Source organism: Aegilops tauschii, chromosome 5 (genome assembly GCF_002575655.3).
Source record: "Aegilops tauschii subsp. strangulata cultivar AL8/78 chromosome 5, Aet v6.0, whole genome shotgun sequence".
NCBI lineage: Eukaryota > Viridiplantae > Streptophyta > Magnoliopsida > Poales > Poaceae > Aegilops > Aegilops tauschii.
The window spans coordinates 487,715,686-487,787,774 of record NC_053039.3 but is presented as its reverse complement, the minus strand read 5'-3'; the positions used below and the strand labels follow the sequence as shown (position 1 = coordinate 487,787,774).

Genomic DNA, 72,089 nt, shown 5'->3' with positions numbered 1-72,089 from the left:
GAGTTGTCAGTAAATAAAAGTGTGATGATCTTCATTATTAGAGCATTGTCCCATGTGAGGAAAAAAAGAGAAAAGGCCAAATAAACAAAGAGAAGGCCCAAAAAAAGAGGAGAAAAAATTAAAAAAAGAAGAAGAAAAAATGAGAGAAAAAGAGAGAAGGGACAATCTTACTATCCTTTTGCCACACTTGTGCTTCAAAGTAGCACCATGATCTTCATGATAGAGAGTCTCCTATATTGTCACTTTCATATAGTAGTGGGAATTTTTCATTATAGAACTTGGCTTGTATATTCCAACGATGGGCTTCCTCAAAACGCCCTAGGTCTTCATGAGCAAGCAAGTTGGATGCACACCCACTTAGTTTTCTTTTTGAGCTTTCATAAACTTATAGCTCTAGTGCATCCATTGCATGGCAATCCCTACTCACTCACAATGATATCTTACTCTACCCGAGAAATACTTACTCTACTTTGCTGCATCACCCTTTCCTCTTCAAGGGAAAAACCAATGCAAGCTCAAGACGTAGCAATATCCTTCTCGGTGAGGGAGGAGGCCTCCCACTTGCCCTTGGAACCGGATCCAGCCATGGCTGGGGAGGGTGATGGCTGTGCGAAAGATTGAAGTTTTGGGCGCTGGAGCTCAAAGGTGGGAAGGCAGGAGCTAGAAGAAGGCATGGGGGAAAAGGAGGAATCTTTACCCTCTTATAGGCAGTGAAATACCAAACGCCCGCCTCTCAATCCTTAAAACTCGCCTGTCCCAAAGAGATCATGCGAAAGGCGAGGTTGGATTGCCCAAAACCGTATTGATGAGAATCCCGCAATGGGCGGGCACGATCTCTGTTTTGACAAGACGTGCCAATGGAGGCTGAGCCTCGAAACATGAAATGGGAGGCGTGAAAACGGTTCGAAATGTTAAAAGAGCCAACGCTTCGCCGAAAAAGTTGTCAGTAAAAGGCACTGTTTTATTTTGGCATCTTGCCTTCGTGGCTAAGGGTTGTATTACTTATACAGAGCCGGATACAGTTCCTTTGTGCAGGGAACTATCTTAAAATGTCCAGGAGAAGGAACCTGCCTTGCGATGCCGAAGACAATCCGCGTGCCAAACACATCATCCTCGAAGAATGGTTCAGGGGCTACTGAGGGAGTCCTGGATTAGGGGGTCCTTGGGAGTCCGGACTATTTGATATGGGCCGGACTGATGGGCCGTGAGGATAAAAGCATAAGACTTTTCCCCCGTGTCCGAGTAGGACTCTTATATGCGTGGATGGCAAGTTTGATGTCTGGATATGTTATTTCCTTCCCCTGCAAACCGACTCTATACAACCCTAGGCCCCTCCGGTGTGTATATAAACCGGAGGGTTTAGTCCGTAGAGATCATCAGAATTCTCATAGGCTAGACAGCTAGGGTTTGGCCATTACGATCTCGAGGTAGATCAACTCTTGTAACCCCTATACTCAATGAATACAATAAGGCAGGACGTAGGGTTTTACCTCCTTGAAGAGGTCCCGAACCTGGGTAAACATTGTGTCCCCATCGTCCCTTGTCACCATTGATCCTCAGACGCACAGGTCGGGACCCCCTACCCAAGATCTGCCAGTTTTTTACACCAACAGGAGGAAAGAGGCCAAGGGGCGCCCCAAGTAGGACCGAATCCTACTTGGGCTCCTCCCATGCCGCCCCCTGCCATATTTGTCGGAGGGGGGAGGAAAGAGAGGGGAGAGAGAAGGAAGTGGGAATCCTATTCCACACTTGCCTTTCCTCCTTCCCCTTTCCTTAGCCACCTTTGGCCGGCCCATATGGGGGGCGCACCAGCCCCTTGTGGCTGGTGCGTTTCCCCTCTTGGCCCATAGGGCCCATATCTTTTGTCGGGGGTGCCCGGAACCCCTTCCGGTGACCCGATATGTCCCCGGTACCTTCCGGAACACTTCCGGTGTCCGAATACCATCATCCTATATATCAATCTTTACCTCTCGACCATTTCGAGACTCGTCATGTCTGTGATCTCATCCGGGACTCCGAACAAACATTCGGCCACCAAATCACATGACCCATATAATACTATATCGTCATCGAATGTTAAGCGTGCGGACCCTACGGGTTCGAGAACTATGTAGACATGACCGAGACACCACGCCGGTCAATAACCAATAGCATAACCTGGATGCTCATATTGGCTCCTACATATTCTACGAAGATCCTTATCGGTCGAACCGTTATGATAACATACGTAATTCCCTTTGTCCATCGGTATGTTACTTGCCCGAGATTCGATCGTTGGTATCTCTATACCTAGTTCAATCTCGTTACTAGCAAGTCTCTTTACTCGTTCCCTAATACATCACCTCGTGACTAACTCCTTAGGCATTTTCTTGCAAGCTTATGATGTGTATTACCGAGAGGGCCTAGAGATACCTCTCTGATACTCGGAGTGACAAATCATAATCTCGATCTATGCCAACTCAACAAACACCTTCGGAGATACCTGTAGAGCATCTTTATGATCACCCAGTTACGTTGTGACGTTTGATAGCACACAAGGCATTCCTGCGGTATCCGGGAGTTGCATAATCTCATAGTCGAAGGAATATGTATTTGACATGAAGAAAGCAATAGCTATAAACTGAACGATCATTATGCTAAGCTAACGGATGGGTCTTGTCCATCACATCATTCTCCTAATGATGTGATCCCGGTATCAAATGACAACACATGTCTATGGTTAGGAAACCTTAACCATCTTTGATCAACGAGATAGTCTAGTAGAGGCTTACTAGGGACACTGTATTTGTTTATGTATTCACACATGTATTTAGGTTTCTGATCAATACAATTATAGCATGAATAATAAACCTTTATCATGAATAAGGAAATATAAAATAACAACTTTATTATTGCCTCTAGGGCATATTTCCTTCAGTTTCCGTGCCAAAATCCCCCACTTCTCTTCTTCCGTTCCCCGCCGCTCTCCGCCCACTTCCTGCTCTTTTCTCCCACCCTCTCCTTCCTTCCACCACCGACGCATGAAACAGTCGAAGAACCTATCGGAGATGGAGCCGGTGGAGGTGCCGGAGGATCCGAGCATCGCTCGCCTGGAAGATCAGCTCTACGACGTGGCAAACTCGTCGTGTCAAAGCGAAGGCCGCAAAGGAGGAGAAGCTCAAGAAGTGATTGGCCGCCGGTGGGCCTGGTGGTGGTGATGGGTGTGGAGGTCATGGCGAACAAGGCGGTCTCCACGGATGTGTCGGACACCGTGAGACGGGCGCGCCCTCAGTACAGACGGCGTCATGGCCGAAGCCTTACAAACCTCCGTACTACTATGCCGTCAAGTCGCTCTGAACCCCAGCCGATACAGTGCGTTAAATCATAGATGTTAACGTGGCGCCGCTCTTCTCCGAGTATTCTTCGACGTACCTCGTTCGGGCGTGCTGGCCGCGGGGAGCACATGGGTGCCCGTATGCTGTTCGCTGCAATGCCTATAGCCGGGGAGCAGATGGGTGCCCGCACGCTGCTCGCTACAAGTAAAGCTATGGAGGAAAATGAGAGGAACAACGAAGAAGAGAACATAAAGAACTCCAAGATCTAGATCCAAGGGGTTCTCCTCACATAGAGGAGAAAGTGATTAGTGGAAATGTAGATCTAGATCTCCTCTCTCTTTTCCCTAAAAAACTAGCAAGAATCATTGGAGGGATTGAGAGAAAGCAAGCTCGAAGAAGGTCGATAATGGGGGCAAAACACGAGCTCAAAGGATAGGGACCAATGGTGTTCGGGATATAACTATTGAGTATAAACCGCCCAGGAGGGACCGGGTTATACTCATAGTAAGTTATTCATATTGAAGCCCACGAAGACAGGGAGTATGGCGCTTTACGGGGGATATTTAACAAGAAGGCCCAAGGCCCAAAGGCGGATTAGGGCCTGTAGATGTAAACCGCCATATGATGTATGACTTGTGTTGTAAGATAGGAAAGGGTAGAAACCGAGCCGGACACATTTATGAACCGGCTCGGGATTCTGTAAACCGCCGGGCGTCAACCTGTGTATATAAAGGGACGACCCGGCGACGGTTTAGGGACAAGAAACAACAACTCGAGAGCAGGCAAAGCGTATTCTCTCCCTGGTCATCGAAACCCTAGCAATACCACCTCAAACTGGATTAGGCCTTTACCTTCACCGCAAGGGGCCGAACCAGTATAAACTCCCCGTGTCCTTTGTGCTGTTTAACCCCTTTAAGCTAACCTCGTCGCAATGGCTCCACAACTAAGTCCTTCCATGAGGACATCTGCCGTGACAAAACCACGACAGTTGGCGCCCACCGTAGGGCCAGCGCACGGTGGTTTCGAGTTCTTAAAGGGCAGCTTCGAAGGGATCAAAGGATACGCCGTGGGCCGGATGACCAAGAGTCGTCGCGACAAGCTCTACATCGACGATGCAGGCTGGGGCCCCGAGGCCGGCTCAATTGAGTACGGGTACCGGGTCCCCTTTGGTGGAATTCATGTCTTCATTGGCAAGATCGGCGAATCGGGCCCTGAGCCGGACATCTGCATCGACATCGTCGAGACGGCTCAGCATGCAAGACCCGCCCGAGTTCAGCCTGCTATGAAGCGTGCCTTCGTGGGATTCATCCATGGAGCGGCACCTGAGGACAGAGCGGTATCTGGTGATGAGACGATCGTCTATTCTGATGGCGAGTCATCCACCGGTGAGACCGAGTCGTTGTATCAACTGCAAGACGGCCGGCTTGGGGGCTGTTCCGATGGCGATAGTATTCCGGACCCCTTTGAGCCGCCGAACCGGATTGCGATCTACATGGCCGGTACACAACCAGTGCAGCACTCATCAACTGCAGCAGCGATGGTGTCCGGATCAGCTGCGGCAACGGCTGCCGGGGCAGGAGGCCCTGTGCGCCCGCCGACTCAGGTCGTAACCGATTTGTTGGATAAGCTATCTGCGTTGTTAATAACTGTGGTTAACCCGGCGGATCAGGATCAGCTAATGCGGCAATTGCCAAGTTACGGGATGAGATAGCATAGGCCAAGGAGGAGCTGAACACGAAAAACACTAGGATGGCCGCGGAGCGGGCCGCTTTGGATGTTCAGGCACAGCGGATTCAATCAGAGTCTTTCCAGCTTATGCTAGATCAGAACGCTTCGAATGAAGTCATGAGGAGGAGGCATCAGAGTCGCCTGCCGCCGGTTTATGAGGCGAGGAATCTCTTTAATACGCCGGGAGCAGGAACCAGTAACCCGCCAGCAATAAACCGGGTTGAAGCGCCTGGGACGGGAGCGCCGGGTCAACCGCGCACCATGGACCCACCTCGTCAGGACAATACCCCACCACAGCATGCCCGCCAGCAATAAACTGGGTTGAAGCGCCTGGGACGGGAGCGCCGGGTCAACCGCGCACCATGGACCCACCTCGTCAGGACAATACCCCACCACAGCATGTGCCAACGCCGCCGGGTCATTATTCCAACCCCTTGGATAATAGGGTTGCTGCCGCTTCACGACTGGCGGCTCTCCCAGTCGAAGGCGAATCCCCAATAGCGGTTGAGACGCAGAGGGCTAGAGAGCTCCTTCATACAGCTTTGGTTCAGCAGCAGGCTTATTCTTACAGCCGTGAGAGGATTCATTCCACCCCCCGCCCAAGCCGGAGTTACAGCAGGCATATTGATGAGCCGGCTGTGTCAAGCAGCGAGCGGAACCGTAACCCGGCTCGTGGGCATAACCCGGCGGGTGGTGCTGATGCTCAGAATGTGGTGGATCAAGGAAGGGCACGTCGGGAAGCCGAGTTAGCAGCGCAGTACGCGGCCTGTCAACTTACTCCGGTTCGTCCGACAACTTCAGTGGAGCCAGGTGTAACTTTCAGGACTTTGGGTGTACCGTGTCTAGCTCCGGCTCTACGTAACATACGATTGCCCAAGGATTTCAAAGGTCCCCGCAAGGTGCCCAACTACACTGCCGATTTATCCCCCGAAGCGTGGTTTGAGAGTTATGAGATGGCGATGGAGATGCTGGACGTTGATGATGCTGCATGTGCTAAGTACTTTACCATGATGTTGGAAGGGACGGCTCGTACATGGTTGAAGGGCTTGCCAGCCAACTCCATTGGGTCATGGGCTGAGTTAAAAGCCCGGTTTATCCAGAATTTTAAGGATACATGCAAACAGCCCATGTCAATTGTGGATTTGGCTGCCTGTGTCCAAGAAGAAGGAGAATCGACAACGCATTGGGTGCACCGGGTCTCGACCATCCTGCACTCGTCGGATCGCATCAATGCCGATTCAGCAGCCTTAATGTTGGAAAACAATTAGCGGTTTATGCCCCTGAAGCAGAAGTTAGGGCGGCTCAAACGTCACTGCAATGACATGGGGACACTCATGGCGGCTTTGGTGAAGTACGCTGACTCTGATGGTACCAAGGACCCCAAGTCTGACGATGAAAAGCCGGGAAAGGGAAACAAGAGCAGCAGCACCAGAGGACAGCAGCATAACCCGGCGGGTCATGGAAACAACGATAAGCGCAAGGCTGATAATAGTTTGGACTTTGTGGCTAACACCAATACGCAGAATAATGGTCAGCGTCGCAAGGGTAAACCGCCCCCGCGGACCGGAGGATCAGGCGTCAATCTTGAGTACCTGCTAAGCCAGCCCTGCCCAAGACATGGTACACGAGAAAGACCATCTAGTCACCTCTGGAAGGATTGCTTCATTATGAAGGAGTACAAAGATTCCAATTTATTTCAAGGCAACCATGGACCGGGCGGCGGTTCGGGACTCGGCTCCCATGGACCGGGTTATGGCGGTGGCCGTTCAAGTTCTGGATTCCAAGGCAATCAGGGCAATCAAAGCAGTCAGGGTGGTTATAATCAACAGAATAATCAGGGGAGTCAACAGCAGCAACGGTCAGGTTATCAGAGCAACCCGAAGCATTTGAATAGTGGACAGTATCATGTCTTCACTACTAGCTTATGCAAGCGCGACCAGAAGCTTCATAAGAGGGCGGTGAACTCCGTTGAACCGGCAGTTCCCTGTTCGTTGCGCTGGTCTTAGCAGCCCATCGTGTGGAGTCGAGAAGACCACCCGCCCCGGGTTGATAATCCGGATCACTTGGGGTTGGTAGTGGCACATCAGGTTGGAGGGTATAAGTTCACCAAGGTACTCATGGACGGAGGGAGCAGCATTAATATTCTCTATTATGAGACTTTCCGTCGCATGGGGTTGACAGATAAAAGTCTGAAACCGTTGAATACTGTTTTTCACGGTGTGGTGCCTGGGAAGTCGGCGTACCCAATTGGTAAGATAGCTCTGGAAGTTGCTTTTGGAGATGATCATGACTCTCGATCAGAGACCTTGACCTTTGAAGTGGTGAAAATCAAGAGCCCTTATCATGCCCTGTTTGGACGGCCGGCTTATGCCAAGTTCATGGCCAGGCCCTGTTATGTTTATCTGCAGCTCAAGATGATAGGTCACAAGGGGACCATCACAGTACACAGGAGCCGGAAGATAGCCTTGGAGTGTGAAGAGGGTGATGCTGCCTATGTTGAGTCGGTTTGTGCAACAGAGGAGTTAAAGTTTTATAAAGACAATGTTGATCCGGCGGATATGACTTCTTTGAAAAAGCCAACTATAGAGCATGATCCGGCCTTGAAGTTTAAATCGGCTGATGAGACTAAGCTAGTTGATTTCGTTCCTGGCGATTCATCCAAGTAGTTCAGCATCAGCGCTAATCTGGATCCGAAATAGGAAGGCGCGCTCATCGAGTTCATCCGTGAGAACCGGGACATCTTTTCATGGAAACCTTCTGACATGCCAGGTGTACCGAGGGAACTCGCTGAGCACACTCTAAATATTGATCCCAAGTTTAAACCGGTCAGACAATTTCTTCGTCGTTTCAATGAAGAAAGGCATAAGGCCATTGGTCAAGAGGTAGCCCGGCTCTTGGCGGCTAGGTTTATTGTTGAAGTTTTTCACCCTGAGTGGTTAGCTAACCCGGTGCTGGTGTTGAAGAAGAACGGCACTTGGCGAATGTGTGTGGACTACACGGATTTAAGCAAGGCTTGTCCGGCTGATCCTTTTGCTCTCCCCCGTATTGGTCAGATTATCGATGCTACGGCGGGTTGTGAGCGTTTGAGTTTTTTGGATACTTATTATGGTTATCATCAGATCAAGATGGCAGTTAAGGACCAGGAGAAATCAGCTTTCTTAACTCCCTTTGGAGCCTTCTGCTATGTGTCTATGCCTTTTGGGCTCAAGAGTGCCCAGGCGACTTATCAGCGATGTGTGCAAAATTGCCTTCACAATCAGATTGGGCGCAATGTTCATGCCTATGTAGATGACATTGTGGTGAAGTCAAGAGAAAAGGAGACCTTGATTGATGATTTGAAGGAGACGTTTGACAATCTCCGGGTCTACAAGATGATGCTTAATCCGGCCAAGTGTGTTTTTCGTGTACCGGCAGGCAAGCTTTTGGGTTTTCTGGTGTCTAACAGAGGCATTGAAGCTAATCCGGAGAAGATCAAAGCCATCACTTCTCTGGCTAAACCGGCGTGTGTCAATGACGTCCAACGTCTGGCGGGTCGTATTGCGGCGCTAAGCCAGTTTATAAGCTGGTTGGGAGAGAAGGCTATTCCTTTATATCAGATGATGAAAAAGACGGATGACTTTGTTTGGAGTGATGTCGCTAATGCAGCATTTGAGGACTTGAAGAAACAGTTGGCTGAGCCGCCCGTTCTTGCTGCTCCTATTAATAAAGAGCCGTTGTTGTTATATGTGGCTGCCAATGCCCGGGCTGTCAGCGTAGCTATTGTGGTGGAACGGAAGGAGGCAGGCAAGGAGTACCCGGTTCAAAGGACGGTTTACTACATCAGTGAGGTGCTTATTGAGTCCAAACAGAGATATCCGTACTAGCAGAAACTTGTATATGGAGTTTTCATGGCAAGCCGAAAGCTTAAACAATATTTTTCCGGGTCATCCCATCACTGTGGTTAGCTCTGCTCCTCTAGGAGATATCATCCAAAACAGGGAGGCAACTGGCCGGGTTGCTAAGTGGGCCGTTGAGCTTGGACCGCACGGTTTAAAGTATGTGCCTCGTACGGCTGTCAAGTCCCAAGCACTTGTGGATTTCATCAATGACTAGACAGAGTTGCAGGCACCGGTGGAAAAGCTAGATAACACATATTGGACTATTCACTTTGATGGGTCCAGGCAATTGGAAGGCTCGGGGGCTGGAGTCGTGTTAGCTTCCCCTCGAGGTGATAAATTTTGTTATGTTCTCCGTTTGATGTTCCCTTGCACTAATAATGCAGCTGAATATGAGGCCTTACTCCATGGTCTTCGGATGGCTAAGGAGATGAACTTAAGACGGGTAAGGTGCTTTGGTGACTCAGATTTAGTGGCTCGGCAAGTTTCTGGTACTTGGGATAAGGATCCCCTCATGGCGGCTTATCGACGAGAGGTGGATGTCATTGCTGGTCATTTCAGGGGTTATCAAGTTGAGCACGTTGATCGGAGGAAAAATGAAGCGGCTGATGCTTTAAGCCGGCTGGGTTCTCAACGTAAACCGGTGCCACCTAATGTCTTTCTTGATGTTTTACATAACCCGTCGGTCAAATTACCTACGGAGGAAGATTTGGCTATTCTTGATCCGGAAGCTCAGTTGGTGGCAGCTCTTCATGAGATTTCGGATTGGACAGTCCCTTATTTGGCTTATATGACCCGGGGCGAGTTACCTGAGGATGAAACCTTAGACAGGAAGATAACCCGGCAGTCTAAGTCGATGACAATAGTCAATGGCAAGTTACACCATTGCAGTGTTACTGGGGCTTTTCAAAGGCGTGTTTCTCCAGAAGAGGGCCATGAGATTCTTCGTGAGATTCATGAAGGGGATTGTGGTCATCACGTCGGATCTAAGTTTCTTGTGGCTAAGGCTTTCCGTCATGGATTTTATTGGCTGATGGCTCATGCTGATGCAGAGGACCTGGTCAGTAAATGTGATGGTTGTCAAAAGTTTTCACGACGCGCCCATGTGCCGGCTCAAGAATTGAGGATGATTCCAATTACTTGGCCATTTGCAGTCTGGGGGCTTGACATGGTTGGGCCTTTTAAGATGTCCAAGGACAAGAAGACCCACTTCCTGGTGGCGGTTGATAAGTTCACTAAATGGGTAGAGGCAGAGCCAGTGAGTAAGTGTGATGCAGCAACGGCGGTTCAATTCATGAAGAAGGTGATCTTCCGCTTTGGCTTTCCACACAGCATTATTACAGACAATGGCACTAACCTCTCCAAGGGTGCTATGAAGGACTTCTGTCAACGTGAGCATATCCGGCTTGATGTATCGTCAGTGGCTCACCCCCAATCTAATGGTCAAGCGGAGAGAGCCAATCAAGAGATCTTGAGAGGCATCAAGCCCTGGCTTATGGTTCCCCTGCAGAGGACGCCGGGTTGTTGGGTGGACGAGTTACCCTCCGTGTTATGGAGCATTAATACCACCCCCAACAGATCTACGGGTTACACGCCTTTCTTCATGGTTTACGGAGCAGAGGCGGTTCTCCCTAGTGACATCCGTCATGACTCACCTCGCGTGGCGGCTTATGTTGAAGCTGATAATGAAAAGGCACGTCAGGAAGCACTTGACCTGTTGGATGAGGAGCGTGACATTGCAGCGGCTCGTTCAGCGATTTATCAGCAGGATCTGCGCCGTTACCACAGCCGCCGGGTTAAAACCAGAACTTTCCAGGATCAGACTGATATGCACAAGTTATCCCCACCTTGGGAAGGACCTTTTGTGGTCAGCAAGAATCTGAACAACAGGTCATACTACCTTATCGATGTTCGAGACCACAAGGACTCACACACGTCGGAGGAAGAGACTCGCCGGCCGTGGAATATAGCTCATCTTCGGCCTTACTACACCTGAGCCACTGGCTCTTCTGATGTACATATTTTTTACAATGTATATATTATGACCAATACAATAAATCGGCATCCCTGCTAAAGCAGGGCCTCTGTCGTTTTCTCTTAATGAGCTTTTGGTTCCTTGGGGGCTTCCGGTTTATGCGCGAAGTTATGATTACCCTTTTGAACCGGCTTATAAGCCAAATTGAAAAAAAACCAAACCTTGGGGGCTGACCACCCAGGTTAAAGGGACCAAAGAGAGTCTATTGCCAAAGCAACAACTCAAACATAGGTGCCCCTTGAGCACAGCTCAAAATATTACTTGGGGGCTCTTTTGTTCTAAAGAACATATGTTGCTATAATCCTTGTGATAGGCTAAAAGCCAGGCTTGGAAGCCAGGTGTATTCACCTAAAACCCCAGGTTATCCTGACTGTATGTCAGATGCTTCTCCATCAGGTAATCCTGATTGACCCGGCGAACTCTTAACAGTCAATCTTATCAACAAGACCCTGAACTTGCTAAGGTTAAAACGCCGGTTTATCATGAGAGGGCACGGCTTACGGATAGCAAGGAGAAGCTCAGGCTGATAAAGCCGCCTTCCTTGAAACTTGGATAAATCGGCCTGTGATGCACGATGCTACTCTGACCCCGCGTACTCCTGATAAGTCTATCTTTAAATAAGAACTGAACTTATCTGGGTTAAAATGTTGATTGGGTAATGTGAGTGCCGGCTCACGGAAAGCGCGTACCTTCCAGTGGCTAATGCCAGTTTCATTGAAGAAGATATTTTGGCTTGGCGGCCTATGAAAGCCTTGGATTTTTCTCTTAATTTGATTTTAAACGTCTTTTTGCGATTTTTTCTCTTATGACATCGTAGTACATGGTTGCAAATCAACAAGGCTTATAAAGCCTCATGAGTCATATATGACATCAATATCCGGTGTTTATTAACCCGGCCTGGTTTTTTGACTATAAGTCGCCAGTATGAGATAACATAGTATCCGGTGTTTATTAACCCGGACCTGGCTCTCTTCATAAGCCGGCAGTATATGATAAATTACCAATACTTAAATTTGGGTTTTCACCCTTATTACATTGGCTTGGTAAACCAGCCGTGCGATTACATATCACAGTTATGATATATGTTTTGTCTTAAATCCAGTTCAGATTATAAACTAGGCTGGTTTCCCACAAATTTATGTTGGGTATCATAACCCGTCTAGCGGTAAACCACCGAGACGCTTTTTATCTGTTATATGCAGGAACAGATTCAACATTGCTAATATCATAAGCATACGTGGCATATTTTAATATAGCAACTCATCAGTGTCATGCAAAGCAAAATATGCGCGATGGCATAGCAGATCAAGAAGTTTGAACTAGCCTATTACAAGGCATTTGGTGCCCAAAAGAATGATTGTTTCAACAAGACTTGCAGAAAGCAGAAGCTAAACCGGACCCCGGTTTATGAATCTTGGCCGGGCTGGCTTGAAGCTTGCGGATCATCCTGCGCCGGTTCATCCTCCTCCTCTCCACCCAGTGGCTGGAAGTCAATGGTTGCCCAATCGATCCCAGTTAGGGCCTTGAATACAACTTCGTCACTTATAAGTGTGGAGGGTTCAACAACAGGGGCGTAGGTATGCTTACGGATTGGACGAATAAGAGTTGGAGCATCATAGGTTGGCGGGTTAACTCTCTTGTTGTTAGCATCGTAAATCGACTGGTAATGAGAAAGATCGGTCTCTTCAGCCAACTTGCTAGCTAACGGGCGCATTTCCTTCGTCAAGGCTCGGAGGTCATCATTATCAAAGTCTGACCCGTCCTCCATTATGCTTGGATAGCCGTTTCCTACGTCAGCCGGATCAAGATCTGGTATCCATGCTTTAGCCCGGGTTAGTGCAGTCAAAGCACCTGCTCTTGCAGCTGATCTTTTTAACTCTTCAAACCGGGCAGGCATCATCGACAACCTCTCTAATGTTTCCTTGATCAAGGTTGGGGCGGTTTGTTATGAGAGGCGGTAAAGATGATCCGTTGTGCACGGGTATATAATTGCTCTATAAGAGTATAGGCAGCTTTTAATTTCTTCTGCATGTCGGGGCCAAGATGAGTAATGCGAGATCCTGCATCATTACAAACATCAGTAAACCGGCAGTTTATGGGATAATACATGTTTAAAGCTTCGGAAGAGGCTCTTTACCAAAAACAGCAGAAGTCATGGCGTTTATTTGCCGCTTCAAGCCAGTCAGCTCCTCTGTTATCGGATTAAGGGCTGCTTCAGCGTCCTCAGCCCTCTTCAGCAGCGTTGCTTTCTCTGTATCCCAGACAGCCCGCTCACTTTTGAAGCTCTCCTTCAGCTTTTCCATGGCTACTAAGGCACTGGTCAGCTCCTCTTTCGCCTTGGAAGTTTCTGCTTGTTGGGATTTGATATTTTCTTAAAGGTCGGCGGTTTGGGATTCTTTTTTGCTCAGCTCAGCCTACAAAAGACATGCAATTTATGAGTTAGCAATACATATTTGAAGTAGCAACCACATAACAAGTTATACACTTGGCACTTGGGGGCTAATGCCTATTTGCTTCTTATCAAAAAGCTTTTACAAGTCCCAAGATCAATACAAGTATTATTTTTGGCACTTGGGGGCTAATGCATATTTGCTCAAGTTAACACTATGGATTTTCCTCCATCAATCAGCTTGGTGATCAATTGGTTTACAAACATGTTCAACGAGAAGTTTTGACCTTTATAGATAAAAGTCCCGGTTCATCTTGAAAAGATAAACCGGCCCTTGGGGGCTACGTAGGCTTGAAGTATTATAAACTCTCGGGTTCTATTGGTATTATAAACCGGCCCTTGAGGGCTATTGGAGTTGATATTATAAATTGGATATAAGGGAAGAATAATTATGCAGAGTTAACAGTATTTACCTCATATCGCTCCTTCAACATGTTCACTAAACCGGCTTCATAGTCGCGGCTTGTGTACATGCGGTTTAAAAACCCAGAATGGATATCTTGTGTGCTGAGGTGGGCATAGTTTTCCAAGTCTGCTTTCCATTTGCCCTTATCAACAACAGAGATTTCTTCTTTGGCACTGTGTTTTGAGAGAGCTATGGGGTTGCCAGGAGTTGTGTAGCCAAAGCCAGTAACTGCAACATCATCCGCTTTGTCATCAGCAGCTTTGACTGGGCTTGGCGGTTTAGCAGCAGCTTTGGCTGGGCTTGGCGGGTCAACGGCATGACCCGTTCGATCATTTTCCATCTGTTCAGCAAAGGTTTCCTGATCTTGCGGTGGCGGATCATCAAGAATAACATCAACATTTGATTCAAACTGTTCTTGAGTCTTTTCCGGATTAGCTGTCGGGTTATCATCAGCCGGTTTATTCAACTTGGCCTTTTTGTTGGGTCTGGGCTTGGCACTGAAAGGAACAAACATAAAGGTTAGTGCAGTGAGCAAACATAAGGTATTAAGGGTTAGTTTAAACATGCTCACCCAGGAACAGTTTTGAGGGTTGGAAGTTGCATTTTTGTTGATTCGCCAGAGGAGGAATGGGAAGTTCCCTGATAATTTGAATCAGATGGATTAAGAGGTTGTCGGAAATAACCCGCCTTAGGATAACGTGTGTCAGAAGTATAAGAGACCTTTGGGCAACGTTTACGAACCGGCGTGTTCGGTAAACCGGAAGAGGTTACCACATGGCCGCTATGCCGGGTTGTGCGACGAGCTTCCTGTTGTTGTTTCTTCAAAAGAAAGTTTGGATCCATGTGAGCTAGAGGGTGAGAAAATCTTACTTTCTGGTTTGCTTGACGGGTTTTCGGAGTTGGCAGAGGTTCTGAGCCGGAGGAAAGAATAATTACCTCTACGTCACCAGCTTGGCTAGCCTCTGCGTCCTCCTCATAACAATCATTATCAATAAGATGTATGAAGAAGGAACCAAGTGAATCAAGTTCTACCTCTGACTCATGATTTTCATCGTCATCATCAAAGTTTAAGTCAGTGGAGTCGGCGGTCTTCTTTTTGGCAGGCTTCTTGGTGACCTTAGTCTTAACCCGAGGGGTTTTCGCCGGTTTATCGTGCGGCTTCTTCTTCCAGAATGGATCATCACCCTGTCAAAGATTGACAAAAGTTATAAGGGAATATTAAAAAAGGGTCAGATTAAAACAAGAGTTACGCAATTCTTACAGCTGGCGGTTTATTGGAAATGCAGAAGGGACTAAGCCCTGTTTTGCTGCAGGCAGCCACCGGTTCATCCAATATCTTCTTGACAGCTTCAGTAATTTCAGCGTCAGTTAGCTGAACATCAATGTGCCGTTGAGGGTCTTTCAAGTCCCCTGTGTACTCGCACATCAAACCAGGGCGACGACTTAGAGGCAAGATACTCCAACAGACCCAGCAATGGACAAAGTCGATGCATGTTAAACCATTCGCTACAAAGGCTCGGACCTTCGAAAGCTGTGGTGCATACTTGGCTTGTTCCTTTGCGCTGAGTCGTTGGGGAAATGGATGTGTATTAGTAAGCCGGTGAGCACGATAACCCGACAGAGGATTTTCGTTAGCTAGAGACGTATCTCGGCAATAGAACCAAGTCTGATTCTAGTCTTTGGGGTGACTATGATGCTTGGCGTGAGGGAAGCTGACATCTTTCCTTTTCTGAATTGAAACCCCGCCAAGTTCAGTATTGGGCCCATCTGTAAATTCAGTACGGCGGTTTAAATAGAAGAAATCTCTGAACATTTCAACGGTGGGTTCTTCTTGCAAATAAGCCTCGCAAAACACTTGAAAATTGCAAATATTGGACACGGAGTTAGGTCCAATATCTTGAGGGTGGAGTTGGAAGCTATGAAGCACATCACAGAATTTTTTTGATCGGGAGGGTTAAACCCTCGGCCCAGATGATCAACGAACACAATCACTTCTCCATCCTTGGGCTCAGGAGGATTTTCTGGACCGGGGACTCTCCAGTGGATGACTTCCTTTTTCGCTAAAGCGCCGGTTGCGACGCACCCATTCAGTTGTTCTTCCGTAACCCGGGAGGGGACCCAGTTGCAAGCATAAAAAGATTTGGCCATTTATTCGACAACCTGAAAGAAGGTTTTTGCCGGTTTAAGGTTCATGATTGACAAGCATAAAGTGTCACAGGTTAAGAGACAGAGTGTTAAATCGGGCATAATGGTTAAACCGGAGGTTGATGTTGTCAGAATTACAATGATAAGCGATTGGCGGTTTAAGAGGGGACTAATGGTACCTGGCGGGTTATCATTTTCTAAAGTTAAACCGCCTACATTGGTATTGAAGGTACAGATCTGAAATAACTAAGTGATGGAAAAACAGGTTTCACAAGTTGGCATTATAATTTTGGATCTACCACATGTCAGAAAATGAAAGTATATTCAGACCTAAATATTGATACCGAAGCAGTTGATAAAGGTTCAGATTGGAGTTTCTGCTTAAACGAGATGCACTGATGAAAAAAGAAGGACTATGGCCATTGCTATACAGGTTAAATATTGAGGTTTGAATCAAAGAACCACTGCGCAGTGACGAACACCGACGAACACCAATGAACACTCGAACCCTAAAGACAGATCTACGGTAGAAGAAAGGGAGGCTTACTGATGCTGAGGGAACAGCGAAGAGGCGCCGCGATTTTCTGGTACGTTCAGGGTGATGCAGCGGCCGAAGTTGAGGTCGAAGACGAGGTTTGACGGCGGCGGCTGAGTTCGAAGCGCTGGGGTGACGTGAGGAAGACGATGAGACGAAGAGGCACGGGGGGGAGTGAAAATGACCCCGGCCCTACTTATAAGGTGAATGGATAAGTGGTAGGCGCGGGAATCGAGGAGGTCAAAAACGGATCTGTAGATGTGTAGACGCCTCGATTTTTGGAGATTCATTCAAGGAGATACATTAAAAGATTAGGGTTCTGTGTAAATTTAATGGCAGATGACGTCATGGCCGATTATCATGGTCTTGGAAGATGACATCACGGCGAGTTACAAGTTTTTTGCGAAGGTGTTGAAGAAGGAATTTTCCTAAGTACTAAAGATTGACATGAACAAGTTCAAATCAATTTGGGGCCTAATGTTGGGGATATAACTATTGAGTATAAACCGCCCAGGAGGGTTCGGGTTATACTCATAGTAAGTTATTCATATTGAAGCCCACGATGATAGGGAGTATGGTGCTTTACGGAGGAGATTTAACAAGAAGGCCCAACGCCCAAAGGCGGATTAGGGCCTGTAGATGTAAACCGCCATATGATGTATGACTTATGTTGTAAGATAGGAAAGGGTAGAAACCGAGCCGGACACGTTTATGAACCGGCTCGGGATTCTGTAAACCGCCGGGCGTCAACCTGTGTATATAAAGGGACGACCCGACGACGGTTTAGGGACAAGAAACAACAACTCGAGAGCTAGGCAAAGCGTATTCGCTCCCTGGTCATCGAAACCCTAGCAATACCACCTCAAACTGGATTAGGCCTTTACCTTCACCGCAAGGGGCCGAACCAGTATAAACTCCCCATGTCCTTTGTCCTATTTAACCCCTTTAAGCTAACCTCGTCGCAATGGCTCCACAACTAAGTCCTTCCATGAGGACATCTGCCGTGACAAAACCACGACAAATGGGGAAGAAGGCCCCCCTTAAATAGCCCCCCTGAATCCAACCATTATGCCCACAAGTCGTGGTCAACTGGTACTACCGCTCGGGGAGCGGTACTAGAGCTTAGCACGGTCAAAACAGCCCAACGAGACAGAAAAACAAGATCGATTGTTCTGCCGGAGAGGTACTACCGCTCAGGGGAGTAGTACTGCCGCTCTCTACTATCGCTCGAGTAGTTTGGGCAACAGAAGCATAAAAATAAGCGGAAGTGGTTGCGGTAGAAGGAACCGGAAGTACCGTGCAAGCGGGACTGCCGATCGGGGGAGCAGTGCTACCGCTCTACTACCACTTAAAACTGAAAAACTACCCAAGCAAAACAGAAGGATGCTCCAACACTAAAACTTCTATAACTCCTGCAAACGGACTCCCAAACAAGCAAACTCAACCTTGTTGGATAGAAGACGACATGTACTATCCAACAGCGAGTGGATATAGTAAGAATGTTGGGGAATGAAGCATGAAAATCAAAAAATTCCTACGAACACCCAAGATCTATCTAGGAGAAGCATAGCAACGAGAGGAGAGAGTGTGTCTATGTACCCTCGTAGACCAAAAGCATTAGCATATATAACGCGGTTGATGTAGTCGTACTCTTCGCGGTCCGATCACGGTCCAACCGATCTAGTGTCGAACGGACGACACCTTCGAGTTTAGCACACGTGTGGCTCGATGACGTATCCTCCTCCTTGATCCAGCAAGAGAAGGCAGAGAAATAGATGGGATCATAAATAGCACGACAGCATTGTGGTGATGGTGGTGGTGGAGTTAGCAGGGCTTCGCCAAGCGCTACTAGAATGAGGACGGAGGAACTACAGAGTAACGGGAGAGAGAGGGGCGCCAAGGGCTTGGTGTGTGTACTCTTGGGGCGCCCCTCCCCTCTATATATAGGTGAAGGGGCATGGGGAACAGCCCCTCCAAGCACTAGGGCGCAACTAAGGGGGAGAGGACTTGGACTCCAAGTCCAATCCTATTCCTATGGACTCCTCCTTTTTTTTTCCTTTCCCTAGCCACATGGGCTTTTCAGGACTTGGTGCGCCTAGCCCAATAAGGCCAGGGCGCCTCTCCTTAGCCCATGCCAGCCCTTGGTTTGTGGTGGACCCACTTGTGGACTTCCTGACCCCTCCGGAATCCTTTGGAACCTTCTAGAAGCTTCATAGTACAATACCAAAAAACCGCACTTTTTTCGGAACCCAAAATATGACTTCCCATATATAAATATTTACCTCTCGACCATTCCAAGACTCCTCGTGCTGTACGGGATCTCATCCGGGACTCGAACAACATTCAGTTACCAATCATCAAATATCCCAATACTACTCTAGCGTCAACGAACGTTAAGCGTGCGACCCTACGGGTTCGGGAATCATGTAGTCATGACCGAGACACCTCTCTGGTTAATAACCAATAGCGGGACCTGGATGCCCATATTGATTCCTACATATTCCATGAAGATCTTTTATCAACTGAACCACGATGTCAAGGATTCGGTTGATTCCGTATGCAATTCCCTTTCTCCAGCGATATGTTACTTGCCCGAGATTTGATCATCCGTATCTCCATACCTAGTTCAATCTCGTTACCGGCAAGTCTCTTTACTCGTTACATAATACAAGATCACGTGACTAACTCATTAGTCACATTGCTTGCAAGCTCTTTAAGATGTTGTATTACGGAGAGGACCCAGAGATATCTCTCCGTCATACGGAGTGACAAATTCCAGCCTTGATCCATGCCAGCCCAACAGATACCTTCGGAGATATTTGTAGAGCACCTTTATGATCACCCAGTTACGATGTGACGTTTGGATACACACTAAGTATTCCTCCGGTGTCAAGGAGTTACACGATCTCATGGTTTAAGGAACAGATACTTGACATGAAGAAAGCTATAGCAAATAAACTAAACGATCTGATGCTAAGCTTACAGTTGGGTCTTGTCCATCACATCATTCTCCCAATGATGTGATATCGTTATCAAATGACAACTCATGTCTAGGGTTAGGAAACCTTAACCATCTTTTATCAACGAGCTAGTCTAGTAGAGGCATACTAGGGACACTGTGTAGTTTATGTATTCACACGTGTATTTAAGTTTCCGGTCAATACAATTTTAGCATGAACAATAAAAATTTATCATGAACGGGAAATATGATAATAAACATTTTATTATTGCCTCTAGGGCATATTTCCAACAAAGAAGTGGTAGGGGGTATGCCTATGATATAGAGGTGTGAAACCTCCATCAGTGAAGAACCAGCATATAAACTCCAACATCGAAAACATCATAGAAGATGCAGATGAACTCCGTTTTCGACGAACTCGAGCTTGTCATGAAGATGACCACAAGCTCAAAAACTCACATAGAGAAAAATCAAACAAGAACCAAGAAAGATGATGCAAGGATGCAATGGTCAATCTACGAACGATACGATCAAGCGACTCACTTGAGAACTCCCCTTGATAGTACGACAATCGATCCTATTACCCGGTCTCCCAACTACCACCATGAGACCGGTAAAATGAAAAACCTATCAAGGGCAAACCTTTGCCTTGCACATAGTCCACTTGAGCTAGATGATGACATTCTTGACTTCCTCAAGTTGGACCACCTTTCTTGATTGCGTTGGCTCGATGAAGACGAGTTGATTGCTCATCCATACTTCACTACGGGTGAGACACGCTTCGGCACATCTTCACAAGTCCATTTTCACAATGATGGATGGCAAGATTCAAGCATGATCTCTTCGTGACGCTCCACTTGCACTTACACAGCGCAAACTTGATGATGATCACCACTTGATGTCATCCTCCATGGGTTGTATGAGATCTTTCTCTTGACGCAAGCCCATGGAAGCATACCTAACCTGTCGTGGTTTTGTCACGTCAGATGTCTTCGTGAAAGGACTTAGTCGTGTGGCCATCCCTGCGAGGTAGTAGCTTGAACGGGGTTGATCGGAATCGAGAGACAAGGGCTTACCCAGGTTCGGCCCCTCTAGGTGGAGATAATAGCCTACTTCCTGCTTAATTGATTATTGCTTGAGATCTCGATTACAAGGGTGCGACTTAGCTAGCCTAGTACTCAAAAGCTTGTAACTTAGCCTATCTACCTTAGGAGCTCCCCTTTATATATAGGTTGAGGCCCTGGGTTTACAACAGAGTCCGGGTCATAGTATAACCCATGACCAAGTCTATTTCCTACTTATCTTGCTTCCCAAGTGGGAACTTTCCTTCAGCATCTAGTGATAACGATGTCTTAGATCCTGGGCTATGAGCCGGACCGCCTGGCTACTTATCTTCTGGGCCTTGGGCCTTTTGACCATCACAGCCCACTTGTTAAGTTACTTCTTCAAGCCGCCACTGGATAACCCAGCCCTGAACGGGCGGGTCATACCCTGGAGTTATATCCCCAACATAACCCACATAAAGCTCTCACGCAGACCATGGGTTAGTACACAAAGCATAATGTACAATGCTTACCATACCATGGGATCACTTTATCCCTCTCGCTACATCTTGTACGCTTTGTGTGTTGATCAAATTGATTCACTCTTTGACTTAGTCTTAATCAACCTCATATCATGTTTTCTCTATGGCCAATCTTTGGATAATTCCTTGAATAACACCTTGGTCATCACATATTCTCCTTGAAACCAACAACTGGACTTCAAGAATTGCCTATGGACAAACCCTTCAAAAAGCTTAAGGCAACCATTAGTCCATAGAGATTGTCATCAATTACCAAAACCAAACATGGGGGCACCATGCTCTTCCAAGCCCGATGGGGAGGAGGAGGGCGACGGCGACGACGATGATCCGGATGATACAACAGGCGATCTGAAGCATAGGGGTAGAGGAGAAAGCTTCAACATGCGGAATGACGAGCTACTGTGTGATGCATGGTTGGCCACTAGCCTCAGTCATGTCCATGGCACGGAGCAAAAGGGCACAACCTTTTGGATGAACATCCACATATGGTTCCATGAGCACAAGCATTTCGCGCCCTACTCCAATGCAGTCCTCCGCAACCGTGAATGGAAGTCCCTCAACCATCGATGGTACACCATCCAAGATGCTGTGTCCAAGTATTGAGGGCACTTGAAGCATCTCATCGCACGGTGGCCTAGCGATGCACAAATCATAGAGCAAGTAAGTTGATCACTAGCCGATATGCTTTAGTTTTTTATCACTAGCCATACATGTGTTGTTTTGTTGCTCACTAGACAGATATGCATTATCGACATTGTTTCATTTTATAGCCTACTCATGCTTGTGTGGTGTACAAGAAGTTGGAGAAGAAGTCCTTCAACGTCATGCATTGTTGGTTGAAGTTGAATGGTCAACCGAAGTGGAACTTTTTCATTGCCAAGACCACCGCCCAAACCAACGAGGAAGAAACCGATGACCCTATCGACCCAACCAAAGAACCGCCGAAGAAGGTTACAAGAAATCTGCGGCGGAAGAACTGGGAGGAGGAGAAGGCGAAGCGAGAAGGTGCGACGACCAAGCTGACGGAGAGGTTCGAGGACATTTTGGCGAAGAAGAAGGCATGCATGAGGCGCTCGAAGATCAAGGAGGAGAAGAAGGCGGAGAGGTTCACACTGTTGATGGACGTGACAGACAAGAAGCGCAAGGTCGAAGAGAGGAGGACCATGATCGAATAGAGTAAGGCCGCGCTCGAGGAAAAGAGGGTGAAGATCGCCGCCAATGCGGAGGACGCCAGGATGTTGACCTTGAACGTCGACTCTTTGGATGCCGACGCAAGAATGACCGTGCAATCCGTCCGCTTCCAGATGTTGCAGCAGTAGAAAGATGTGTTGGCGGCGGCTGACTACGAGGACCCCACGGAGGTGGACGCAGACCCGGAGGAGAAGGCGGCCTACGCGGCGGCGATGACACCTCCTTGATCGGGGAGTAACTGGCTGGGATTGCCGGTTCGGCAAGGCAGAAATGCACGGACTGTCGGACTGATGTTCTTTTTGATTCGGGCATGTAAAAGCTAAGCATATTTGCCTCTTTTTGGTTGTGATCGGGCATGCGATCCGGTGCGCTGTGTGGATTGGATCAACGTACATCTGAATTTGAATTTACTGGCGGACATATACATGGTAGGGTTGGATGTCGTCCTCCCGCATTCGTGCCCGCGGACTGGTCCTCCCTGTCCGCGGACGGATCCGGGAGGAAATTTGTGGATTGTTGTTGAAGGTGCCCTTAGAGCATATACAGCCGGGCCCCAAACCCGCCTCATAAGCCCGGGCAGGCCGCCCGGTCACTGACCGGTCACGATTCTTCGACTCGGACGGCTCCCTCAAATGGGCCTCAAACGCCCGGGCTGACCGCCACGTAGGAGTGACGATGGGGTCCCACACGGGCTGGCCCGGAAACCCGGCGGTCTGACGGACACCTCCTCCGTCGGCGCGGTGCGAACGCCGCGTGGCGCCGCTCCGACTCGCCGCCTGAGACCAAATCCGTCTATTTAAGTTGGCCAGCGTCCCGCAACCCTAGCCCATCCACCTCCCTCTCTCGGCGCCACCAGTTCGCAGGAGTAGGCGGCGTCTGACGCGCTCTTCGCCGAACTTGGCGCGACGATAGAGGAGGAGGAGGCCGGGGCTGCAGCTGCCGGGCACGGAGATCGTCGACATCTCCGACGACGAGTAGCTAGGTGATCGACGTAGTACATAGGTTTATTTCGTTTGCATGTCTTTGTATGAATTTAAGAATCTAGTATGAGATGTCCGGATACAACTCGTCAAATTTGAAGTGTGCTTGTTCACTATCCGGGACGCAATCGGGATGTTTTGGTCGGTCGAGTTAACTCTAGCCTTGTCCTTTTCAAATAAAAAAGAAAAAAGAACTCTAGCCTTGTCCTCCTCGCGTAGCACCGCCTCGTCGACCACGAAAAACAAACAACCGGGACGCGCCTCGGGCCCACGGAAGAGACATGCGTGCGTAGGACTTGTGGCTTTTCTTCTCCTACGGGAGAGTTTCGCCCGCGCTCATCATACAGGGCCGACGAACACGCAGCCTACCTAGGTGGGCTCGCGCCTCGGGCCGCTCCCGTGGGCTTCCGCTATTTTTCTCACGCTGGGGGTTGGTCGCGGGGCCCTCGGAAACCGTGGGGTCAAAGCCGACACGCCCGAGAAGGCCTGGAAGAAGGCGTCGTCGTCCTCGGGTCGTCGCCGCCTGTCGCGTACGTCCGTCCAAGTTCCAACCTCGCACGCGTCGTCGTCCATGTCGTCTGCCGCCTTTGTATTTCCATGTGTGATCATGGCATGCGAAATACAGTATATAGGCGCAGCCCTCTGGAGGTACTACCGACGAGATGTCATTTCTGAGAGATTATATACAGGCTCATAATGCATTTTTCTATGGTACTCAGGCCTTTTAAATAAAGAATAGATTATGCAGACCCATGTGCTTTGCCTTTGCAGGTTATTTTCCGTCGTACGCACTCGCTTCATACGTGGTCTACGCTACAAGGCGGTGTGTACGCGGTTGGAGCAGGCGGCTATGAAGGTTTTTTCCCAACATGGGTGGCGGCATAACCTCCGGATCGATCCACCGCCGAGTTCGACATAGGCAAAGTGTCGGTCCATAGGACACATCCTAGTTATGCAGAGGCCGGGTGTTACTCGTAATGTTTTGTATCCGCTTAATGCTACATTTGAGATAATAAAATCGCCTTTATCGAAAAAATGCAGACCCATGTGCTACTAGCACGAGAGAGTGACGGGCGATCTATTGATTGGTGGTCAAGAGCAAGTTGGGTGGAAAGTCAGATCATAGTCAGAGCGTAAATCCTACTCTAATTTGTTGGCCTAACTGAGACGGCAGAGCACGGGCTCAGAATCTTGTGGAGATGCAATGCACCCGACTCATGCAAAAAATAAGCGCACAGTCCAAACATTATTCCTTTTCTTCTCGACGAACAAGACTCTAAACACTATCAGATCACGGCAAACAGCATTTCCTATTGTCCCTTGTTTTTATTTTTCCTGCTCTGTTTTGAAAAGAAAAAAAGGTCCAGTGCTTTTTTTTCTAAGCGATGACGAAAGAAAGGGTAGATGTTTTAATTTTGCTTTTCGCGAGAAAAAGGGCAGATGAAATTGAACTCACCCATTTTTCGCACTTCGACGCGCTCGCATGCAGGACACTGCCACACCGATGTTTTTTTGTTGATGTTGCTGTGTGGGTGAACAACTTGTCTACTCAATCATAATGTTATTACAATCATAGCTAGAGTTGCCCCCCTCCCCCTTGTGTCACCCTCCCCTGGGGTAACCGCATCCGCGCCGCCGGAGGGCCGGCCGACGAAGCCGCGCCACACCACGGGATGGCAGTGGTGGGGTAGATCCGTTCCCACGAACCCCCCCCCCCCCCCCCCCCCCGCCCGCTTTCGCAACGCCACCGCCGGAGGGCTGGCCGGCAAGGTCGTGCCGCGCCCCGGGAAGGCGGCAGCAGGGCGGATCCGTCCCCCGCGTGCCACCCACCTCCCCCCTCCCGGGCCCCGCGTCCTGGTGCTCATGCGCGGACGCCCTCTTCCCAGTTGTTGCACGTCTCTGCCGATCCAGCGGCGGGCCGGCCACGGCCTCTGGGCGCCGCCCCTGCAGTCCTTCTCTCCTCCTTTCGTACGCGACCCAGCTCTGCTGGTGCTGCTGGTCTTGGGTTGGACACGGGTATTGTGGCCGGTCGCGGAGGTGCTCGCGGCCTGTCTTCCTACAGGCAGCCCCCTTCGTCACCGGCGGCCCTTCCTCTCCCCCGAGCCACGGCGACGGCTCACGCAGTGGCGACGAGACTATAGTGTTAGTGGCAGCCATGAAGCCCCTCAAGGCAGGTACTTGTTGGAGCTGCTCCGGTCCCCGTGACCTTGAACCCGCGTGTCTCTGATGTCCATGGCTGTCGGCGTCCTCCGCCGGGTGGCTCCGGCCTCAGCGACCCAGCGCATGCGTTCCTTCCAGCTCGCGTGCCTCCCCGATGGTTATGGCCACGATAGCGAGGATATGTGTCCCTCCATTCCAAGCTTGCCGGCGTTGTTGTTTGCCGTCGCCCAACCCCCCTCGTGGTTTGCTTCGCCTCCTGCCCTACTTGGTACGCCTCAATGCCTCCCCTTTTGCCAGATCCAATGCTCGTGGGTTCGGAGGCGGTGCCACCCTCCGACGGCAGATGCAGCCCCACCAACCCCCTTCCGACATGGTGGCTCCGACCGACGTTGGCTCCCTCATCTTCGTTTCCAGACACGGTGGCTATGGGATTGCTCAGCCTCATGCCAGGGAGAAATCCCTGCTCCGCCTGTCGACGCTGGCAGCGGCGGCATCTGCGGATGTCGTTGTTGGGGAACGTTGTCGGTGTCAAAACCGGCTGATCTCGGGTAGGGGGTCCCGAACTATGCGTCTGAGGATCGAGGGTAACAGGAGATGGGGGACACGATGTTTACCCAGGTTTGGGCCCTCTTGATGGAGGTAATACCCTACTTCCTGCTTGATTGACTTTGATGAGTATAGGGATTACAAGAGTTGATCTACCTCGAGATCGTAATGGCTAAACCCTAGATATCTAGCCTGTATGATTTTTGATAGCCTCTACGGACTAACCCTCCAGTTTATATAGACACCGGAGGGGGCTAGGGTTGTACAAAGTCGGTTTACAGAGAAAGGAAACTACACATCTGGCCGCCAAGCTTGCTATCCACGCAAAGAGTCCCATCCGGACACGAGGGAAGGCCTTTTATCTCGTATCTTCACGGCCCATCAGTCCGGCCCATGTCACATAGCCCGGCCATCCGAGGACCCCTTAATCCAGGACTCCCTCAGTAGCCCCCGAACTTGCCTTCAATGACGATGTAGTATCCGGCTTTATGTCTTCGGCTTTGCAAGGCGGGTTCTCCATTATACTTCGGATTAACGATAGTTCGGCTCCACATTAAATATCATATTCTATTCATTCTTTGCTGTCGGCGCCTCGGCTTCCACATGTCAAACGAATGCGAACGGTCTAGGTGTTTTTTTACAAATAACCCCTTGACCATGCAGGGAAGGCGTCTATTTAAGGAGATTAGATCTCAGATGCCATTCCACGCCACACGGAAATCCTTAGAACTCGTCACAGGAAATCGTCCAAACATGGTTGGCGCTCCTAGCTCTTCTTCACGTCCCCACTGCCCTCAAAAAGGCGACTGGGAAAGCTGCTCGGTGTCCCGCGCCCATCTGAATAAACTTCAGACGCAGGGATATCTTCCTCCCGCGGATCTAGTCTCCGTTCGGGCTAGATTAACTTCCCTCAATGGTGAAGCCCTGGCGGAGAATTTCCCCAATCCTTCTAAAGAGGAGCGGGTGTGCTTCGTTTCCTTTCTTTTGAGAGGCGTAGGATTTCCTATCCACCCTTTCCTCAGGGGTCTCCAGGAGTATTACGGCCTCCAACTGCACAATCTGACGCCAGGATCCATCCTGCATATCGCGAGCTTCGTTGCTCTTTGCGAGCTGTTTCTAAGCTGCGAGGCCCATTTTGAGCTATGGCGAAAAATTCCTGCCTCGTCCCCCACTCCCAAAAGGGATCTATATTCGTGGTGGGCGGCGCCAAAGTATGGCGTATAGCCGGGACAGGATACCTGTCCAGCACTCTGAAGAAGGCATCCGAAGAGTGGCCCTCGGAATGGTTTTATATTGAAGACGTCGTTCTTCCGGACGCAATCCGGCGCGGTCTTCCTAAATTCTCCAGTGCTCCTTTAAAGAAGCGCACCAGCTGGCGCCCCCGAAGCCTCAAGGAAGAACACAATGCAAAGGTTACGATGCTAGCAAGCAAGATCTGAGTACTTGCCAACTCCGGGCTATCTATAATCGAGGTAATGGCGATTTCAATAACACGATGCGTTCAACAGCTCCAATCTAGAGGTTTTCCTATGTGGAATTACAATGGGGAGGACGATGCATCCCGTTGTCTATGCAAGGGTCCAGACAATTTTGCCGCCATGGCCACCATCTTAGCTGACCATTACAAAGGGGAGAAGGAAGACTTCACTCGCTTGAAGTGTCGGGAAAGTTTTTCCATGTATAACCCCATCGACTAGGTGAGTTTTTTTATTATTGGCCTCACTCAATCTCTTTCCTGAGTTATGCTAGTCGAATTTAATCCGGCTACTTTTAATAGGACTGGAGAAAGGTCGTGGAGGGGGTCTACAGCCCCACTCCGCAGCCAGAGGACCACGTTGGAGACCTGGATCCCGGATATGAAGAAGATCCGGATATATTTATAGAACTTAAGGAGGGGGTCTTTTATCAGGCGAGCTACGACGGCATGGAAGTGCCCATTATAGCCGATTACCCCGGCCTTCTCCCCTCCTCCCATGTAAGTACCTAGGAGACGTCTCCTCCAAAAGAGTTTTCCCATTGCGCCTCACCCACCGCACTGTCTCATGCTCCAAAGGGGCGGCGCTTGTCTCCCGAGCTGTATCAGAGGCATCCTCTAAGAAGGCGACGCCCACGCAGGGCGAGTCTTTGAAAAGAAGGGCAAACGGTGATACTACCGGGCCCTCGCCTTCACCAAAGAGGTATAGTTTTTAACATGCATTCGACGGATAGACCGGATTGTGATGTTTCCTGTTGTGCCATATTTTAGGAAGAGCATACGCCGGACTATATCCGGGGACCTCGCCGGCCATGCATCGACCAATCCGGCCCCGGACCCTGCCACAAGGACTAGGGTTAATACGGGCGCAACGCCGGATTGTCATCTCCAAGAGGATTTAGATTATGTATTCGTCACCAATTCCGAAGTGGAGAGCGCGATGAATCATCGGCGGCGGAAAGAGGCCATGCGCGACCCAAGTTTCACTGAAGAGGCATTCAACGCCCTCAGTTCGGTGGATGCATATATCCGAGCTGCTCGGGATGGACTTGCCGGAGCCACTCACCTTCTTTCAAAGGATATGCGGGTAAAAACTTTGTGTAGATTCAATAATCATGTGCCAGTAGCCCCCGAGACTTGAAGCAGTTGGCCCAACTGATTTAAGGGTCGTTATATCATCAGGTACTTACGGTGAGAAATAACACGCTGTCCAAGGAGCTTGAAGAATGTCAGACCAAGCTAACTCTTGTCACCGCCGAACTGGAAAATTTGAAGAAATCCAAGAAGGCACCTGATGGTAAGCACAACAGTGTCCGAAAAATACGATGCTATGCCAACAATGATTTTTAAATATGCATTGTTTTGTTTACAGCTGCAGGATCGGTAAATCCGTTGGAGGAGAGGCTGAAGGCTGCTCAGGCGGACAAACAACATGCCAAAGGGAAAGAAGCCGCTGGTCAACGTGTATTAACACGGACCATTAATGAGAAGAACAAGCTACAGGATGCAAACATCAAGCAAGCTGGAGAGCTAAAGGACGTACGAGCCCAACTGTCGGATGCCTTGAAGGAGAATAGAAAGCTAAAAGGCGGCATATTCAGTATATCTTTTAACCTGACTTTCATACGGTCCCCTGATGGAAAGGTTTACGAGATTTTTCTTGCAGGTTTGTTAACTGGGCGGCCCGAGGGAGAAGTGTCCGGATTTCAGGGCGACTTGCTGCAAGAGCTATCCAAAGTGCACGAGCAAGCTCGGAAAGCCATGAGGAACATGTCTAAGGCTTTATGGCCATTCGATTCTCCTCCAGAAATTATGGAGGAGCTCGTGAATTTATTCAAGGGAGCTCGACGCCGCTTTGAACTATGGAAGGCGTCAGCATGTTGAGAAGGCGCACGAGAAGCCTGGGCCATGGTGAAGACGCGGTATACCAGACTTGATCCGAATCATATGGCCCGAGTCGGACCACGGGACCAGACAGACAAGAAATTCCTGTTAGCTTGGTGTCTGACCAAGTAAAGATAGACGCCAAATTTTCACAACAGGACTGTAAACTAGACAGCCTTATAGATGGTATAGATGGAGAGTAGGTGTTTGATTCCATGTAACAATATACTTTATCATCAAACTTATCTCCGGCCGAAATTTAAAAGATTGCCATGGCAGACCTTCCGCTTCACCCTCCAAAACCCAAGGGTTTGAGTGTTTCCGAATACTATACCTGTGGTAAACACTAAGTATGTTCGGAAACCAGGCAATCCGGTCATAGTGCTTGAACAGACAAACTGTATTCAGGGAGTTATGTTATATTACTTTTTAACGTAAGAAACATCTTTCAGAGAGAATAGTTCCGTTAAGGGTTCCTCTCCCTGGGTCAGCATGGGTTATTTATGTATGCCAATGCTGTGATGCTAAAAATCACAAGAGGCTTTATATTTTGAGACTTTACATATCGCCACGAAGGCAGTTCGTCGTTTGTCCGCCGACCAATAATTCTCCTAAGAACGCTAGCTTTCGGCTTCACCCGTCTAAGGTACATGTCCGGATGACCCGGGTGTAACAATCGCAGAGGTGCTCCCTTTATGCCCTAGCCGAACAAGCGGGAACGTAGGGCATAAGCACGGGAGCCAGGCAACCCAGCTTGGCAAAAACTTAAGTCATAGAGGTGCATATAATGACGAAGAAATGACGTATATGAGCAAACGACACATATATATGGTGAGCTCTATGCTCAAAACAATAATAAGCTTCTGTTTAGAGAAGCCCCCAGTTATGGTGGAGTGTGTACATTTAAGGATGTATACCCCTCAAGTGTGCGGCTTACCCAGACACACGCTAGAAATCGTATAAAAACCAAAAAAGGGAAAAATTGAAAAAGGAGAAAAAGGAACACACAAAGGTGTATGTCCGGACTTAGGCGTAGAATCTTCGGAGCGAGTAGCATTCCATGGGTTCGGATCTAAGCGATTATCCGATGCATTGCGAAGGCGATAGGCTCCTCTAGTGAGAACTTCATCTATAATGAAGGGACCCTCCCATTTGGGCTTGAGCTTGTCCTTTTTCTTCTCTGGTAGGCGTAGAACGAGTTCGCCGACATTATTAAATGTCTTTGCCCGCACTTCTCTGCTTCGGTATCTTCGTGCATGTTGTTGGTATAATGCGGAACGGGCTTTTGCGACATCGCGCTCCTCCTCCAAGCCATCTAAGTCGTCCTGCCGATCGAGCTCGGCCTCTCTCTCCTCATACATGTGCACTCGAGGTGAGTCATGAATAATATCGCAGGGCAAGACAGCCTCTGCGCCGTACACCATGAAGAACGGTGTGTATCCGCTCGTGCGGTTGGGCATGGTCCGCAGCCCCCAGAGTACGGAGTCAAGCTCCTCGACCCAGTGTTTATCCGACTCCTTTAGGGATCACACTAGTCTAGGTTTGATGCCACTCATTATCAGGCCATTGGCCCGTTCAACCTGACCGTTTGTTTGAGGGTGATATACGGAGGCATAATCGAGTTTGATACCTAGATTAGCACACCAATTTTTCACCTCATCAGCTGTGAAGTTAGAGCCGTTGTCAGTAATAATGCTATGTGGGACACCATAACGGTGTACAACGCCGGAGATAAAATCTATCACCGGTCTGGCTTCAGCCGTTTTTACCGGTTTGGCCTCTATCCACTTAGTGAATTTATCCACCATAACCAGTAAATATTTCTTCTTATGGCTTCCCCCTTTAAGGGGTCCGACCATGTCTAGTCTCCAGACCGCGAAAGGCCAGGTAATGGGGATTGTTCTTAGGGTTGTGGGTGGCATATGGCTTTGATTGGCGAAGAGCTGGCACCCGACACAGCGTTGTACAAGGGCTTGTGCATCTGCTCGGCCGTGGGCCAGAAAAAACATGTACGGAAGGCCTTGCTTACGGGGGCCCAAGCTGCGGTGTGAGGGCCGTCGAGGCCAGCATGTATTTCAGCCAAGAGCTGCCGCCCCTCCTCTTCGGAGATACATCTTTGAAGAACTCCAGTAGTACTTTTCTTGTAGAGTTCTCCTTCATGAACTTTGTAGGCTTTCGAACGTCGAACTATACGATGGGCCTCGTTTTGGTCATCAGGGAGCTCCCGCCTATTAAGGTAGGCCAGGAAGGGTTCGGTCCATGGGGCAATGACAGCCATAATTACATGGGCGGAAGGTGTAGCTTCAATTTCTGAGCCCCCGGTGTCATTAGAATTGTGTTCGGTATCTGAGGGTATGATTGGCGCCGGACTAGTATTGCCGCTCTCATCCTGCCATACCACGGATGGCTTGAAAAGCCTTTCAACAAAAGTGTTGGGTGGTACGGGGTCACGCTTAGCACGCATACGAGCAAGGATGTCCGCTGCCTGAGTGTTGTCCCGAGCTACGTGATGGAATTCGAGCCCCTCAAACCGAGCTGATATTTTGAGTACGGCATTACGGTAGGCCGCCATCTTTGGATCTTTCGCATTGAATTCTACATTTATTTGGGATATTGCGAGGTTTGAGTCCCCGCGCACCTCGAGGCGTTGTATGCCCATAGAAACAGCTAGCAGGAGACCATGCAATAGTGCCTCATATTCGGCTGCATTGTTGGAGTCCGTGTACATGATTTGCTATACATATCGAACTGTGTCCCCTGTAGGGGATGTTAGGATGACACCAGCCCCCAGTCCAGCTAACATTTTGGAGCCGTCGAAGTACATCACCCAATTGGAGTATGTGTTGTACTCTTTAGGGAGTTCGGCTTCTGTCCATTCGGCGACAAAGTCGGCCAACACCTGAGATTTAAGAGCTTGGCGTGGCTTGTATGTTATTTCAAATGGTAATAGTTCGATAGCCCATTTGGCAATGCGGCCGATGGTGTCTCGATTGTTTATGATGTCATTGAGTGGTACCTCGGAGGCCACCGTGATCGAGCACTCTTGAAAGTAGTGCCGTAGCTTCCGCAATGCCATGAAGGCCGCATATGCTATCTTTTGGTAGTGCGGGTATCGGGATTTGCATGGTGTGAGGACCGCCGATACATAGTATACTGGTTTTCGGAGCGGGAATTTGTGTCCCTCTTCCTCTCGTTCGACGACAAGCACAGCGCTCACCACCTGGTGAGTTGCAGATATGTACAGTAGCATAGGTTCGCCGATGTTTGGTGCGGCAAGGATTGGATTGTTTGCTAACAAAGTTTTTATTTCTTCCAACCCGGCTGTTGTCGCGTCCGTCGACTCAAAGTGGTCGGTACGTCGGAGCAGGCGATAGAGCGGCAGTGCCTTCTCTCCCAATCTGAGATAAAGCGGCTCAAGGCTGCCACACACCCAGCTAGTTTCTGGACCTGCTTTAGGTCTGTTGGTATTGCCAATTGTGACAGGGCTCGGATTTTGGCCGGATTTGCTTCGATTCCTCTATTGGAAACAATGAATCCGAGCAGCTTTTCGGCCGGAACGCCGAAAACGCATTTTTCCGGATTGAGTCGTATGTCATATGTTCGGAGGTTGTCGAATGTAAGGAGTAAGTCATCCACCTATGATTCGACATGTTTGGTTTTGATGACTACACCATCTACATATGCCTCCACCGTCTTGCCAATTTGTTTTTCCAAGCATGTTTGAATCATGCGTTGGTAAGTGGCACCGGCGTTTATGAGTCCGAAAGGCATAGTGTTGAAGCAGAAAGGCCCATACAGAGTAATGAATGTCGTTGCGGCCTAATCGGATTCCTTCATCTTAATTTGATGGTATCCGGAGTATGCGTCGAGGAAGCACAGTGAATCGTTTCCTACAGTTGCATCAATGATTTTGTCAATGCGGGGTAGTGGGAAGGGGTCCTTAGGGCAGGCCTTGTTGAGGTCTTTGAAATCGACACAAAGGTGCCAGGATTTGTCCTTCTTTGGCACCATGACCTGGTTTGCTAGCCAATCTGGGTGTTTGATCTCTCTGATGAACCCGGCCTCAAGTAGTTTGGCTAGCTCCTCCCCCATAGCTTGTCGCTTGGGTCCAGAAAATCGTCGCAGCGTTTGCTTGACTGGCTTGAACCCCTTTATTATGTTGAGGATGTGTTCGGCCAGTCTGTGTGGGATTCCTGGCATATCCGAAGGATGCCAAGCAAAGATGTCCCAATTCTCGCGCAGGAATGCTCTTAGAGTGGCGTCGACCGTCGGATCCAGCTGTGCTCCAATGGCTGTTGTTTTATTAGGATCCGTCGGGTGAAGTTGAAATTTGACTATTTCGTCTGCTGGCTTGAAAGAAGTGGACTTAGGCCCCTTATCGAGGATTACATCGTCTCTGTCCACTGTGGAGCGCAGAGCGGTGAGCTCCTCGGCCGTGAGGGCCTCGGACAATGCCTCGAGGGCCAGGGATGCGGTTTTGTTTTCGGCGCGGAGTGTTATGTCCGGATCACTGGTGATAGTGATAACTCCATTGGGCCCGGGCATTTTGAGTTTCATGTACCCATAATGGGGTATGGCTTGAAAGCGTGTGAATGCATCTCGCCCCAACAGGGCGTGATATCCGCTGTTGAAAGGTGCCACGTGGAAGATTAACTCTTCGGACCTGTAGTTCTCCGGCATGCCGAATACCACATCGAGTTTAATTTTCCCCGAACATCGCGCTTCTCGACTGGGGATAATGCCTCGAAAGGTTGTACTGCTCTGCTCGATGCGGCTCTTGTCCATTTGCATTTTATCGAGCGTGTCCTCATCGATGAGGTTCAATCTGATGCCGCCCTCCATCAGCACTTTAGTGAGCCAAAAGTCATCCACAACTGGGTTTAGGACCAAAGCGGCTGGTGCTCGGACTGATCGGGCCCTTGGTTCGTCATTAGCGTTGAAAGTTATCGTTGTATCGTTCCAAGGATTTATTGCGGCTACTTGGTTGACTTCAGCGAGGTCGCGAAGCGCCCTTTTGCACCGATTATTTGAAGAAAAGGTCTCGAAGACCGTAAATACATTGAGATCGTCATCCTCCGAAGAGTACTTCTCTAGGGTAGTGTTGGTGAGGATGGCCTCACCGCTCTTAACCACCTGCCGGAGTACCCAACATGCCCGAAGGCTATGTGTTGGTTCGGAATTCGGCATCATGTGTATCCGACAAGGCTTGTCGAGCCATTCATCAAGGATAGTTCTGTGTCCCGTTAAGGGCTTAATTTTCTTGTCCGTGGGATGATGATCAGGTGCCCCGTGAGAGTGCATCCTTTTTGCCCGTCTGGTGGGTAGCTTAAAGGCAGGCGGTTCCCACCGGGCTGTCTGGGCTTTCCAAGTGCTTTCCATTGCGCAATACTTCTGTACTATGTGTGCCAAATCTGCAAAGTGCAGTATGCGGCGTCGGTTGAGGGCATTAAGGATCCCTTCGTCTGTACAGTTGCTGCAAAATACCGAAACCGCTTCGTCGTCGCAGCAATCTTTGATCTTGTTTTTAACAAGGAGGAATCTGGCCCAAAAGTGATGGACTATTTCCCGAGGTTGCTGCCGTACATACATTAGGCCGCATATGTCCGGAGGACCGGAATTTCTTGGGGAGTATTGCTTGTGGTGGGTGGGCGGGCTTAAATCCGAACCCTGACCCGCAGTGGGATCCGGAGTTTGAAGAATTTCTGAGGTCATCGGCCCAGGATCCGGAGTGTCCTGGGGGTTTTCAGGCTCAACGCCTGGCTCTATGTTCGGCGAACGGAGGGTCTCTTCCCAAATATGGGTATCCGGCTCGCAGGGCTCGGAGATCCGAACATAGCTTGTTCTAAGCATAGGGGGGGAGCTATCCCTGGCTTGTTCCTCCACAACCGCTACCAGATGGGTGATCGGCGGTGACTTGATTTCCCTCTGATCGGGTTTAAGCCTGATCCGATCATAGTTTGTTGTGACCCCTAGGGCGGCGATGTGATCTAGCAGTTCGTTCAAATACGAGACATCTGCCGGATCCATCTTATCAGAGTTTTCAAGGCCGATGCGGAGATGATTTTTGGCAATTTGGGGGACCGCCTTTGGCTTAATGGCCGAGCACGCACCTATGGTAAAACTGCCGGGCTGGAGGATCTGCCCAGGAACTAGGGCCCTTCCAGAGGTGATTTTGTCATTGATGACAAGGCGAGCCATCGATCCTTCTATTGACGACACAGAGGAACTCTCAATGAAAGCACCAATGTCGGTGTCAAAATCGGCTGATCTCGGGTAGGGGGTCTCGAACTATGCGCCTGAGGATCGAGGGTAACAGGAGACGGGGGACACGATTTTTACCCAGGTTCGGGCCCTCTTGATGGAGGTAATACCCTACTTCCTGCTTGATTGACTTTGATGAGTATAGGGGTTACAAGAGTTGATCTACCTCGAGATCGTAATGGCTAAACCCTAGATATCTATCCTGTATGATTTGTGATAGCCTCTACGGACTAACCCCTCCGGTTTATATAGACACCGGAGGGGGATAGTGTTGTACAAAGTCAGTTTACAGAGAAAGGAAAGTACACATTTGGCCGCCAAGCTTGCTATCCACGCAAAGGAGAGTCCCATCCGGACACGGGGGAAGGCCTTCTATCTCGTATCTTCACGGCCCATCAATAGGGCCAATGTCACATAGCCCGGCCATCCGAGGACCCCTCAATCCAGGACTCCCTCAAACGGAGCATGCAATTTCAAAAAAAATCCTACGCTCACGCAAGATCTATCTAGGAGATGCATAGACACGAGAGGAGGAGAGTGTGTCCACGTACCCTCGTGGACCGAAAGCGGAAGCGTTCGGTTAAGGCGGTTGATGTAGTCGAACGTCTTCACGATCCAATGGATCTAGTACCGAACGTACGGCACCGCCGAGTTCAGCACACGTTCAGCTCGACGACGTCCCTCGAACTCTTGATCCAACAGAGGGTCGAGGGAGAGTTCCGTCAGCACGACGGCGTGGTGACGGTGATGGTGATGTGATCCGCGCAGGGCTTCGCCTAAGCACTACAATGCTATGACCGGAGGAGTAAACTATGGAGGGGGGCACCGCACACGGCTAAGAGAACAATTGATGTGCTATGGGGTGCCCTCCTGCCCCCGTATATAAAGGAGGGGATGAGGAGGCGGCCGGCCAGGAGGGGCGCGCCATGGGGGGAGTCCTACTAGGACTCCACTCCTAGTAGGATTCGCCCCCCCCCCCTTCCTTTCTTACCAGAGGGGAAAAGGAAGGAGAGGGAGAAGGAGAGGGAAAGGGGGGCGCCGCCCCCTCCCCTAGTCCAATGCAGACTGCCATGGGGGGGGGGCGCGGCCACCCCTTGTGGCCCTCCTCTCCCTCCACTAAGGCCCATGTTGGCCCAATACTTCCCCGGGGGGTTCCGATAACCCCTCGGTACTCCGGTAAAATAACCAGAACCACTCAAAACCATTCTGATGTCCGAATACTACCTTCCAATATATGAATCCTTACGTCTCAACCATTTCGAGGCTCCTCGTCATGTCCGTGACCTCATCCGGGACTCCAAACAAACTTCGGTCACCAAAACACATAACTCATAATATAAATCGTCATCGAACGTTAAGCGTGCGGACCCTACGGGTTCGAGAACTATGTAGACATGACCGAGACACATCTCCGGTCAATAACCAATAGCGGAACCTGGATGCTCATATTGGTTCCTACATATTCTACAAAGATCTTTATCGGTCAAACCGCAATAACTACATACATTATTCCCTTTGTCATCGGTATGTTACTTGCCCGAGATTCGATCATCGGTATCATCATACCTAGTTCAATATCGTGACCGGCTAGTCTCTTTACTCGTTCAGTAATGCATCATCACGTAACTAACTCATTAGTCACATTGCTTGCAAGGCTTATAGTGATGTGCATTACCGAGAGGGCCCAGAGATACCTCTCCGATACTCGGAGTGACAAATCCTAATCTTGATCTATGCCAACCCAACAAACACCTTTGGGGACACCTGTAGAGCATCTTTATAATCACCTAGTTACGTTGTGACGTTTGATAGCATACAAGGTGTTCCTCCGGTATTCGGAAGTTGCATAATCTCATAGTCAGAGGAATATGTATAAGTCATGAAGAAAGCAATAGCAATAAAACTTAACAATCATTATGCTAAGCTAACGGATGGGTCTTGTCCATCACATCATTTTTTAATGATGTGACCCCATTCATCAAATGACAACACATGTCTATGGTCAGGAAACATAACCATCTTTGATTAACGAGCTAGTCAAGTAGAGGCATACTAGGGACACTCTGTTTTGTCTATGTATTCACACATGTACTAAGTTTCCGGTTAATACAATTCTAGCATGAATAATAAAAATTTACCATGATATAAGGAAATATAAATAACAACTTTATTATTGCCTCTATGGCATATTTCCTTCAGTCTCCCACTTGCACTAGAGTCAATAATCTAGATTACATAGTAATGATTCTAACACCCATGGAGTCTTGGTGCTGATCATGTTTTGCTCGTGGAAGAGGCTTAGTCAACGGGTCTGCAATATTCAGATTCGTATGTATTTTGCAAACCTCTATGTCTCCCTCCTTGACTTGATCGCGGATGGAATTGAAGCGTCTCTTGATGTGTTTAGTTCTCTTGTGAAATCTGGATTCCTTCGCCAAGGCAATTGCTCCAGTATTGTCACAAAAGATTTTCATTGGACCCGATGCACTAGGTATTACACCTAGATCGGATATGAACTCCTTCATCCAGACTCCTTCATTTGCCGCTTCCGAAGCAGCTATGTACTCCGCTTCACACGTAGATCCCGCCACGACGCTCTGCTTGGAACTGCACCAACTTACAGCTCCACCATTCAATATAAATATGTATCCGGTTTGTGACTTAGAGTCATCCGGATCAGTATCAAAGCTTGCATCGACGTAACCATTTACGACAAGCTCTTTGTCACCTCCATAAACGAGAAACATATCCTTAGTCCTTTTCAGGTACTTCAGGATGTTCTTGACCGCTCTCAAGTGATCCACTCCTGGATTACTTTGGTACCTCCCTGCTAAACTTATAGCAAGGCACACATCAGGTCTGGTACACAGCATTGCATACATGATAGAACATATGGCTGAGGCATAGGGAATGACTTTCATTTTCTCTCTATCTTCTACAGTGATCGGGCATTGAGTCTAACTCAACTTCACACCTTGTAACACAGGCAAGAACCCTTTCTTTGACTGATCCATTTTGAACTTCTTCAAAACTTTATCAAGGTATGTGCTTTGTGAAAGTCCAATTAAGCGTCTTGATCTATCTCTATAGATCTTGATGCCCAATATATAAGCAGCTTCACCGAGGTCTTTCGTTGAAAAATTCTTATTCAAGTATCCTTTTATGCTATCCAGAAATTTTGTATTATTTCCAATCAACAATATGTCATCCACATATAATATTAGAAATGCTACAGAGCTCCCACTCACTTTCTTGTAAATACAGGCTTCTCCAAAAGTCTGTATAAAACCATATGCTTTGATCACACTATCAAAGCGTATATTCCAACTCCGAGAGGCTTGTACCAGTCCATAAATGGATCGTTGGAGCTTGCACACTTTGCTAGCACCTTTAGGATCGACAAAACCTTCAGGTTGCATCATATACAACTCTTCTTCCAGAAATCCATTCAGGAATGCAGTCTTTACATCCATTTACCAAATTTCATAATCATAAAATGCAGCAATTGCTAACATGATTCGGACGGACTTAAGCATTGCTACGGGTGAGAAGGTCTCATCGTAGTCAACTACTTGGACTTGTCAAAAACCTTTCGCAACAAGTAGAGCTTTGTAGACAGTAACATTACCGTCAGTGTCAGTCTTCTTCTTGAAGATCCATTTATTCCCTATGGCTTGCCGATCATCGGGAAAGTTAACCAACGTCCACACTTTGTTCTCATACATGGATCCCATCTTGGATTTCATGGCCTCAAGCCATTTTGCGGAATCTGGGCTCATCATCGCTTCCTCATAGTTCGTAGGTTCGTCATGGTCTAGTAACATGACTTCCAGAACAGGATTACCGTACCACTCTAGTGTGGACCATACTCTGGTCGACCTATGAGGTTCGGTAGTAACTTGATCTGAAGTTTCATGATCATCATCATTAGCTTCCTCACTAATTGGTGTAGGAATCACTGGAACTAATTTCTACGATGAACTACTTTCCAATTTGGGAGAAGGTACAATTACCTTATCAAGTTCTACTTTCCTCCACTCACTTCTTTTGAGAGAAACTCCTTCTCTAGAAAGGATCCATTCTTAGCAACAAATGTCTTACCTTCGGATCTGCGATAGAAGGTGTACCCAATAGTTTCTTTTGGGTATTCTATGAAGATGCACTTCTCCGATTTGGGTTCGAGCTGATCAGGTTGAAGCTTTTTCACATAAGCATCGCAGCCCCAAACTTTAAGAAACGACAGCTTAGGTTTCTTGCCAAACCACAGTTCATATGGTGTCGTTTCAACGGATTTAGATGGTGCCCTATTTAACGTGAATGCAGCCGTCTCTAAAGCATAACCCCAAAACGATAGTGGTAAATCGGTAAGAGACATCATAGATCGCACCATATCTAATAAAGTACGGTTACGACGTTCGGACACACCATTGCGCTGTGGTGTTCCAGGTGGCATGAGTTGCGAAACTATTCCACATTGTTTCAAATGAAGACCAAACTCGTAACTCAAATATTCGCCTCCGCGATCAGATCGTAGAAACTTTATTTTCTTGTTACGATGATTTTCCACTTCACTTTGAAATTCTTTGAACTTTTTAAATGTTTCAGACTTATGTTTCATTAAGTAGATATACCCTTATCTACTCAAATCATCTGTGAAGGTCAAAAAATAACGATACCCGCCGCGAGCCTCAACACTCATCGGACCGCATACATCAGTATGTATTATTTCCAATAAGTCAGTTGCTCGCTCCATTGTTCTGGAGAACGGAGTCATAGTCATCTTGCCCATGAGGCAGGGTTCGCAAGCATCAAGTGATTCATAATCAAATGATTCCGAAAGCCCATCAGCATGGAGTTTCTTCATGCGCTTTACACCAATATGACCCAAACGGCAGTGCCACAAATAAGTTGCACTATCATTATTAACTTTGCATCTTTTGGCTTCAATATTATGAATATGTGTATCACTACAATCAAGATTCAAAAAATAGACCACTCATCAAGGGTGCATGACCATAAAAGATATTACTCATATAAATAGAACAACCATTATTCTCTGATTTAAATGAATAACCGTCTCGCATCAAACAAGATCCAGATATAATGTTCATGCTCAACGTTGGCACCAAATAACAATTATTCAGGTCTAAAACTAATCCCGAAGGTAGATGTAGAGGTAGCGTGCCGACGGCGATCACATCGACATTGGAACCGTTTCCGACCCGCATCGTCACCTCGTCCTTAGCCAATCTTTGGTTAATCTGTAGCCCCTGTTTCGAGTTGCAAATATGAGCAACAGAACCAGTATCAAATACACAGGCGCTACTACAAGCATTAGTAAGGTACACATCAATAACATGTATATCAAATATACCTTTTACTTTGCCATCCTTTTTATCCGCCAAATACTTGGGGCAGTTCCGCTTCCAGTGACCAGTCCCTTTGCAGTAAAAGCACTCAGTTTCAGGCTTAGGTCCAGACTTGGGCTTCTTCCCGGGAGTAGCAACTTGCTTGCTATTCTTCTTGAAGTTCCCCTTCTTCCCTTTGCCCTTTTTCTTGAAACTAGTGGTCTTGTTAACCATCAACACTTGATGCTCCTTCTTGATTTCTACCTCCGCAGCCTTTACCATCGCGAAGAACTCGGGAATTGTCTTTTTCATCCCTTGCATGTTATAGTTCATCACGAAGCCTTTATTGCTTGGTGGCAGTGATTGAAGAACTCTGTCAATGACACTATCATCGGGAATATTAACTCCCAGCTGAGTCAAGTGGTTATGGTACCCAGACATTCTGAGTATGTGTTCACTGACAGAACTATTCTCCTCCATCTTGCAGCTATAGAACTTGTTGGAGACTTCATATCTCTCAACTCGGGCATTTGCTTGAAATATTAACTTCAACTCCTGGAACATCTCATATGCTCCATGACGTTCAAAACGTCTTTGAAGTCCCGATTCTAAGTCGTAAAGCATGGCACACTGAACTATCGAGTAGTCATCAGCTTTAGCTTGCCAGACGTTCATAACGTCCGCAGTTGCTCTTGCAGCAGGCCTTGCACCTAGTGGTGCTTCCAGGATGCAATTCTTCTGTGCAGCAATGAGGATAATCCTCAAGTTGCGGACCCGGTGCGTGTAATTTCTACCATCATCTTTCAACTTAGCTTTCTCTAGGAACGCATTAAAATTCAAGGGGACGGTAGCACGGGCATTGATATACAACAACATAGATATACAAAAACTATCAGGACTAAGTTCATGATAAATTAAAGTTCAATTAATCATATTACTTAAGAACTCCCACTTAGATAGGCATCCCTCTAGTCATCTACATGATCACGTGATCCATATCAACTAAACCATGTCCGATCATCACGTGAGATGGAGTAGTTTTCAATGGTGAACATCTATGGTGATCATATCTACTATATTATTCACGTTCGACCTTTTGGTCTCAGTGTTCCGAGGCCATATCTGCATATGCTAGGCTCGTCAAGTTTAACCCGAGTATTCTGCACGTGCAAAACCGGTTTGCACCCGTTGTATGTGAACGTAGAGCTTATCACACCCGATCATCACGTGGTGTCTCGGCACGATGAACTGTAGCAACGGTGCATACTCAGGTAGAACACTTATACCTTGAAATTTAGTGAGGGATCATCTTATAATGCTATCGCCGTACTAAGAAAAATAAGATGCATAAAAGATAAACATCACATGCAATCAAAATATGTGACATGATATGGCCATCAACATCTTGTGCCTTTGATCTCCATCTCAAAGCACCATCATGATCTCCATCGTCACCGGCTTGACACCTTGATCTCCATCGTAGCATCGTTGTCGCCTCGCCAACTATTGTTTCTACAACTATCGCTACCGCATAGTGATAAAGTAAAGCAATTGCATGGCGATTGCATTTCATACAGTAAAGCGACAACCATAAGGCTCCTGCCAGTTGCCGATAACTTCTACAAAACATGATCATATCATACAATAACTTATATCACATCATGTCTTGACCATATCACATCACAACATGCCCTGCAATAACAAGTTAGACGTCCTCTACATTGTTGTTGCAAGTTTTACGTGGCTGCTACGGGCTTCTAGCAAGAACCGTTCTTACCTACGCATCAAAACTACAACGATTTTTCGTCAAGTGTGTTTTTTTAACCTTCACAAGGACCGGCCGTAGTCAAATTCGATTCAACTAAAGTTGGAGAAACAGACACCCGCCAACCACCTGTGTGCAAAAGCACATCGGTAGAACCGGTCTCATGAACGTGGTCATGTAATGTTGGTCCGGGCCGCTTCATCCAACAATATCGCCGAATCAAAATAAGACGTTGGTGGTAAGCAGTATGACTATTATCACCAACAACTCTTTGTGTTCTACTCGTGCATATCATCTCCACATAGACCTGGCTCTGGTACCACTGTTGGGGAACGTAGCATGCAATTTTAAAAAAAATCCTACGCTCACGCAAGATCTATCTAGGAGATGCATAGCAACGAGAGGAGGAGAGTGTGTCCACGTACCCTTGTAGACCGAAAGCGGAAGCGTTAGGTTAACGCGGTTGATGTAGTCGAACGTCTTCACGATCCAACCGATCTAGTACCGAGCGTACGGCACCTCCAAATTCAGCACACGTTCAGCTCGATGACGTCCCTCGAACTCTTGATCCAACAGAGGGTCGAGAGATAGTTCCGTCAGCACGACGGCGTGGTGTCGGTGATGGTGATGTGATCCGGGCAGGGTTTCGCCTAAGCACTACGATGCTATGACCGGAGGAGTAAACTGTGGAGGGGGGCACTGCACACGGCTAAGAGAACAATTGATGTGCTATGGGGTGCCCCCTGCCCCCGTATATAAAGAAGGGGAGGAGGAGGCGGGCGGCCAGGAGGGGCGCGCCATGGGGAGGAGTCCTACTAGGACTCCACTCCTAGTAGGATTTGCCCCCCCCCCTTTTTCCTTTCTTAACGGAGGGGAAAAGGAAGGAGAGGGAGATGGAGAGGGAAAGGGGGGCTGCCCCCTCCCCTAGTCCAATTCGGACTGCCATGGGGGGCACCCCTTGCAGCCCTCCTCTCTCTCCACTAAGGCCCATGTTGGCCCAATACTTCCCCGGGGGGTTCCGGTAACCCCTCGGTACTCCGGTAAAATACCCGAACCACTCGAAACCATTCCGATGTCCGAATACTACCTTTCAATATATGGATCTTTACATCTCGACCATTTCGAGGCTCCTCGTCATGTCCATGATCTCATCCGGGACTCCAAACAAATTTCGGTCACCAAAACACATAACTCATAATACAAATCGTCATCGAACGTTAAGCGTGCGGACCCTATGGGTTCGAGAACTATGTAGACATGATCGAGACACATCTCCGGTCAATAACCAATAGCAGAACCTGGATGCTCATATAGGTTCCTACATATTCTACGAAGATCTTTATCGGTCAAACCGCAATAACTACATATGTTATTCCCTTTGTCATCGGTATGTTACTTGCCCAAGATTCGATCGTCGGTATCATCATACCTAGTTCAATATCGTTACCGGCTAGTCTCTTTACTCGTTCCATAATGCATCATCCCGTAACTAACTCATTAGTCACATTGCCTGCAAGGCTTATAGTGATGTGCATTACCGAGAGGGCCCAGAGATACCTCTCCGATACTCGGAGTGACAAATCCTAATCTTGATCTATGCCAACCCAACAAACACCTTTGGGGACACCTGTAGAGCATCTTTATAATCACCTAGTTACGTTGTGACGTTTGATAGCATACAAGGTGTTCCTCCGGTATTCGGAAGTTGCATAATCTCATAGTCAGAGGAATATGTATAAGTCATGAAGAAAGCAATAGCAATAAAACTTAACAATCATTATGCTAAGCTAACGGATGGGTCTTGTCCATCACATCATTCTTTAATGATGTGACCCCATTCATCAAATGACAACACATGTCTATGGTCAGGAAACATAACTATCTTTGATTAACGAGCTAGTCAAGTAGAGGCATACTAGGGACACTCTGTTTTGTCTATGTATTCACACATGTACTAAGTTTCCGGTTAATACAATTCTAGCATGAATAATAAACATTTATCATGATATAAGGAAATATAATTAACAACTTTATTATTGCCTCTAGGGCATATTTCCTTCAGTCGTTTCCTTCTTAAAGGCGTTGCCAAGGCCCTCGACTGTGCCCCTCTTCGAGCTCAGGGGAAACCCTAGGTCTGATTCCTCCGGACCGAATAGCGACGGCGTCTCGACGTCATCCTCCTTTTTGAAGGCGCTATCTTCTCGTGGTGTCCCTTGTTTCGGTTCTGGAGATGTTGGTGCTCTTGTTGGTTCGGCATTGCCGCCCTTGGGTCGAGCTTGGTAGGTTTAGCTGTGATGTATCCTTTATTTTGGGCCGAGCATCCCTTGTTCCTCTGCTCCGGGCATCATGTTCATGCTTGTCTGTGTTTGTGTCATGTGTTATACCCCTATCTATACTCATTCTATTCCTTCTATTAATGCAATGATACGACAAGATTTGCGTATCCGCGAAAAACTAACTCTGACTACATTTGGGGGACCCGAGCCAATCCAAGTCAAATAGTTCTACCTTCCAATCGAGCAAAGCTAGCTAAGATATCGCTACCCTTACTCTAAGAGCCGTCACGCCGATGTCGACTCGCAAGCAGGTAGGCAGCTTACGAGCTTTTGTTAACTCGAACTTTTGGATCACAGGCAGGGCCCCATCACAAATAGAGCGCAAACAGGGCTCCCGAAGGATCCGTACCTAAAGATGCCCCTGCCAATTAAGCGTTCTTCATGCCATGGTAATCAACGATCGTCGAACAGTGACCCATCATTCACCATTGACGACAAGCCAAAATTTTATACATACAACCAACACATCGTTCGATTCTTGTGACACAAAGAACCAAAACTGTAGTCCTCAACAGGCCCAGGGCAGCAGTACTCTGCTCGTACATCCCAGTCACAATTTGTTAGAACTTACAGCTCCCACGATTTGGACGGGCTACAAAAATAGTTGAGGACTGGACAGCAACCACTAGAGTACTATTAGATCACAGTCCAGGATCCAAACAGATGATCCGCGAGATGTGTGTGCTGTGTTATTAGTAGTATAGGCAAATCATTAGGCACCGGACGAAAGTAAAGTCCAGTTAGTAGGGTCCATTTCGGCACGGCTACGAGCTCCTAGTTTTAGCAGCTTGTGAGGGGGCTCATGTGGAGTGAGAGCGATGCCGCACGGATTTAGCTGGATAATTATACACACGTTGACATCAGGAGCAGGAGGAAGAGACTGTGAGGTTGTCTTTGCCTGTGTTGTGTTTTCTGGTCGCCGGAGCTGGCCTGGCTCGGTTTGGGTTTATCTGCGCGAGATTTGTCTTGTTTTGGTGCAGGTATGGCCCAACGGATCACGGGATGGCCGTTCCGTTCGATTGCCTGCTCGGCTTGAAGTTGGGCAAAAGAAGAAAAAAAATGCTGCTCTGCCCTCGTTTAGAAACTACTTTGTTGTGTGGGAGTAGTAAAAACGGATTGAGCAAAGAAGTGTCCGAATTTTAGAGAGCAAACACGTTAGCAGAAATTACTCTTTCAAGCCTTTGAATTTATTTTTATTTTGACTGTATATATGGACAGAACAGTATCACCCGTAAGAATAACGTAGCGGAAAAAACTAAAAATAATAATAACATCATAGCTTTTCTTTTAAATAGCATCCTATCTCAAAATGAGTATTTGGCGAAAAGAATGCCAATGCCCCAGCTAAAATTCTGCAACGCTTCCAGAGTTCCACGTCTACTCTTTTTTTAAGTTTTTATTTAGGGGCACTTTTTTTTTTGAGGGGCACTTTTTTCTTAAAGTCGAAGTTCCAGGTCTACTTAAGATAGGCCCATTACGAGTGGCCGTATCAGGCTGGCAATGGACTTAGAATGAGGCCGCAGACCATCAAGCCAGGTCTGCCACCAAAACCGTGCAAGAAATCCATACCGTGGGAAGAAACTATAGACGTGCAGAAACAAATTTTCTTTTCTTTTTGCGGGGAGTGCAGACACAATCTTTATTCCATTTCATTAATGACGATCGCAGGTTCTGTGAGCACTAAAAATACTGTAGATAAACAATGCAATGATTGGGCTGCATTTCTATATAAGAAGGAAATATGATAAGCACCGCCTAAGTGAATGGAATCCCACTATTTCGCTGGTCAAACAAAGAGAATGGGCTGCCACTTACGTGATACACCGATGCAGCTGTCTCTCCAGCAGGTACAGGGTATTCGACATCTGCGAGGCTCCCACGTCTACAGTTCAGAGCCTATCGGTAGAAGAACAAATCGTCTTTAATCTTTCTTCTTAGACTAATAACACTATACTCTTCTTGAAGAAATGGCCAAGAACCTGGGTGGCACAATTCCTGGAACAATATCGATGCGCACGACAAGGAACAAAACCAGTGAAAACGTTCTTCTGGGCATGATTGATGGGAGGTTAATTCGTTTGATGCCAGGACTGACAGCCTGGATATATATATTCTCATAATAGTTCCGCATGATTTCTGAAATCAAACCAAATTCAAGGAAGGCGAAGGTAGTAAAAAAACCATAATACAACGTACGGCACGGCCATGCTGTCTTAGAACAATGGTGGGACATGGGACTTCTCAGCAGATAATTCTCCTTCAAAGTTACAATTCCATTAGGAACAGCTGTGCTGCCAACCTAGCCTGTTTGTTAAAAGCGTTTATTTGAGCTGTACAAGTAATCAAACCCATTGGCTTGTTAACATCCAACTGTTACTTCGCCCACTAGTTTAATATCCTACATCAAGCCCACCAGCGAAAGATATCTTCAGATAAAGATGTAAGACCTCGGAGATCGAATTGAATAACCACTAAGATTCAGCGATCTCAATATATAGATATGATACCTGCACAGTTCTGCTTGACTGATTCTTGTCTAGCTGCGGTGCTTTGCAGCGATTGTGTTGGTCGGCCTGCTTCCTGTCAAAGCACAGTAAGGCATCCACCTGTCATTTCTGTGGAGGAGCTCCAGAAAGAAATGCAGATATACTAATAAGTTGCTCATTCGGCATGATTTTTAAAACGCGGACTGACTGATTCTCAGCTGGACGTGCATCCAACCAACATCTTCTCTGTTACGAACCAATGCATCCCCTCCCAAAAAAAAATACCAATAAAAGACTACTTCATTCATCCCTGCGTCCTTTCCCTCTCTTCAATCCAAAAGAGCACTTCCCTCCTCGCATGAGAGGCCACCAATAGCTCTTGCTGCAAGCCGGTGCTTCTGATGCCAGCATTGGCAATTTTGGCCAGAAGCATGGCTGAGTGCAAGAGAGTGCCCATGTTCTTGATCCTCTTCATCCTTTCCATTACTAGTGTAGCCACCACCAATGCAATTGCATCAAAAGTAGATCGGTTCGTGCCTCAAGACAACTACCTCCTAAGCTGCGGGGCATCAGCTGCTGTGCAGGTTGACGATGGCAGGACATTCCGCTCTGATCCTGAGTCGGTATCGTTTCTGTCAACCCCGACGGACATCAAGATCGCCGCTAAAGCATCCCTGGCTTCTGCTTCACCATTATCCCCACTTTACCTTGATGCAAGAGTATTCTCTGATATCTCAACCTATAGCTTCTTCATCTCCCAGCCTGGTCGCCATTGGATCCGGCTCTACTTCTTACCTATCACCGATAGCCAATACAACCTCACCACGGCAACATTTTCCGTGTCCACTGATAGCATGGTCCTTCTCCATGATTTCTCCTTCATAGCCAGTCCTCCAAACCCTGTGTTTAGGGAATATCTTGTGTCAGCACAGGGAGACAACTTAAAGATCATCTTTACCCCAAAGAAAAACTCGATAGCATTCATCAATGCTATCGAGGTCGTCTCAGCCCCACCAAGCCTTATTCCAAATACCACCACCAGAATGGGTCCTCAGGACCAGTTTGACATATCTAACAGTGCATTGCAGGTTGTCTACCGGCTGAACATGGGTGGTGCACTGGTTACATCGTTTAATGACACACTAGGCAGAACCTGGCAGCCAGATGCACCTTTTCTGAAGCTTGAGGCAGCAGCAGAGGCAGCTTGGGTTCCTCCTAGAACCATCAAGTACCCTGATGACAAGACTCTCACACCCCTCATCGCTCCAGCAAGCATCTACTCAACAGCACAGCAGATGGCCTCAACAAATATCACAAATGCAAGATTCAACATAACATGGCAAATGGCTGCAGAGCCGGGATTCAGGTACCTTATCCGCCTACATTTCAGCGACATTGTCAGCAAGACACTCAATAGCCTCTACTTCAATGTCTATATTAATGGCATGATGGCTGTTGCCAACCTTGATCTATCGAGCCTGACAATGGGGCTTGCAGTAGCCTACTACAAGGACTTGATTGCTGAGTCTTCCAGCATCATCAATTCCACCCTTGTAGTCCAGGTTGGCCCAAACACAATCGACTCCGGCGACCCCAATGCCATCCTTAATGGCCTTGAGATCATGAAGATAAGCAATGAAGCAAACAGCTTAGATGGCCTTTTTTCACCAAAAACAAGCTCAGAAGTTAGTAAGACGACACTGACTGGCATAGCATTTGCTTTGGCAGCAACAGCTGCATTGGCTGTAGTTATATGCTACAGGCGAAACCGTAAACCAGCATGGCAGAGGACAAACAGCTTCCATTCTTGGTTTCTTCCACTGAACTCGTCCTCAAGCTTCATGAGCAGTTGCAGCAGGCTCTCCAGAAATCGCTTTGGCTCCACAAGGACCAAGAGTGGATTTTCGAGCGTGTTTGCATCCAGTGCTTATGGATTGGGGCGCTATTTCACCTTCGTCGAAATTCAGAAAGCCACGAAAAACTTTGAAGAAAAGGGTGTTATTGGTGTTGGTGGCTTCGGAAAAGTTTATCTTGGTGCTACTGAAGATGGCACACAGCTGGCTATCAAGCGAGGCAATCCATCATCTGATCAAGGTATGAATGAGTTTCTGACTGAAATTCAAATGTTATCAAAACTTCGCCACCGCCACCTGGTTTCACTCATTGGCTGTTGTGATGAGAACAACGAGATGATATTAGTTTATGAGTTCATGTCAAATGGTCCACTAAGGGATCATCTGTATGGTGACACAAACATCAAGCCTATTTCTTGGAAGCAGCGCCTTGAAGTTTGCATTGGGGCAGCAAAGGGTCTGCATTATCTTCATACAGGTTCAGCTCAGGGCATAATTCACCGTGATGTCAAGACTACCAACATCCTACTTGATGAAAATTTTGTCGCCAAGGTCGCTGATTTTGGCCTATCAAAAGATGCTCCATCCCTCGAACAAACTCATGTGAGCACTGCTGTCAAAGGAAGCTTTGGGTATCTTGATCCAGAGTACTTCAGACGTCAACAGCTGACAGATAAGTCTGATGTATACTCTTTTGGTGTGGTACTCTTTGAAGTGCTGTGTGCAAGACCAGCCATCAATCCAGCCCTTCCAAGAGACCAAGTGAATCTGGGAGAGTGGGCCCGTACATGGCACCGCAAGGGGGAGCTTGGTAAAATAATTGATCCCAATATAGCAGGACAGATCAGGCCTGATTCACTTGAGATGTTTGCTGAGGCTGCTGAGAAATGCCTTGCTGACTATGGAGTTGACCGGCCAACAATGGGAGACGTGCTATGGAAACTTGAATTTGCCTTGCAACTTCAAGAGAAGGGTGATGTTGTTGACGGCGCCAGTGATGGGATCGCAATGAAGAGCTTGGAGGTGACCAATGTGGATAGCATGGAGAAATCTGGTAATGCTATCCCATCTTATGTACAAGGAAGATGAAGATACCATGGTGTTATCACAGTATGTAAGGGTATTAAGGAGGTACTGTAATATCTTGTCTGATCCCATGCAGACATCTCTACTACTTTAGTAGAAGGGATTTTGCCTTGATATATATGGTACAGGAAGAATTTGTGATAGGCTCCTAACAGCAGAAAATGCATTTTTTGTATTTTTGTTACTTGAGCATCCAGCCATTGTGTGTTATGATAAAGGATGTATGTTTTATGCAATTAGGGGACATTGTAAGACGGTTTGTAAATTAAACCATGCCATCATATTCTGCTAATCCTGATTATTATTTGATGCTTGGAGGTAAGGTAATTCCATCATCAGCTGAATGTAAGTAATATTGTCAGATCATTCCAACGTAGAAAATGTTACCGAGTAGAATGGCTAGGTGAAAAGAGTAGAAATTGCACCACACAGCTACCTATATCAGCATACAAGCATCTTAAGATGTCCCCTTGTACCACCCAAATGCAAACAACTATAGCATCATACTCTTTTTAGGTTCAACTTGGAACCATGGTGACATGGTGTTATGTTGCATTATGCTGTGCAGGAAGCCAGTTAGGAAGTTGTAGCTTGTAAAGCCAGTTATGAACAGTCAACGATGGCCGCATCCAAGAACGATATTGCAACATCAATTTTCTGAGTGCACAATAGTGCCAAACAGCCGTTACTTCCACATTCATGTAATAGTTACTTAGTTAACTGCAATTGAACACTACCAGACAGCTAGGGAATAGCATTACTTTAAATACCTCGAGAAAAATAAGAACAGCACCTACATTCGGTGCTCTTCTTTACCCATTAGCATAAATTGTTTCTGTTCAGTATCATAAGCCCTCAATAACTGCTTCAATACAGCTTGGGGAAGTTCAACACCCACAAACTTATAAGTCAGTACATGGCATGGTAATTGGAACATGCTCCCTTCGTCCCAAAATTCTTGCCTTAAATTTGTCTAGATACGGATGTATCTAGTCACGTTTTAGTGTTAGATACATCCGTATCTAGACAAATACTCCCTCCGTCCCAAAATAAGTGACTCACCTTTGTACTAAGTTTAGTACAAAGTAAGTACAAAGTTGAGTCACTTATTTTGGGACGGAGGGAGTATAAGACAAGAATTTTGGGACGGAGGTAATACAATTCTTGCAGGTAGTTCTCAATACTAAATTTATCATGAGTGTTCAACATCCTGCTTTGCAACGAAATTGAAAAATATGCCACTGAAATGATGGTACAATACCATCTTGTCAGAGAGAAGTATTTGGAGGGCAAAGAACATACCTTGTGATTATCTTGACTGGTCTACTTGATCAGAGAGACTGTGCTTTTAAAGGAAAGATTAATCAGCCGTCACATCAAAGCACTTGGAATCAATCAATCATGAAGGGTCCTGTGATGTGTCACTGGTAAACCTCAAACCAGCCAGTCAGAATGCATTATTAAAAAGAATTCGCCGTATGCAGATAAATGTGGATGGGAGATGCTCCATAGCTTTGTGTTAACTATGCAGGATGAAGCATGTGCCAAAAATGTAGACCATCAGTCTGTACAGAAGTACAATGGTCGGTAAAATGAAGGTAGTTTGGCTTCATCATCATATACATGAAATTAAGAATTTTAGTAATTTTACTTTATTCTTCACAAAAGAAATCACCAAAGTTGGAGATGTCAGCATGCAGCTCAATTGACTAATGGAGGACTGGGTCAGTGGTTGTATATTGCATGTATTTCTTCAACAAAATGGGATAATTTAGTGAAACTTTAAACGCACAAACTTTTTAAACTGTCCACGCATCTAGAGACGATATATGAATTCAATTTTCAGATAAAGGAGTAGAGTGAAATACATAATAGCCCCTTGAGACTAAAAAGAATGTGTAATGTTTAATCAGCTGACAGGGGCAATACGCATACACCTCAAGAGATAAATGTGAAATTTTAAATATGCAGCACTTGACATGAACAGAAGCAGTGGCAGTTCAAAGGGTTCCACTGGAACAGGGATTGGTAGTACAAAAGTTTGGTAATGAACAAGATATAGATAAATGTAACTCGTTAAAAGAAGTGGGAATGATCTGCAAAGTCAGAATTATGCTATTGCATATTGACGTAATGGTCTTTACATAGAGATTTTGAAGAATTTTTTTGTGGCAATTTAGACAGAAAGATTTTGTTACAACCATATATTATTGATAATCAAATCAAATAGCCGAGATAATACAAGTCATGGGACATTGAAAGCTCACAGACAAACAGGTACATAAACTTTAGGACTGGGTACCATACTCAATCTTCCAAGGGGAAGAATAAGCTAAGAATTTAAAGCAACAAGGGGCATCCAACACTTGCCTCAACACTCTACAATCAAGGCAACTGAACAGATCTCAGCAGATCATATTAGCATCTAGAGCAATCAAAAGTAGTTTCTGTTGCCTAGACTACAGATCAAAAGGCTATCTTCTGTACATGTACTTCGAGAGAGGGAAACCGACACTCCTGGCAACCTGTGAAATAATAAAGTAAGCATTCACAAAACTGAGAGCACAACATAAGAGTATTTAACAACATTGTGGTACTATATGGTAGATGTTACAAATGATATGAGATATTCACCTTGAGAGCTAAATCTTCATCGATGTTGGATCGGTATCTAGCTGAGCCTTCTAATGGGCAGCTCCGACTTTTAGAGAGGAAATTAGAATTGCACAGCGTTGACAATTGTAGCAGAACATCTGACATCAAAGCATTCGTTCCACTTCCAGCCATCATACTGTCTGGGCATTCAACTTCATCAAGCACATCTTCTGATACTGATGTGATGCACTGAAATATGGCCAAGAGCCTCTCAAGAGGAAATGTGCCAGGACCTTTCATAAGTATCTCCTCAGCCATGGTATCCTTTCTGTCTATCGAGGCCTGGGAGCTCCTGCATTAAAAAACAACAATGTTAACATCTAAAAAGTCTGCAAAGTTTGGGCGAGCCTAGAAATGATATCATGCGGCATACTTTCTCTTGCGGTTACGGGTATCAGAACCTCCAGTGGAATCGAACAAAGCCGCATCTAGAGTAGCGGGGTTCCTTGAAGCCAAGAAAGCAGATAACAGTAGGTATTTCGCTGATACGGACATGTGGAACTCCAATTCACTCGAGAGACCATCTCTACCACCAAACTGCCTTTTAACACTAGCCTTTCCACCAGAACTGTCATCTTTGCACTTCTCCACTGAAGCTCTCATGGGGACACTGAATGTTTCATTCAATGCCACAGCCAAATGTGGTTGCAAATGCTCAAACAATCGCCGCCTCATACCCTCATCAGGAACCGCCTGCAAGTCCCCCAATGGCTCACAGTACCTCCTGAAAAGCGGCTCCAGCAGTGCTGCCAGCTCATCAACCCTCCTTGTCACCCGGAATAATGGCTTCAGCACCACACTGCCCAAAGCATCAGAATAACAAAAGAAAAAACTTCATTGAGTATGCTGCTCATGATGCGAAATACGCCACAGTCCATTAGAAACAGGACTAAACTGACACAGAGGAAGGAGGAAGTGCATTACCCCAGGAACGATGAGTACAGCTTCGGATTGGATTGGCCCCGCATCAGGATGTCGCGGGCCTCATCCACCGTGTAATCCGGGAAGTAAACATGATTCGGCTCAACAGAGCCAGTCATGGTGTAGTAGGCGTCAGGCGTTGCGCTGCTCACGTACACGAGCACGACCTGCGGTAACCGGAGGAGATCGTGGAGGCGGAGGAGGAGGGAAAGAAGCTGCCCGCCCTTGTCCCAGCCCCTAGAAACCTCCAGGTTGTCGAACACCAGATAAACAAACTCGCCCTGGGCAACAACGCCAGCGAGGGCGTCGCGGAGCGCGGCGATGAAGTCGGATGGCTTGTCAGGGACGCGCTGCCGCGAGGAGCTCGAGGACGACAGCGCGTTGAGCTGGGAGAGGATGGAGGCGAAGAGCGCGCGAGGGGAGGGGAGGGAGCGGAGCGCGGCGTAGACGAGGCGCGGGCTGGGGCGGAGGTGGCGCAGCGCGAGGAGGAGCGCGCGCGTCTTGCCGGTGGCGGCGCCGCCGTGGAGCAGGACGGGGAGCGCGGGGGCGGGCGCGAGGAGCCGGAGGAGGTCGGTCGCCTGCGCGCGGCGGCCCGGCAGCGCCTCGAGGAGCGCGTCGAGGGGTTCGCCATCGTTGGGCCCGGCGGCCGCCGCGAGGAGTTGGCGCCTGTGCGAGGATTTGGGCCTGGATTTGGGAGGGGAGGCCGGCGAATCGGGAGCGAAGGCGGCGCCGCGGGTGGTGCGGCGAGGGGTGGTTGGCTGGGACATGGCGGCGGGCGCTAGGTGGCGGCCGGCGGCGCGGGGAGGTCGTCGGAACCCTAAGATCCACGGGACGGGGTAGTAGAAGGGGAATGGCGACGGAGAGTGGGAATTGGGAAGCTTTTGGGCGCGCGCCGCGGGCGGGAGGAAAGGGCTGCGGAATGCGGCTCTGATTGGGCCGTCTTGAGGAACTTAAAGATCGTACTGGAGTGTGGGCTGTGAGGCTTAGGCATGCAAGGCCCAGGTAAAATTGATTGGGCAGGCCAAGTTTTTTTTCGGGGGTGGGCAGGCCCAGTTACAGCGATAGGATAAAATTAATCATTGTCCATACCCTAAAAAAAATACTCAGGGCCTCTTTGATTCACAAGATTGTAAAAACACTGGAACAGAAAAAACACATGAAAATCGTAGAAGACACATGTAAAACAGAGGAATGAAAAGCAGAGGAAAAGTAGTGGAATAGGGAACAGATGCATGTTTGAAACACAGGAACGGAAAACGTAGGAATGGATTACTAGCAGAAAAACCATGCACTGCTGCAAACTAGCCTAGACACAAGCCATGCACCTAACTGACACAAGTTCTGCAGTTGCACGTGCCTTCTTCAATGGACTGCGTCCATAGAAGACATGGGTTGGCTCACGAGAGGAATTAACTCTCTATTGCCTTGGACATCGTGTAAAAAAGAGGTCCGACTCAATGCTCCAGTTCCTGCAAAATCAGAGGAGACAAACAGAGTTTCTCTGGATTGCAACAGTATTCCTACGAGTTGTTTCCTGTAAATCAAACGGCACTACAGTAGCACTTCCAATGGAATGAGCATTCCTATGTTTTTCCAGTGAAAAATCCTTTAAATCAAAGGAGGCCTCATTTTGAGTAGGAGAAGAAGTTTTTCTTTTTGAGGGACAGTAGGAGAAGAAGTTAGTGACACCTATGACGACTCTGATCTTTATTAGACGACGTGTGAGTTCATGTGTATGGTAGTACTACTAATTAAGTAGGGAGTATAATCGACGGAACATGCCAAGGATTCTTGTTGCTATTTGGAGAGACATCGACGAGGCTATAGGTAGAAACCTCGGTCGCAGCTTAGCACCCAAGTAAGCTTAGATTAATTAGCTTGTAGACAAATGGCGGCCAGTCACTCACGGCATATGCTGATGGAGACTGCTGGCTAGCTCAGCTTAGCTTAGCTGGTATCTCAGCCTATCATATCGCGTGGCCCGGCCTTTCCACATCACCATGATTACAAGGCGACGGAGGCGACAAAAAGTGTCAAGCGCAACGGCGACAAAAGAAGCAATGCCACAGTGCGTCAGTAACTTCCATTCCCTGCTTGATGCTGTCGATGGGGAAGTATCGTTTCAGAACTTGATTCCAGATCGGGCGGGAGGTCTGCGGCCGATTGGAGGGAGTTACATGGAATTCTTTTTTTTTAATAAACATATAAACATGAAATTCAAACCGGAACAGCCTTTGAGTCGCGCTTTGAAATTCCGAACCGTTTCCACGGCCATGCTTGCTTCTTGCATCATTATCTCCGAAGCTATGGATGATGATTAGGGCACGCTCTTCCTGTACCATATTGACTTTGTATGCACCAAACAATTCGTGCACATAAATAAATGAAAATCGATGTAGAAATGCGTGGAGTGGGGTGCATTCGGACACCCACTGCCACCGCAGCTACTGCTGCCAATGCTTTCCGAAATGATGATTGTCGATGTCTCGATACAAAGCAGCTCCGTCTCTTTCCGGTGGCAGTGGCGCGCGTGCTGACCAACAGTAGAAGCGTACATGGCCATCGGCCGGTCTTCCTTCCAGATGCGTTGAGCAGTAGAGATGCGGCGAATGTGGAGACGATCGACGAGACGGAATAATAACGTGAGTGAGTGGGGGTCGATCAACCGCTCCTGCGCCGCATGCATGCATGCGTTCCTCGCCCGGTGCCCTTCACTTTCCAACAGAAGAACATTAAAAAAAAACTTTCCAACAGAAGAGAAATCAGCACTCCGGTCCGTGGAGAATTATTTAAGATAAGAGAGAAAGAAAAAGAAGCACTCACCACGGGCCAACGAACGCCGAACTCATCGCTCTCGTGCATAGTAGCTTTCAATTAGCATGTGTTCATCGGGGTTTCTGCTTTGTACTAGTGCCAATGATGGCCACCATTCAAAAGCTAACACTCCACCATGCACTAAATTATTGGTTAATAAGTATAATCTCGAGACGGAAGCAACTCCACCATGCACGGCAGGGCACAGCCGCTCTTCTTTCTTGAACTAACATACGACACACGTCCAAGATCTACCCATCCGCACCGTTGGTTCCCTCGCCGGGAATATAACCGAACCGTGTCCGGGAAATCACGCAGCTGGATCCAACCCAGGAGAAATCGACGGGTCTAAGCAGAGTCGCCGTTGATCTATCTATCTATCTAAACGGAAGAACTTATTCCAAAAAAAAGATATAGTAAATTCTAAAGGGAGGTGTTGGATTCAGACTCGTCGAGTCGAGACGTAATTCGCATTCGCGACAGCGAAAATGGGCCAGAAATTCTCGGGACCGCGTGCTGCGCCGGTACGCGGTCAAGTCTCCCCGTCGATGCCGGAGGCCGCACCCGGCCGGCCCACCACGGCGTTCCGCGGCTGCACGCACGCACGCACGCACGCGTCCCCGTCGCCGATCCTCTTCCGTGCTCGCTCCTGCACTCAGTCAGTCAGTGCGGTGTGTACATCGCAAAACAGAATCTGCACCAACGCACACTACCGCCGATAGAGCATTATGCTGCTCCTGGCTTCTTCATGTTTTCAATTTCTCGCAGCCAAGTCTATATAAATAGCCCCACCGCCTAATTATTCCTATTAAGGTCTTCATTTTTTCGCTACTGGTATAACATTAGTAGCATCCTCACCACCTGCTCCTGTCAGTTGTTCGTCAACAAAAGCGTTGCCATCATACATTACCCGGTACCATCTGGTGTGCGTGCCAAAACGAGGTGATCCATCGCTCCCTCTACCTTATACTATAAATCACACTGTTGGTCTCCTTTGTTGTTTCTGGACACGATACTACTACTTCACATCATATGCAATGTACGTCGGTGTGTATTTTTTTTTCTTTTCTTGATTCAAAACCTGCTACAGAGAGCGACACGCCGCAGGGCCATGCATTCATCACGCCCACTACGTTCGGCCATTCGCTGCCTGACATGACAGGTTGTGCGTATACATCACACATCCATCCATCCATCCATCCATCCATCCATCACACACAGTTGTTTTTTCCTCTCTTTTTCTTTTTCCGGGATTGTGATTTGACGGTACATGGGTTTTATTTATGGGCCGTGGTCCAACATGGGGAGCACACCAGCAGACAGCAAAAGAAAGGAGGATGTACGACCAGCATGCATTATGAGCGATGATCAGACGATGTGTGCTCTGCTCCTTCTTCCTCTGATATGAAAAGGTCACGGCTTGGACTGCCCGGCTGCATCACCATTGTTTAATGGTTCTCCGTTGCATACAAAAAATAAAACTGGCATGAGCTTTATTAGTTTGTTGTTGTAGTTGATCAGGTTGGAGGGCGGCCTTTTTCAAGTGCTACTAGCTGTTTGCAGTGCCATTTGTTTGTTTAGTGGTTGCTGATATTCCCTTCTTTTTGTGTTGTTACATACAGTGGCGTGCAAGCTATGCCCAAGAAAAGCAAATCATTTTATAATTTAGTTTGTTTAAAGGAGTATGGACATAGGATCTCTCTACATATCGTATAGTGCTACTCAATGGGATTTTGTGTCTACACAAATCATGTAAAAGTGTCCCCTCTTGTCTATAAATGTAAGCCGCTTCGAAATCTGGCATACTCTTCAACATGAAGCTCTGACCACCGATTTATATGTATATATATATATATACAAAAGTATGCCCGTTCAAATAAAAGTAGATATACATACATTAGAAATGCATATATTTTATAATGGATGTAGTATTTGCAATTTCATACTAGTAGAAATGTTTGGGTAATATTTGTTGGGTGGCCCAAACCGTAAAGAGGACCTACATTTTCTAGTGGAGAGGAATACATGACATATACTTTTTGGCAACCAATGCCGTCAAAGAGTTCACGCACATCATTGTAAGAGGAAAGAGTTGTGATGTCGATTAAAGAAAATCGTAAGAAGCAAGCGAGCCTCGAGCACCACCAGTCTACCGAGCAAAGGCAACAAGCATAACTCAAACCCAACGGAGGCCACACGATGTCGGCCACACCACCATCGTCGACATCGCCCATCGCGGCCGCAATCTATCGACTCCGACGTCACCTTAGCCCCCCGAACCGCGAAACCGAATCCTTACAACCTCCTCGGTAGTGAGCCCAAGGCCACCAATACTGTCGACCGCAGAGACGACAACGACGACAAGGCGACTCCGATTTTGGCGAGAAGCAAAGCTTAAAGCGCACGCACGCACCACCCATAAAAAGAACGAAAACCGCTCGCTCAAACACGATTCTTTTTTGTTTTTTGAAAGGTACAAACATGATATTTTCTTTACATGTCCGCATCAGTCGCGGTCTCTCGCTTTGCATATATGTCACACATCGAATCTGAGGATTTTGTTTTGCTTGGGGGGGATGTGTTTGCGGAGATTTGGAAGCAAGCCATGTCAAAACCATCAACAGGGACATGATTTTCTCCTAGCAGCATTCCTTGTCCAGACAAGCCAGACGGAGCTTCCTCCGTGACCAAGTAGACGCGCACTCACCCGCAGTTTGACCACCCTAACCCAAGCAAACCTGGATCGACCGAGCCTCGAGCAGCAGTCGAACCACCTCACCATTATTCCATCCCTCCATAAAAGAACAGGGTGAACGGAACGGAAGCTGAGAAGCTTCATGGCCGGATTAATTAGTGGAGCCAGTGGCACTGTTGCGACCCCGCTGAGTTAGGTCCGGTTGGGCTGGGTTCCTGGAACACGCGTGACAGAGACCGGGCAGTGCCCCTCCCCTCCGCCTCGGAATTCTTTACCCTTTCCCGGCGATTCATATGCCGCGCCTTTGCGGAGCAAGAAAGATCAGGGAGGGGATCCACCCATGGAATGGATGATCAACACGCTTTAGGCCGGGCACGGGTCAATTAACTAAGTGGCATGCGCGTCACGTTCTCGCCTCCCTCCCCTCCCATCCCATGATTAGGATTTAGGATGATGCTTATAGCGAGGTAGTGGTACAAGTAGAGGCTCCCGGGGTCGCTTGGGGTGGTGGTAGGCAGCTGGAGACTGCGGAATTGTTGGCGGGCGCGCTCCCGTGTCCGAGAGGAACCCCCTTTTCTCCTGGCATTATCCGCTGAGGAGTCTGAGATAATTGGAGGTCACTACTATATTGATTGATCGATAAGGCTAGGTAAAGCTCTTTGATCCGGCCCTTGAGTCTCTCCCAAAGTGCGGTATATATCCGTCCGTCAAGCTTCTAGCGGGCCGGCCATGAGTTGCTAACTCTGCGAGGTTTGGTCCGTTCAGGTGTGCGTGCCGGGCGGCCATGGGTTCTTGCGTGTCGACCACGAGGCGCCGCCGGAGGTCCTCCAGGAAGCTGTCGGCCACGGCGACCAGGTTCCGCCGGAAGGTGTCCGCCGCGATCGCCGGGGACGCGGCCGGCCGCTTCGCCGCGCGCCACGGGGTCGTGCACGTCGACGGCGCGCCGCCGGCCTCGGGCGTGACCCTCCACCTCACGCAGCTGCAGTGGCAGCACAGCCAGATGGACGCAGGGAATGGTGAGACACCAAGCCGACCAACGCCTCATCTTCTCCGGCCGGTGCTAAACTTCATCGATCAGAAGGAACCCTGAAACTTTTCTTGTTTTTGCAGTGATCTGCGACGAGGCGTGGTACGACTCCGTCAGCATGCTGGGAGACACGGCCGGCTCCGACGACGACGACAACGATTACTCCAGCGTCAGTGGAGGTATGGCGCTCGTCCCCATCTTTCCTGCCCTGCACTGCAGTAAGTTCCAGACTCGCGGTGCTCAGATGCTCCCCTCCTTGCAAAATCCAGATCCTCTCCCGGAAGACGTCGCCGGCGGCACGAGCGCGTCGCCGTGCAAGGACGCGGCGTGCTTGGCGGACGCCGTGCACCGGCTCCGGAGCATCGCGGACGCGGAGGCGTGCCAGGGCGACCCCCCGGAGAAAAGCGAGGACCCCGGCGCTGCTCCTGCTCCTGGTCATGCCGCTGCCGGTGGCCTGAAAGAACCGCAGAGCGCGGCGTCCTGCTCGCCTCGGCCTCTCCCGGGCTCCGTCCCGAGCCACAAGGTGCAGCCGATGCCGGTCGCCGGGTTCAGCCCGCACCACCAGAGGAAGAAATCGGCCGTCGTCAGGCTCTCCTTCCGGAGGAGGTCGTACGAGGGCGATGAGATGACCGAAATGAGTGAGTCAAGATCAACACTTTCACCGCGTTTAAATTGTTTGTCAGCATTTCGTTCCTGCTTTGCTGACAAAAAATGACGGCCAATTCAGCTGGCTCGGCCAAGTACCTGTACCGGCCGAGAGCTGGCCTGACGCTGCCGTGTGCGGCCGGCGAGAAGCCGTCGGAGGGCTGCTGGTCGGCCCTCGAGCCGTCGGCGTTCAGGGTCAGAGGGGAGGGCTTCTTCAGGTAAGAAGCAATGTTACTGAAACTCCTGATGTGCGTTCACTCGCTGCGCATTTCGTCTGTCAGCATGCCTGACTGAAGCTTATGAACTGGTTGCAGAGACAAGAGGAAATCCCCAGCCCCAAACTGCTCCCCCTACACCCCGATCGGAGCGGACATGTTTGCCTGCCCAAGGAAGGTGCACCACATCGCGCAGCACATCGCGCTCCCGTCGCTCAAGCCCCACGACGCCTTCCCCTCGCTCCTCATTGTGAACATTCAGGTAATTCACTCGTGTTTCTTGACCTACCACTTAACAAGTACTTGCTCCAGAGGGAGTAGTACTGATTTGTCACCTTTGGGTATTGATTGGTTAGGTCTGAATTTAACAAGCTAACTGATCTGTACAGTTGCCTACCTACCCTACTACCATGTTCGGCGAGAACGATGGCGATGGCGTTAGCCTGGTCCTGTATTTCAAGATATCCGATAGCTTCGACAAGGAGATCTCTCCTCAGCTCAAGGACAGCATCAAGGTGAGCCAAATTGATTACATTTCTATTTCATTTTACAATCTAACAACTTTCAGTACCTTTGAGGCTTGGACAAGTTTCTGATGAGTAATTGGTCATGCAGAGTGTTATGAACGAGGAAATGGAGAAGGTCAAGGGGTTCCCGGTGGACAGCAACGTGCCCTACACAGAGAGGCTGAAAATCCTGGCCGGCATTGTAAACCCTGAAGACCTGCAGCTCAGCGCGGCCGAGAGGAGGCTTGTGCAGACCTATAACCAGAAGCCGGTGCTGTCTAGGCCCCAGCACAAATTCTACAAGGTACTAACCAATTATGCTGTCTCACATTTTCCTCCATGTGCTCAAATTCAGAGATTCTTCATGTCCCAGTCCTGACTGAAACGTGTGCGTCCGTTTGTTCATTGTGATGCAGGGCTCGAACTACTTCGAGATCGACATCGACGTGCACCGGTTCAGCTACATATCGCGAAAGGGCCTCGAGACCTTCCGAGAGCGGCTGAAACATGGTGTCATTGATCTTGGGCTGACCATTCAGGTACTTAATATTTTCCCTCTGTTCTTGGCCTTGGTATTAGTTTGCTTGAGGGATGTTTTGTTGGCTGAAAATCTGAACCTTGTCGTCTGGGTGCAGGCGCAGAAGGCCGAGGAGCTACCTGAGCATGTGCTGTGCTGCATGAGGCTGAACAAGTTGGATTTTGCAGACAACGGGCAAATACCGACGCTCATAACTTCCAGCGATGAATGAAGCTGGAAAATGTACTGACTTTGAGAGTGAGAGAGACGAGCTGTATATAATACCGGGAGATAGATGTAGGAACTAACGCAAATTTGTTGGGTAACGGTGTATTGATCGTGCAAATAATCTCGTGCACCGAATTGCAATTGGAGCAGTTCTGCTGTCCAAAGTTGTTCAGATGTTCGAATAGCCCGCATGCCTTTTTCAGAACATGGAAATGCAAGATTGCCTAAGTTGCCAAAGCCGCATTGTACATAATCTTGTCTTGTGCACCGAAAATTCCCCCCAAAAAAGTTCGACGGATTGCAGCACGCATCTAAACGAATTGGACTCCCGGGTAATGAGCGCGAATCTCAACCAATTGGACTCCCATGTAATGAGTTCGGGTGCATACGAGTGACGAAAATCCACTCTTGCTCAAGGAAAAAAACGCGTGCTCACTTTGGTCATAATAAGTACAATCAAAGCGTTTAGAGAGATATATCCGCTATTAAAAATGAGTTGATGTTTGTACGACTCCAAATGCAGTTTCGTTTCGTCCCCTTTTCGGTAAAAAATTTTTTTGTACTTTCGCCCCCTGGTTTGGAAAAATAATCTAAACCAAATTGGTGTTTTCCTTGTACTATTGGAAACCATGTTCTGGTTAACTCAATTAAATCTTATCAAAACAATGTCATGTATTAACTCAATCAAATCAAATAAAATCTTACCAAAACCTTATCTAAATCAAAACTTATTTGACTTCCCCTACGTGTATACTCAAATCAAGTCTTATCAAATCTCAACTAAATCAAAAAAATAAATTCTTGCCTTCCCCTATCCAAGGGCGGAGCTACGCAAGGCCGAATGAGCCGTGGCCCGCACGGCATTTTGGAATTTATACACTATACATTTACTCTTGGAACACCAGACCACATGCTTTTTCCTTCTATTCGGACTCCCCGACTTGCCCATCAATGAGCTTTAAGCTTCGCAACTGCCCCTATCAATACTCAAATCAAATTAAATGTTACAAAAATATAGAATATGATGGGTGTATTGTATATGTCGGACACGATTGATGTTAAACCACTAGAATATGTATGTTCACTTAGCAATGCACTGGCAATTAGCTAGTGCTTATTAAAAACACAACTTTATCTGAAGCACCAATGCTTATTTATACAGTGAAGTTGTCTAATTAAGCACGTACACCCTACAAATAAGCATATGTGATTAAGCAAAAATCGATATATTTTTCCAAGCGCTACGAGACACCCAATTAGACAAACAAGGAGCTTGGTCTTTAGCGGGCAATGGGACAAATGGGTTTGATCTTTAATGGGTAAGCGAGTTCTGCATAGTCGGTGCCCCAGGTGGTGGTTGTGCCCCGAACCAGATCCTGAGAGCATCTCTAGCAGACCACGTATATCCCCGACCCGCAAAACTCGTTTACAGTTCGCGAAAAAAGGTTTTTGCGGGCCGCCGCGGGCGTCGGCCGAGCAGACCCCGCATAGCGGAACTGTAAAACAGAATATCCGTGAATATTCCGTTTTACAGTTCCGCTATGCAGGGTCTGCTCGGCTAGCGCCCGCGCCGGCCCGCATATCAGATACGGTTTTATCTAATTTTGACACATATGCACATATTCAGAAAATACTAATTTGCAATATAAGAAAATTGTCAATATTACAATACAATAATCATCCAAATTACAATAATTATTCAAATCACCGAAGCAAACTAAATAATTCAATACAAAACTTCCCCCGAATACAAATCACACATGAATTAAATGAAAATGAATGGAAAAATGGAATTTGTCATTGCCCAGACCTTTGCCAATGGTGCTCAATGAGATCCTCCTGAAGCTGAAAGTGAGTGTTTGCATTTTCAATCTCCTTGTAGGTTTGAAGAAAAGCTCTAATGCGGTTAGGGTCTCTAGCTGGTTTGACACGGCTACCCACATTGTCGTAGAAGATTCATTCCTCTCTCATCTTCGAAAATCATATTGTGAACATGTCATGATGTTTTTCAAGGATCGCTTGTCCCAAAAACGAGCAGGACCACGAACAATGGCAAACCTAGATTGCAAAACCCCGAATGGTCTTTCAATGTCTTTTCGGGCTGCCTCTTGTACCCTTGCGAATTCACATCGTTTCCTAGTTCGGGGGTCTTTGATGCTCTTGACAAATGTGCACCAAGGAGGGTATATACCATCTGCAAGATAGTACCCCTTTGTGTATTCATGCCCATTGATAGTGTAGTTGCAAGCAGGAGCATCACCACTACCAAGCCTAGTAAACAAATGAGACCGTTGCAACACATTGATATCATTGAGAGTACACGGCATACCAAAAAACCAATGCCAAATCCATACATCCTCGGATGCTACGTCCTCTAGCACAATTGTTGCATCACGAGACTTGCCACAATACATTCCTTGCCATGCCTTTGGGCAATTTTTCCAAGTCCAATGCATACAACCTATGCTTCCTAGCATGCCAGGCCAACTTCTTCTATCATTAGATGCCATCAATTTTTTTGTGTCTTCCTCGTTAGGTGCCCGAAGATATTCAGGACCAAAGATATGGATGATCACTTTGGCAAATCTACGCACTGACTCAATTGTAGTATCTTCACCAATGCGAAGGTACTCATCGGCATAGTCAGCCGTAATGCCGTATGCAATTACCCTCATAGCTGCCGAGATTTTTTGATATGCACTAAATCCCTTCAAGCCCGCGACATTTCTTCTTTGAGTAAAATACCAACAATTGGCCTCGCAAGCTTGAACAATTTTCACAAAGAGCGATCGGTGCATTCGGTACCTTCTCCGGAAGAGGTGCGGCGGATATATTGGATTCTCCGCGAAGTAGTCTTGCATCAACATCTCGTTCCCGAGATGGAGATTTCGAGGAATGCAAAGACGGCCGACGATCGATCCTCGCCGCCTCTTTCGGTTCTCATCTTCGTGCTCCTTGACGGCAAGGGCCATCACCAACGCCTGCTGGCGGTAGTTGACAAGCAGCGTCTCAACATCTGAGTTGTCCAAATCGGACGAATCGTCGAGCAAAAACTTCTCGCATGGGCTCAATTCCATGTAAATTCACAAATACGCGCGCCACGTTAACTAACTATGCATACCGCTCGGCACAAGCACTAGTACAATTTCACCGTCTGCTCGGGGGCGGTGGATCCCGAGATGGCGACTAGGGGCGGCTCGGGGGCGGTGGATCCCGGGCGGCGATGATGACTAGGGGCGGCTCGGATCGGCGGATCCTGGGAGCCGGTGCAGCGGCTCGGTGGAAGATGGTAGGGGCGCTCCCGCGGTGCGATTCTGCCCGCAGATTTGGCCGAAGTCGCCGGCGATGGACGGGCGGAACCAATGGCGGGCGGCGGTGGAAGGGGGTGGGGAAAGGGTGAAATGTCCCTCCCGCCAACCGCTTTCCTGGGATACGGGGCACCGTAGGGGCGAGGCGGAAACCTGCGTTTTCGCGGGCTAGGGATGGGATTTGCCGCACCTCTCAAAAGTTTTTACGGGTCGGACGCGTTTGCGGGGTCTGATCAGGCAGCATTTTTCGCGTCGACCCGTATTTTGATAGTTATTTTGCGGGTCGCGGCTTTATACGGGGTCTGCTAGAGATGCTCTCAGGCGCTCAGACAACCGCGATGTGTCTCCCTTTCGTGGTCGGCGCGGTAGCTAGGCTTCCTCGATGAGATGCGATGGAGAGACCGAACGAAAGCTCAGCGTGTGTCTATGTCGGTGATGGCTTAATCCTTTGGGTGTCGTGTCCTCTTGGAGCATGGTCATTATTCCTTCCTACCATTGTTTAAGATTTGGGCGAAAACCCCGAAAGACACGTCGGACTCGGCAATTCGTAACCCTCTTGGGAGTGTTATTGGAGAGATTGGTTCTTTTTTTTGTTGCGACACACCGATTTATTTGGGTGGGCATGGATCATGACCTGAAACATCTTTATTTCCAGTGTGACGGCAACTCAATTTGTCTTCTATCCTGTACACGCGGGGTATCACTGGCAACTGCCCTAACCCCTTCTGCTTGCTACAAGGTCGATGCTCCTCGATCCGGAGCGAGAATCGAGAGGGCCGGCGGCTCTATCTGGCGGCATATTGGTGGGGCGTTGCGACATAGTCTGGTTGTCTAATGTAGGAGACGTCCGCTGATGTTCGGCTCCTCCTACTTCTAGTTGTGGTCTCGCAGCTCCGGCGGTGATACTGCTCGGCGGCAAGCTGGTGGCGTCCAATAATTCCTCTCAATTTTTAGTCGAGTGATGTTTGATTTGCTTGTCTTTAGCTTAGTTTTTGTATTCTCGTCCCTCTGTAAAGAAATACTGTATAAAAGTACTTTGTAAGAGGGTTGTCTCAACAACATGTATTGTGTCGTGTAAGTACATTCGGGTGCAGGTTTTGGGCAGTTGCCATGTGTCCGTTCAAGGGCAATGGCTTCACTTTTGGTGAGCTACCTTGGAGGTCCGCAAAGCTGCATATCAGCGATGGAGCCACGTCGAGCTCGGGTGAGGAGGTGATTCTTCATTCTTTTCTTCGGTGGCTGCTGTGGTGGTACCGGAGGCAGGTGACGGGCGTTAGTGTCAAGCTCAAAGATGTTCTGCTATCTTTTCAGTTTTGTCATGTCGGTTCTTACATGACTTGTACTTTGTTCTTTATGATATGAATGAGACATGTATTACCATGCAAAAAGAATGGGCGTCAAGCGGTTCATGGCACGATAAAATCTGGAGTGCCGAGCTCCAAAATTGCCAACAAAATCAGATAATGCAAATTTGTACTGACATGCGTTGATGTGTATTTTCTGTTTTTCTTTTCTTTTTGCGGGAGTATTTTCTGTTTTTCATGCCCTCCGTTTCAAAATATAAGGTGTATTACTTGTTCAAAAGTTAGACATGTGCATGGTTGACCAAGGTTTAAGACAAAAGTATCAATATCTACAATACCAAATTTGAACCATTAGATCCATCACGGAAAGTATTTTTTATATTTATTTAATTGGTTTTCTAGGAGTTGATATATTTTATTTTATAATCTTGGTCAAACATACATAAGTTTCCTCGCCAAAAAAAACATACATAAGTTTGATTTACACAAAAACTGATGCACCTTATATTCTGGAATGAAGGGATTACTTGGAATATACGAATATATGATCTCAGATTAAGGTTAGTACTGTGCATTGTTAGGTCTGCAAAGCTGCATATCAAGGATTGAGCCGCGTCGAGCTCGGGTGTGGAGGTGATCCGTCATATTTTTTCTTTGGCGGCTGCTGTGGTGGTTCATCGATGGAATCCTTCACAAACCACCGACTTGTTTCCCCGACTCTTGCAATGGCCAATTTGACTTTACATCCAACACGAGTGATATTCCGTGGCCTCCTCTTCCTCTTCATCTGCTTCTTTTCACGACTACAAACGAGTTTCCTCAAAATTACCTTCATGTTGGCTTCATCCCACTCAACATATCCTTTCATGAAGATATTTTTTTAAGGAAATTTGTGTGTAGTCACGGAGATTGTCATGAAGAGAAGCACATGAAAAGGAAGAGGAGGCCACAAAATATCACTCGTGTTGGGTGTAAACCCAAATTGGTCATTGTAAGAGTCAAAGAAACATGGTGGTGGTTTGTGAAAGATTTCATAGATGAACACACCCCATCCTCTGGTCCCATGGGACCTTTCTTGTATATTGCATTCACACAAACGAATGAGCGACGAGTTGAAAGTGAGCATTGTAGAGATGGAAAATTCTGGGATCCTCAAACGCAAAATCATGGAGACCTTGCAAATTCAATACGGGGATATGATAAGGTTGAATGCACGACGAGATACATTTATAATTTTCGCTATCTCTACAAGCAGGAAACAATCATTTTTTGTAATGCTCAAACGGTGATCCATCACATGATGGTGCGACAAGAGAGAGATCCAAATTTTTCGTCAAGTACTTGGTTGATAAAGATGGGCATCATAAGGGATTGTTCTGGTCTGATAGCCAATCTGGCTTGACTACGAGCTTTCAACGATGTTTTTTCATAGCACACACATGATCAATAAGTACAATCTGCCATTGTGCCATTTGTCGGGTTGAATAACCACCGCAACATTGTTATTTTTGCATGTGTGATTATTTCTCATGAAACAATCCAGGCATACGAAAAATCTATTGATTCCATGTTACCGAAAGGTGAGCACATACATGTTTGTGATCACTAACGGGGACCTCGCAATGATTGGTACACCTGCCCAAGTGCATTTGTGTATTGCTTGAAGCATTCAATATTTTTGATCACTAACGGGATCTTGCAATGCAAAGGGCAATCAGGGTAATCTCTCTTGACTGAAACCATAGGTTGTGTGTATGACACATTCAACAGAGCATTGTACGTCCTCTGCATGATGACGTAGTTAGGGAAGAATTCAGATCTTTCATATATAATGGTTCCTATTCCATTGAAGAGCATGAAAGAAAATGGATAGATTTCTTAGAAAGGAGTCAAATAATAAGTGATGAGTCATGGCTGCATCACATGTATCAAATGAGGAAAGTCTGGTGTGCTCCATATATGGCGGGCATTGTTTCTTAGCACTGAGTAGTAATCAGCGAAGTGAGAGCCTAAACTCTATGCTTCATACTGAAAGCACAAGTGCTCCCTGAGTGATTTTGGTAATTAATGTCAACATATCTCTTGTTGGACTAATACTTCTACCTAGTATGTTTCAGATAAGTTCAACAGTGGAGTGGCATGGACAAGAGGATGTGAAACCCCTTCAAGATGCTAAGGACAAAGGATTGACTCAAGCTCAAAGCTCAGGACTCTACATTTTCTATTTTAGTGATCCAAGATCACATTGAGTTCATAGGAAAGCCAATACTATTAAAAGGGGATGAGGTGTTGCTTAATGGCTTGCTTGCTCAAAGTGCTTAGTGATATGATCCAAAATCCCCCAACCACTTTCTCATATCCACATATGTCCCAAACCAAAAGTCAAACTCGGCCCCACAGATTTGATCTATCTAGCGCCACCTAGTTCACTTGAGATAGCCACTGCCAGAAACCCTAATCAATTCGATCTCACCGATGGGATCTCGTTCTCACCGAGATGGGCTTGCAAACTGTCTGTTGCCTATTGCAATAATTTCGGTCTCACCGAGATGTGCAATCGGTCCCACCGAGTTTGCTTGACCAACTCTCTGTTCCGCTTATTACCAAAATCGGTTCCATCAAGTTTGTGTAGTCGGTCAAACCGAGATGAGGTTTTACCCTAACCCTAGAACATCGGTGCCACTGAGTTGATCATATCGGTCCCACTGAAATGCCTAACGGTCACATTTTGAACTAAATCGGTCCGACCAAGTTTTCTGATTCGGTCCCACCGAGTTTGGTAAATTGTGTGTAACGGTTAGATTTTGTGTGGAGGCTATATATACCCCTACACCCACTCTTCATTCATGGAGAAAGCCATCAGAACATGCCTACACTTCCAGCATTCATTTTCTGAAAGAGAACCACCTACTCATGTGTTGAGACCAAGATATTCCATTCCAACCACATAAATCTTGATCTCTAGCCTTCCCCAAGTTGCTTTCCACTCAAATCATCTTTCCACCAAATCCAAATATGTGTGAGAGAGTTGAGTGTTGGGGAGACTATCATTTGAAGCACAAGAGCAAGGAGTTCATCATCAACACACCATCTATTACCTTTTGGAGAGTGGTGTCTCCTGATTGATTAGGCGTCACTTGGGAGCCTACGTCAAGATTGTGGAGTTGAACCAAGGAGTTTGTACGGGCAAGGAGATCGCCTACTTCATGAAGATCTATCCTAGTGAGGCAAATCCTTCGTGGGTGATGGCCATGGTGGGATAGACAAGGTTGCTTCTTCGTGGACCCTTCGTGAGTGGAGCCCTTTGTGGACTCGCGCAGCCGTTACCCTTCGTGGGTTGAAGTCTCCATCAACGTGGATGTACGATAGCACCACCTATCGGAACCACGGATAAAAAATCTCCGTGTCTCCAATTGCGTTTGCACACTCCAATCCCATCCCTTTAGATTATTGAAATTTGCATGCTTTACTTTTCGCTGCTCATATACTCTTGTCATGCTTGCTTGATATGTATTGTGAATGTTTAAACATGTGCTAAAACTCCACCTCAACTTGAAGAAATTAAAAACTGCCACTTTTCTTACTAAGAGTCCTTTCAATTGGTATCAGAGCTTTGGTCTCCATTGCTTTGGTTTAATCACCATTGGAGGAAGATGGATGTGTCTATGTTGGGGAGTCTTAGACATAGAGTGCCTATACTTGATGGAGAGTTCTTTCATGAGTGAAAAAATGAGATGCTTGAGATTTTCAATGAATATCATTTGAGCAAGTACATTACAACCCCTTGTGCTCGCCTTGTTGACCCCTTGCATCCTACCCTTAATGAGTCTATTGACATGATCCGCAATCTTAGAACTATAGATCTTATCACTAGAGGATTGCCTAGAAACTTGATTGCTAGCTTGCCTGCTCTTGATTGTGCCTACACCATATGGAGATTTCTTGAGGAAAGATTTCCAAACTATTCCTTGCGAAATCTAGATGAAATTCTTCATAAGTCTATTGCCTTGAATAAAATGAGTACTCGTGATCCTAAGTTTGACGATTGCGTATTTGAGCTTCGTGACCTCATGCGTGCCAAAGGAGATGTTGAAATCATTAGCAATATCATCTCTGAAGCCATTAGATTTTATAAACATGACTATTGTGATGATCATTTATCTAATGAATCACTCTCTCTAGGAATTGATCCATCATATGATGATGTTGAACATGGATACTATGATGAGGACGATGATAGTGAATTTGATCTTGGTGAGTCTATGAGACACTTTGGTTTTATGGCTAATCTTCGCGGCTACATGGCTGGAGGAAAGGAATGGGTTCTTGATAGTGGATGTACCGATCACATGACCGGAGACAAGGATATGTTTCGTGAGCTTGCTGAAAACGACGGCCCTCGAAAGTATGTCACCTTTGGTGATAACTCAAAGGGTAAGGTGGTTGGCCTTGGTAAGGTGGCCATCTCACATGATAGCTCCATACAAAATGTCATGCTCGTTGAATCTCTTGGCTATAATTTACTTTCCGTATCTAGACTTGCTGACTTTGGCTTCAATGTCCTGTTTACTGAAGTAGATTGCCAAGTGTTTCATAGAGATAACCATAAAATGGTCTTTACCGGTATACGCAGAGGTGATCTATATATTGTTGATTTCACTAAAAAGGCTCAACCTAGAACTTGCTTAATTGTTAAATCCTCTAAAGGCTGGTTGTGGCATAGAAGGTTAGGTCATGTGGGCATGCGAAAACTTGATAAGCTTATTAATGGTGATCATATCCTTGGAGTAAAAGATGTTATATTTGACAAGGATAGACTTTGTAGTGCTTGTCAAGCAGGAAAACAAGTCGGA

At 47.5% G+C, this 72,089-nt stretch overlaps 2 protein-coding genes and 1 non-coding gene across 3 annotated transcripts; 2 read left to right on the top strand and 1 right to left on the bottom strand.

Moving 5' to 3' along the window:
• The first annotated feature begins 45,579 nt into the window (after nucleotides 1-45,579).
• LOC109779906 (probable receptor-like protein kinase At5g61350) lies at nucleotides 45,580-51,395 on the top strand. Its single transcript, XM_020338513.4, has one exon. The coding sequence runs from the start codon at nucleotides 47,864-47,866 to the stop codon at nucleotides 50,402-50,404; it is 2,541 nt and encodes an 846-aa protein (XP_020194102.1). The 5' UTR covers nucleotides 45,580-47,863; the 3' UTR covers nucleotides 50,405-51,395.
• A 1,195-nt stretch (nucleotides 51,396-52,590) lies between these two features.
• LOC109779892 (origin of replication complex subunit 5) lies at nucleotides 52,591-54,887 on the bottom strand. Its single transcript, XM_020338501.3, has 4 exons — nucleotides 53,981-54,887; nucleotides 53,430-53,855; nucleotides 53,036-53,348; nucleotides 52,591-52,926 (listed from the first exon to the last, which is right to left on the bottom strand). Exons 1-4 carry the CDS (start codon nucleotides 54,742-54,744, stop codon nucleotides 52,876-52,878), a joined length of 1,554 nt encoding a protein of 517 aa, XP_020194090.1. The 5' UTR covers nucleotides 54,745-54,887; the 3' UTR covers nucleotides 52,591-52,875.
• Nucleotides 54,888-59,540: 4,653 nt separating this feature from the next.
• On the top strand, nucleotides 59,541-62,861 carry LOC109744382 (uncharacterized). The gene is made up of 10 exons (XR_005758067.3): nucleotides 59,541-60,135; nucleotides 60,252-60,502; nucleotides 60,597-60,692; nucleotides 60,783-61,151; nucleotides 61,241-61,376; nucleotides 61,473-61,635; nucleotides 61,763-61,888; nucleotides 61,989-62,183; nucleotides 62,296-62,418; nucleotides 62,515-62,861. It is a non-coding gene; the product is annotated as an uncharacterized protein (transcript).
• Nucleotides 62,862-72,089: the final 9,228 nt, after the last annotated feature.

What these genes read in the sequence shown, in the direction of transcription:
- LOC109779906 (XM_020338513.4), top strand. Translation starts at nt 47,864, where the DNA reads ATGCCAGCATTGGCAATTTTGGCCAGAAGCATGGCTGAGTGCAAGAGA.
- LOC109779892 (XM_020338501.3), bottom strand. Translation starts at nt 54,744, where the DNA reads ATGTCCCAGCCAACCACCCCTCGCCGCACCACCCGCGGCGCCGCCTTC. An exon ending in ACCCGTAACCGCAAGAGAAA is followed by an intron (nt 53,349 to 53,429) that starts GTATGCCGCATG and finishes TTTTTAATGCAG; the next exon opens with GAGCTCCCAGGCCTCGATAG. An exon ending in ATGAAGATTTAGCTCTCAAG is followed by an intron (nt 52,927 to 53,035) that starts GTGAATATCTCA and finishes ATTATTTCACAG; the next exon opens with GTTGCCAGGAGTGTCGGTTT.